The 70,866-nt window shown below is 50.4% G+C and overlaps 3 protein-coding genes across 3 annotated transcripts; all 3 read right to left on the reverse strand.

Moving 5' to 3' along the window:
- Positions 1-10,764: 10,764 nt before the first annotated feature.
- On the reverse strand, positions 10,765-28,731 carry LOC124958067 (solute carrier family 22 member 20-like). The gene is given in 13 exon segments (XM_047515761.1): positions 10,765-11,302; positions 16,680-16,886; positions 16,974-17,082; positions 19,066-19,137; positions 19,140-19,230; positions 19,232-19,264; positions 19,266-19,281; positions 20,629-20,744; positions 21,981-22,104; positions 23,039-23,207; positions 26,257-26,411; positions 28,181-28,284; positions 28,357-28,731. Coding segments are annotated over 13 exon segments (1,668 nt in total). The 3' UTR covers positions 10,765-11,205.
- A 1,577-nt stretch (positions 28,732-30,308) lies between these two features.
- Capn1 (calpain 1) lies at positions 30,309-52,381 on the reverse strand. Its single transcript, XM_047516589.1, is given in 23 exon segments — positions 30,309-31,063; positions 31,428-31,486; positions 31,807-31,882; positions 31,884-31,924; positions 32,418-32,496; positions 32,675-32,743; positions 33,138-33,202; positions 33,957-34,014; positions 34,093-34,158; positions 34,709-34,748; positions 34,829-35,040; positions 35,717-35,728; positions 36,616-36,791; positions 45,519-45,679; positions 45,786-45,860; positions 46,211-46,296; positions 46,652-46,735; positions 47,529-47,697; positions 47,807-47,940; positions 50,046-50,164; positions 50,468-50,537; positions 50,693-50,960; positions 52,246-52,381. Coding segments are annotated over 22 exon segments (2,145 nt in total). The 5' UTR covers position 50,960; positions 52,246-52,381; the 3' UTR covers positions 30,309-31,036.
- Positions 52,382-60,449: 8,068 nt separating this feature from the next.
- Spdyc (speedy/RINGO cell cycle regulator family member C) lies at positions 60,450-62,738 on the reverse strand. Its single transcript, XM_053743270.1, is given in 7 exon segments — positions 60,450-60,587; positions 60,665-60,836; positions 60,933-61,018; positions 61,231-61,307; positions 61,563-61,622; positions 61,625-61,703; positions 62,679-62,738. Coding segments are annotated over 7 exon segments (672 nt in total).
- Positions 62,739-70,866: the final 8,128 nt, after the last annotated feature.

Raw genomic sequence — 70,866 nt, forward strand, 5'->3', positions numbered from 1 at the left:
ATTTTTCTTGTAAACTCTATAACTGTTGCTTGTTAATGTTTTGCAGAGGAACTACTTCAAGAACACACAACCTAGTCTGATTTGAAATAATAAGCCATCCCCTACAAGATAGATAGAAATATAGCTAACTTCTAATACTATACAGGCCCCAATTAAATAAAGGGGTAAGTGAGTGTAAGGTTTGGACTTTGAAGTTAAAGCCCAGTACTCTTATTTTATGACTGGTAAGACTGACCAAGGCTTAAAAATAAATCCAATATTTGACTCTTGCCTCTGAGTCAGCCTGAACCAGGGAACGGGAGAGCTTCTCTAAGGGACTTTGCAACTCTGGGTCACATGGTCTCCTGATCAGGGAGATGGATGAGACCACTGGAGAAAGGAAAGCCACTCGGTGCACCTGCTGCAAAGAGGAGGGTCACTGGAGAAGGGAGACATCCCTGATGCCTCCAAGGGAAGCCATCTCATCAAGGAGACCCTAACCCATTCTTGCAAGCAGATGGCACTAAAGGAGCTAAGAAGCTGCTCTTGGGTTCCCCAAGAATGACTCCTATGGGAACTCAGTTGACTCTTAACAGCAGATAGGAACAAGGTCAATTTGACTAGTTTTGGCCTAAACACCTAGCAAAAATGGTTATAACCAAAATATAGACCTACTTGGCCATTTAGAAGAAAGACAACAGTTCTTTTAAATAAAACTCAAGATATACACTTGTGTCAGTCCCACAGCCCTGATGCCCCCAGATTTCTGAGATTGTTCCTTGTGAAGCTCATATTTAACCTGCCTACCAAAATCAAACTAGCCTCTGTACCTTAGTTTTTCTTACTCCTTAAGTTGACATTTGACCCGGGGACCAAAGCCTACCCATTCCAATAGCAGCACACCCTAGACTAGGAGAGCCCCCAACTTGTTCCCTTACCAATAGGGCTGGAAACATCTGCTGGGATTAAAGAATTCTACCTTGCAGCATGTGTATTAAATCCCTATGTTTACTTGTCTGAACCTATTCAAGTACAATATAATTCCCCCCAAAACAGTATATGTAAATGGGAGAACCGTATGTTACAACAGTGCTCATCAGATTATACGACATAGTCCAGGACAAATTATTATAAAGGCCAATAGTCACCTGGCTTCCTGTAAAATGCTAAACATTTTATCTGGTGGCTAATAGCTGGCATTGTTATTTTTGGCTGGGATAATTACCTCCGAGTTTTACTGAGGCCTGGCAAACTCATATGACCAGGAAATTCTAAACGAGGTCCAGCAACTAAAGATTCGGTCACGTGGCTAGGACAAGAAGTACAGAATTATGATGGACTCAGACTCGTTATAAGTATAATACTCCATTATATATATAATTATAATTATGCCATTATAATAATGCCATTATAATACTCGTTTGTGTCCCATACAATGACACTGAGATTCAATGGCAGAGTGTATGCAATCATTTAATGGGACTTATCCTTTCATAATGCTTCTTTGGATGTGTTAAATTAGTCTCAGGTCCTGGCCATGACTAATGCCCAAACACCTACTTTCATAATGAAAAATTTGGAGCAGTTAGCTGAAGAGATATCTCCCTTAACCCTTTTAAGTCATTTTCTACACATGTAGCAGGGTTGCTAACCTTGACTATACTATTAATTGTAACCCTGGCCTTATTTTATGTAATTTGTCCAGCAGGATGGAAATGACTAAACCACCAGGAAGATATGGTTCCAAGATTAATCATGCTTGCTATGCTCCAAAGGAACCGAGCCCATGAACTCACAGGAAGAACACCCCAAATCTGGTTGGGCCTTGGCTAGATAACAGTCCTCATTTATGTTACATGCTAGAATCATTTCTTAACACTAACAGATTAGTCTTCCACGCAAGAATTATATCCTTACCATTAGTAAACTAATCAGACTTCATGCTACAATTGTTTCCCCTAACCTAACAAACTAGTTAATCTTCACATATTACTGTAATGTTTTTCTTCCTATTTTTTAGTTTTTTTTATAGTGATTGTACAGTTTTATTGCCATGAGGGCTATCTGTTTTTGTTGTTGATGTTCCATTTACTGCACTCTTTTATTTCTTTTTTAAAATTTATTTCTTTTTTAAAATTAAAAATTTTTAAACAAATGGGATACATCTTGTTTCTCTGTTTGTACATGAAGTAGAGGCGTACCATGTGTGTAATCATACATTTACACAGGGTAATGGTGTTTGAGTCATTCTGTTATTTCTTCCTCCCCCACACCCCTCCCACCCAAGAGTTTTTTTTTTTTTTTTTTTTTTTTAATTCTCTTCTGAGGAGCCAGGGATTGGGATTCGAACCACAGCCAGGGATTCGAACCACGGCCCTTGCGCATGCTAGGCAAGTGCTCTCCAACAGGAGCTGTTTCTTCAGCTCCTCCTATTTTTAGTTTTATAGTTTTTTTTCCATCAAGTGGTCAGCTCAGCCGCAACTACCAGGAAACATCCCAGAACACCCCTCCTCCCACCGCTTACCACCTGATCTCCTGGAGCAGCATAAAAAGAGTTAACATCGCCCGTGATGGCCTCGCCCCAACACACGCCCCTTATTCACTTCCAGAACTCTGAAAGGAGGGCCCCTTCCCCATGTCGCCCGATTTTCTCTTTCCTTTCAGAGTCTGGAATATTAGATATGGAAAATGAAAAGTTCCCAAGATAATGTGGCCTGGGAAAAAGAGAGTGGAAAAAAAAGGTCACGCACTGACAGCCTTCGCCTCCCAAGACAAAGGTTTTCCAGCTGCTCTGACTACAGACAGGGAGGAAGAGTTTATCACCCCTAAAGTGACAGTCCCAGAGGGCATTAATACCCTTCAAAAACTTATACTCCCCAGATGCTATCTGCAGACCTAGCAGACCCTCGACCCAGAAGGTCAGATTCCTACTCCCTGAAACTGACACATTAAGTGATCAATGGAACAGACCCCAAATTCCTGAGCGCCCAAGAAAATTATATGCTCTCTAGACCACCCCTCAAAAAAACTATATAAACCCAGTCCTTTGTTTAGGGGCTCATTTTCCACCAGAAAATTGTGTCCACTGATGCCATATCATCCCTATAGTCCCTGTTCCTGTGTGAAACTTCATTCCTGAATAAACAGCTGAGCTGATTCATGAAGTTTGCATCCGTCCAGTCTTTTTGTGCTAACATGGGCCAGGAGGTCCTTGATTATGGTCATCCCACCAGGTGCATTAAGCACTCTAGCTGAGGAATTTAGAAAGAAAAGGGGGCCTCTATTTTGGAAGTGTGGTGTACAATGGAGAAAAGATGGAGACATCAGTTGCTTTTTCCCTCACTTCCCCAGTCCTCTGGGTTGGGTGATTCTTCCCATGAGAGTTTCCTCCTTAGGACTGGACTGTACTGAACCCAGCTTTTGGTGGTAGGATTTGAGTTGGGCTGCCAAGGATCATGTGACCATGCAAGCTGGACAGTGCTCCTCTCTACACCCTTAACCACCCAATGCTGGCCAAGGTCACCCCTCTCCCCTCCTTCCCTCTTCACTCTTCTGTCTGCATCCCTAACACCTCCCAGGGAGAGGCCTGGCCTCCTGCAGTCAGGATGCACTACATAATCTGAGTGACCAAGTGCAAAATGAGAATGTAGAGTTCCTTGTTCAAAATTGATGAGGGCTTTCAAGATGGCGGCAACAGAGCAGAGCGTTACACTAAAAGTACCCTTCTGAGCTGGGGGCCCTGGACTATTGACAGTCAGTTCTAGCCCCAAGTCAGGACCACTCAGATTGGCTGCACTTCTTTGAACCTGGGCTTCTCACCTGCTCCATTTCTGCTAGGTGGGTCCAAATGCTAATTCTCTTCATAACTTTGAGACCCCATGCTGGTCTTTGAGAGGGAAGGGGCACGATAGATGAGGTCTAAGGAGCTCTAGGAGTGGGTGACATCGATTCCAGATGAATCAGGCTCCTGACACACATCACAAATTAACTTAAGGATTCATCAACCAGAGACACAGATGTTTACTTTGGGAAGCAGAGATGCGTTCAAGCCATCTTGAGAGCAAGAGATGCTTTTAAAGAAAACTTGGTGAGGGGTGGGTGTGGGAAGGTATGTGGGAACAACATCGATCTGGGGATCACAAGATAACTTATGGTGGTCCCGTCATTCTCAGAGTCGTTAGGTGGACATGGTTTCCACTTTCTGATCTCTAGATAACAGTGGCCAGGCTCAGTGGCACACTCGGTAATCCCAGTGACTAGAAAGGCTGAGGCAGGAGATTGCCCGTTCAAGACTGGGCTGGGTAGCTTAGCAAGGTCTCATATCAAAATAAAAAATAAAAAGGACTGGGGATGTGGCTCCGTGGTAAAACACCTCTGGGTTCAATCCCTGTCACCCAAACAACAACAACAACAAAATAGATAACGTAGCAAAGTTTCTGAATTATAAGTTTCTTAAAGATCATATCTCTCTTTGCTTAATCTATTTATTGTATGAGCTAATTAACAGTGTACAATGTAATCTTCATAAGTGAATGAATTCGTGGTCACTTTTAAGATTTATAGGTTTCCCAGGAATCTGAGAGTGAGGGACCTGGAAAGGTGGGAGGAGCTTTAGAGTGAAATCATATTTCCTTGTCTTTCCTTGTGTCTCCCTCCTACTTATTCGCTCATTTCGTCCACTGCACTCAGAGCAGCCCTGGCTGAATTCCCTCTCCAGGGCTGGTCTGGGTGAGGATTCTGTGACAGCTGTCCTTGGCTTGTCCTTGAGTAAGTGCTTGCTGGAGAGAAGTGGCGTGAGCACCCTGAAAGGCTGCCTTGAGGAGATAACAACAGAAGCATTATTTCAACTTGCACAGTCATCCTCCCTGTGCAAACGGCTCTCGAAACTTCCAACCTAGAAGTAGGAACTCACCCAGAAAAGTCGTATTCTTCTCCTATTGCATTTTTGGTTAAAAGCAGTTAGGATGACAGGCAGGTGGCTTACACAGTGGCTCAGGAGGCTGAGGCAGGAGGATCTCAGGTTTGAGGTCAGCCTTGGCAAATTAGTGAGGCCCTAAGCAACTTAGTGAGACCCTGTCTCTAAATAAGAAATAAAAAGGACTGGGGATGTGGCTCATGGTTAAGCGCCCCTGGGTTCCATACCCGGTATCCAAAAAAAAAAAAAAAAAAAAAGGAATTAGGACTCACCAGGAGACGGCCAGACTCCTCTTCAACAGCCAGATTCTAAGTCCCAGGGTGATGGCCTGACCCTGTTCTCAAGACACTGCAAAGACCATGGAAAATTCTAGATCTGTGCTGGCTCCCAAGGTCACTGAGCACTTATGACAGGAAACAGGAACTTCCGACAGGTGACAGCAGAAATGAAAACCGGGGTCAAGGGATACTGAACTTTAATTGGGGGGTTCAACCCCCAGGGAGGGCAGACCAGCCGCTCCCGGAGGAGAAGGGAGCTGGTGTTTATCCCCCTGTGAGCGGCGGCGCCGACAGAGGTCAGGACTCTTCATGGGCTTCGGGTACATCCGCAAGGCATTTTCCTTTCCCTGTGTGAGAGCTTCGTCCTGGAGGTCAGCCCACAGCCCGAGGTCACCTCTGTCCTTGAGCGCTGCAGCTGCTGAGAGGCGGCGGGTGGAGGAAGGTGCCAGTCAGGAGCCGCAGGTTCAGGGCCCGGGAGGGCCGGCAGGGGTGGCCCCCAACAGTTTCACCTTCTTGCTAGTTGATCCTCGGTGGCTCTAAAGACACCCGGGTGACTTTGGCGATGTGCCTGGTTTTAGAGGTCAGTAAGCTTGTCCAAGAGAACGAGGGTGGAGAACAAGCCCTGCCTTCAATGTCCACTCCTCGTGGGGGTGGGGGCAACCCCACCGTCTCACTACCACCCAGCTATACCCCAGCCCCTGCTTTAAAATATATGGGAAAAAATATTTGTAAAAAACGAGATTTGACATGTGAGAAAATGGTCCTGCTGAGCAAGGGTGCTGGTGCTGGCAAGGCACAGTGCGGAGAAGCCCCAGGAGGCTGCAGACCTCCCCATTCCTGTTCCGGAAGTCCGGTACTTCAGGAGTGGAATCATAGAGCATTTGCTTTTTTGTGACTGGCGATTTCACTTGGCATGATCTGTGTTGCTGCATGTGTCAGAACTTTCCTTTGCAAAGCTGTGTAATATTCCATTGTATGGAAAGGTCACAGTTTTGTTTATTTAGGCATCTTGGGGATGAATACTTGGATTGCTGCCATCTTTCAGCTATTGGGAATAATGTGCTGTAAACACAGTGTACAAAAATCTCTTCAAGTCCCTACTTTCAGTTCTTTTGAGTATATACCCAAAATGGAATGGCTGGATCACATCGTGATTCCCTGTAATGTTCTGCGGAGCTGCCCTACTGCTTTCCGTGGTGGCTGAACCATTCCACATCCTCAGCAACAGGTGCACAGGGGCTCCGACTGCCCCACCTCCTCGCCAACACTTGTTATTTTCTGGTTTGTCTTTGTGTGTACACATCCATATGTGTGAGGGACTTAGCCCAGGGCCTCTCACATGCTAGTGAAGCCAAAATTAAAGACAGGCAGGGAGGATAGACAGGGGATCGGGTCGAATTGAGAAAATGGAGGCCAATTTGGATCCCGGAAATTGGACACCACCCTTGGGACATTGGAATGTCAGTGTCTCCATAGCCCTTTGATCACCAAGATTACCTGCTTATACTGCCCCTCCCAAAAGGTTGCAGACAGGGAGCTGTTAATTAACGCCCCCTGGATCACTCCATTGGCTCTTCCCCCAGCCCATCTTGGCCATCTTCTGGGCCTAGTCCTGTAGGCAGGAAGGAGAAAGATAAGGGGGAGAGAGCAGGAGAACAGAGGAAATTAGTCTATCAAAGGGGCAGGGTGCTCTCGCTTTTTGGGATACCGGGCTACCAGCCATGGCCCCTTCTCCCTTCCGGGAGAAGTCTGTGTTACAACCGTTAAATAAAACCTGCTGTATATATGCTTGCCTCTGCGAGCTTCTCTAACGTTCAGACTTCAACCTTTGAGGAAGCAGAACTCCCACCAAGAACTGTAGGCATCCCTGGGCAAGCGCGTGTCGCTGAGCTACGTCCCCAGGCCCTTGAACATTTTTTTACACTATGTAAGCAACCAGTCATGGTAGCTCATGCCTGTAATCCCAGCCGCTTGGGTGACCGAGGCAGGAGGATCCCAAGTTCGAGGTCAGCCTTAGCAAGAGAGCAAGACCCTGTCTCAAAATGAAAACTGAAAAGTGCTAGCCAGGCAGCTCCGCGGTAGAGGGCCCTGGGGTTCCATCCCTGGTACTGCAAAAGAGAAAAAGAGGAAAAACTTCGGTCGGGAAAAATATACATTTTTCACAGCTAAGAACATTCGTGATGACAAATGGTGACAGAGATGTCAAGGAAATTCAGGAGGTTGTTCTCCATTCAGCCATGAAGAGGACTCTACGGTCACAGTGCCAGCCGTATACAACAAAATGTAACTTCAGCTTTATCACTAACTACCAAGGGGCGCTGTCTCAATAGCATCCAAATGGTCATGTCGGGCACACCTGTGGCCTGTCCACCCGCTCCCCGACTCTTGGTAACTACTGGGTTCTTGGCCTTTTACAGCCTCGGCTTTGCCCAGTGATCTGGTTGGGTGGACGCGCTGGGCCTGACTGTGTGCTCAGCCTTGGCTGGGTGGTCCACTGGCAGCTGGGCTGAGGTTTCATGGGATGTGGCCTTCCTGTGACCACTAAAGGCCACACGATCTGACGAGGCCACTGCAGAGGAGACGAAAGCTGTGGAGAGGAGTCTCGTGGCACTTTTGGAAGGCAATGGTCCTCATTCTAGATAACCTTGGAAAAAGCCACTTCTATCAAGAGAATTTTCACCAGGTTCAAAAGTAGAAAAGTACACGGAGGCCCTGCTTCACGCTGGCGCTAATTCCTTGCATTGTTTCGGTGTTGCAAATTCTAATATTTCATCTTATTCCCAAATACTTCAATTTACATTTTTTTTAAAAGGACACTTAAGGGCCGCGTGCGGTGGTGCACGCCTGTAACCTAGCTGCTAGGGAGACTGACGCAAGAGGATGGCGACGTCAACGCCAGTTGGGCAAAATGAGACCCATCTCAATGTGTAATGTCACAAATGACGCAGGCAGGAGAGGGGAGCAAACCTCAGATCAGCAAGCTTTCCTCGATTCTGCGCGAAGTCAACGATCAGGCACGGGAGGGGCACATTTTCTGGGTATGGAGCTGGCCCCGGTTACAGAAGGAGTCTGGGTCTTATAGTTTCACTGGAGACTGTGACATGCAGCTGGACACTCAGGGGCTAGTTGTGCAGGTTAGAACTTTAACTCTGGAAGGCAGTTGTAAAAAGTGCCACCTCACTGTCACTGGAAGAGCTCACAACTGGGTGTTCACTGTGCTCCTCTTCCTCCAGGACCCATTGTTACCAGAGCTTCCCGATTTGCTTTTCTCCTTCCAGGACCCCTCTGCAGTGGGGGACGGTCAAAGGCCAGGGCCCAGCATGGCAGTATTTGCCTCCTTCCTTCAAGATGCACTGGGTTTGGGAAGGGTTATTGTTTGCTTTTAGTGGAGATTCTGGGGAGGAATTGGGGCAGGTGGGTGGGGGGAGGATGAAAGTTTGCTTTTTCCCCTCAGGGGAAAGGAATTACTGGGAAAGGTTTAATGTTTGGCTCATTTGCATTCCTCCTCCTGGGCCACACCGTCCCTTGTTTTTCTTGGGGAGCTGTCTGGTAGGAATATTATTTTCCATAACTATTCACTGGGGATCAAAATCAGGGCCTCACATTTATCAAGAATACAAGTAACAATAAATGTTGGCGAGGATGTGGGGAAAAAGGTACACTCATACATTGCTGGGGGATTGCAAATTTGTGCACTCACTCTAGAAAGCAGTATGGAGATTCCTTAGAAAATGTGGAATAGAACCACCACTTGACTCAGCTATCCCACTCCTCTGTTTATACCCAAAGGACTTAAAATCAGCATACTACAGTGATGCAGCCACATCAATTTGTATAGCAGCTCAACTCACAACAGCTGAACTATGGAACCAACCGAGGTGCCCTTCCACAGATGAATAGATAAAGAAAATGTGGACATATACACAATGGAATATTACTCAGCCATAAAAAAGGCTGAATGTTCTCTTTGCCATGTGGATGTTAACACACAGTGGGGGGTGGGGAGAATTGAGGCTCATTGGATTAGACAAAGGGGACTGAAGGGAAGGGAGGAGGATGGGAATGGGAAAAAAAGTAGGATGAACTGGACACAGTTTTCCTGTGTTCATATATGAATATATGACCAGTGTAAGTCCACATCATGTCCAACCACAGAATGGGAAGTTAAACTCCATGTAGGTATGATATGTAAAATACACTCTACTGTCATGTATTGCTAAAAAGAACAAATAAAACATTTTATTAAGAAGCGAGGGCCTCAGACACGCTGGGCAAGTGCTCTCCCGCCAAGCCGCAACTCCAGCCCCTCTCTCCTTCTGCTGGTCCCGAAAAGCAGTCCTCCTGTTGTCTTTTCCATCTGAAGGGCAGGCCAGGCTTGGGCAGGGCCCGCAGGTGCCCCAGCATTTCCTTGGCAAGATGCTTCACATTCTGAATGTGAGAGCCACGAGGAGAGCCTGGGCTGTTCAGGACAGATGTGGGTCCAAAGGTGTCACAGGGCAGGCCATTTGTCACAGACTCATTGTCTGCTGTGGCTCAGTGGCAGAGTGTTTGCTTAGCATGTACTAGGCCCTGGGTCTGATACCCAGAACCACCACCAAAAAAAAAAAAAAATATATATATATATATATATATATATATATATGTATGTTTATGTATACACACACACTATGTATGTGTGTGTGTGTGTGTGTGTGTGTGTGAAGCAAAGTTTACCTCCTGCCTTGAGGAGCCACGTGTAAATAAGTCCATTACAACACTGTAGGCATAGAGCATCCAGGAGACTGTATGGCGGGCGTTGTGGGAGCGCAGAGGCAGGCAGGGGAGGGACGGCTGCCTGGAAGAGGTGATCCCTGAGGCGAATCGTACACTATGGCCAGGTACAGCAACCTTCTGCCTTTTTAAATTTACTGATTTGCTGAGGACTGTGGGTTAGGAACAACTCAAATAAGAAAACTGAGATACTGGATCACTGACAGATGCTGCCTGACATTTCTGAAATCCTGACACATCGGTGCCAGGGGCTTGGGACAACTTTTCTGGGGAGTCTTACTCAAAGTCTGTTGCAAGACCTAACCTGCCAAGGGGCTGATCTCGTGCAGCTGCGGGTTGCGGTGGCTCCGCCCACACTGGCCTTCCTGCTTCTTTCCTGCACTGTGTATTTCCTTGGGCTGGGAGGGTCTGAACACTGATCTCATTGACTTTACAGCAACTCCAGGAGGAAAGGATGAGACCAGAAATTTGACCAAGGCCAACGGAGGGGCCAAGATTGGAGTCCCCCTTGAAGCTATTCTGAATTCCAGTGAAGGTCAAGGCCAGGGATGCAGACACACGTCCAGCATATGGACTGGAAATAGGTCTGTGGTCATGAGGACGCTGGGCCATGCCAGGGATTCTGCCCTCTGTAGGAAGATCCAGTTCCCATGATGCAGGGTAGTAGTGCTGGGAATGCAGAGGAGCACAGAGGTCTCTGTCCATCGTCGGAGTCTGCTTTCAACATTTACTCCTTGTACCATCTGCAGGGCACACTAGGAGGGGCTGCTGGGGACACAGGTAGCAAGAAGGCCTGCCATGGAGACATCGCCAGTCCTGAAGGCAAGACACACACAGAGGAACCCAGTTCTAATCCCCTGGGGGGAGGAGTGTTTACTCTCTCCAAATGAGTGGAGCAGAGTTCTGGATGTTTCTTTGGGTCAAGTGGGGCTATTCCAAGGACAACCCCAAGACAGGAATGTCACCCTAACCCAACAAAAGACACAGCGCTCTCAGGTGGAACCGTAGTAAATAGAGACACTGAAGGGGCAGATTTGGGAATGCAAAGGAAAATAGTACTTTTATTGCTACAGAGAACAATCTCTCCTTTAGTCCTTGGGAACTGGATTCTCTGTATATTTGTAAAGCAAATTGTTGGGTGGCTCTGTGCCAGGGCCACACTGACCTCTAGTAGACCTTGCCTGGAGTTGGCACCACAGCCCCCAAGAGGGTGGGTCTGGACAGCGCTGAGCTGCTGCCAGCTGGCACCAGGCTCTGGGTGGCCTAGATGGTTTCTTTGAGGGCAGAAGTTCCCAGCTGCTGCAGAGCAATTTCTTCACTTTTCTCTTCTGCCTCCTTCTTGGAAGGGGCTTCTTTCATTCTGTTCAAAAGCAAATGGAAAATTCCGTCACCTTGCTTAACCATCTGCCTGTCTTGGCGGGTCGTGTTGAGAACTTTCTCAATGGTCTGACCATTTCATTCCGGTTTTTATTCTTACCTTTGAACTCTTCTATACCTAATCTTTTGGTTCAGGGGTTTAAATTCATTATAATTTAATTTTTGATTTTGATTGATATTTAAAAAAAATTTTTTTAGTTGTAGATGCACGCGATACCTTTATTTTGTTTATTTTTATGTGATGCTGAGGATCAAGTCCAGTGCCTCACATAGGCTAGGCAAGCGCTCTATCACTGAGTCACTACCCCAACACCTTGGCTGCTTTTTCTTGATGATTTTCTTCACATAGTAGGTTCCTTTCCTCTCTTCCTACTATCCCATATTTTCAGTGCTGCCCTTTGAACCGTCTAGTGTTTTGATTGGCACTGGGCTGATTCAGCTCAGCGTTCATTTGCCTCTTCCCCATGATTACCAAGGAAACCTGCTCAATAGAGGTAATTTGGAGATCATTTTTAAAACATAAAACCTCATTCATTTTTTTGCTGGGGATGTGGCTCAGTGGTAGTGTTTGACTAGCAAGCATGAGATCTGGGTTCCAACCCCAACATCACAAAATACAAAACCAAGAAATAAACAACAACAAAAACAAACCCTAATTTTTAAAACAGAAACATCATCCATACTTTGAGGCAATTACTGCCACCAGGGTAACATATTTCTTCTCTTCCAAGTCAGTTTCATGAGATAATTAAGAAAACATGAATAATTATATACTGCTGAACAATATTCCCCATGACAAACTTTTTCCTTGCAGTACTGGGGACTGCCCATAGGGGCACTCTACCACAAGCTACATCTCCAGCCTTTTTATCTTTCATTTTGAGACAGGTTCTAGGTTGACTGGTCTGGCCTTAAGTTTACAATCCTCCTACTTCAGTCTCCTGAGTCATCGAGATTACAGGAGTACGTCACCTTGTCAGTTGCCCATGCCATTTAAAACTCTTTTTTCAGTACTGGGGACAGAACCAAAGGCCTCACACACGCTAGACAAGTGCCCTACCACTGAACTATTTCAGACTCTGCAACATACTCTCTGTATGATGAACTAGAATTTTAAATTGTTGGGTGTTTGGAAAATTTTTTTTTTCTGGTATGTGATGGATATTTTTATATATAAACTGGGACCACACGTCAGCTTATTTTCTTAGGATAAATTCCTTGAAATGTCACTGCTACTTAGAAGAATACAAAAATGTAATGATCAGTAATGCCAAAGAAGTTTCTAGAAAGACCCCTTACCCACACATGGTTCTGCATTACTATTACCATAGTGTTTTAAAATCTTCTCTTTCTGGATAATTTTACATAACTCCCCCTTCTTCTCCTTCCAGTGCTGAGGCTGGAACCCTGGAGTTCTTGCCAGGCAAGTGCTGTCCCACTGAGCTGCACCCCTGCCTCTAATAGCTCCCCCAATAACTTTAAATTTGCATTTGTTCGACTCTGGCTGAGGTGCATATTTTCATTCAGTTTACTTCCTATTTGCATTCCTCCTTTGTGAATGTTCAATTCTTACATGAAAGAACTTTTAAAACATGGTTAGTCGGCTATGCCTGTTGCGCTTGCTCCAACAAGAAGGGTCACGACCTAATGAATCACCTGAAAAACGTTGAGCAACACTGTTCTGCACAATGGCCTGAAATGTCTAGAGCCGAGACTGAGGCCCTGTTCAGACGGAGACTGATAAGGCTAACTCGACAGAAAGCTCTTTTAAAAATATAGCTTAGGGCTGGGGACCAGCTCAGCGTTAGGGCCCCTGCCTAGCGTCCTATGCTTCAGTTCCATGCCTAGCAAAACAAAACACAAAACCAAAAGCTGTAACGCAGGCCACATCAATTCCTTCCTCCTGCGCACTTTCTTCACCAACTTAGAACCCTAAATCTGGGCTGGGTTGTGGCTCAGTGGTAGAGCACTTGCCTCGCGTGCATGGGGCACCGGGTTCGATCCTCAGCACCGCATAAATAAATAAAAGACGTTGTGTCCATCTACAACTAAGAAAGTTAAAAAAAAAAAAAATTAGAAGGAGCCTAAAACCTCTCAAGACTGACTGCCACCAGCTCCAGCCCCACCTTGCAGGCCAGGCACTGTGGGACCTCAGGGGATTTCAGAGGCTGTTCCTTCCTCCAAGGACATATTTCCCTTCTCAGCCTGGCTGACAGCCCCTCCTCCTCCACCCTCAGAGTCTCTCTTGATGCCACATGGATTTGTGTGAATTTACCTATATTTTTCTCTAAGTCTCCCTTACTCTGTGAGCTTCAAGAAGGTAGAGATCACATCTGTTTTTTCACACTATACTTAGGTGACACATGGCAAGAACTCCTTGGATAATAATTAAATAAGATTTCAAAAAGCCTGAAAAATCTTCAGCCTATAGAACTCTTCAAAGCCTGACTGGCTTTGGTCACTAATCTTCCTGGGGCGCAGTTCCATCTGGACGTGCTTCTGCCCATGTCTACCCAGGGGCAGGGCTTGGCTTCCTTGAGATGTCAGCCCATTTGTGTGTTCTGCTTGCTCAATAAGCACTGTGCCTGCTTCCACTCTCATAGGCTTCCAATTCAAATTTTTTTCTGCAGAAGCTCACATGAGATGCAAGCTATTAGATATGGAAAATGCAAAACCCCAGAACCGTGAGGCCTGAGAAACGGGGGTGAAAAAGAAGGCCACGCATTGAGAGCTCTCTCAGGGCTTCCTTCCCAGTGACAGAACAGTTCCAGAAAGGAAGCCAAAGCATTGATCCTTCCCCAAGTACATCCTTTCGCAGTGACAGAACGATGGGACCCTGAAGGGAAGGGGTTACACGCTGAACGCTGACCCCAACCCTCCATTCTTCTCCAAGTAAAAATATTGCCCAGTAAAAACAACTTCTAAATTCTCACAAACCTGTTTCCTGAGTGCACAAACGGATATGCTCGCTAGATCACCCCTCAAAATAACCTATAAAAACCGAGTCCCTTCCTTTGCTCAGTGGCTCATTTTCCACCAGGAAAGTGGGTTCACCGGCACCATTTCACCCCTGCATCCCCTGTTCCGGTGTGAAACTTCACTTTCTGAATAAACAGCTGAGATGACTGGTGAAGTTTGCGTCCTGCCTGGTCTTTTGGTGCTAACACAAACAGGCACTGGGGGTGACTAATTTACTGTGGGCACCTGGTACCTGTTCTAATCCCCAGGGAAAGCTGTGAGGACACGGGGGATCTAGAGGTGCATGAAGTTGGGGGAATGGCAGAGGCCGGGGGATTGTCCTTCAGCTCTTTATGAGAATGACAACCTGTGTCATCAAAAATATATGCAAATACTGGGCTGGGGAGATAGCTCAGTTGGTAAAGTGCTTACAGGGCCCTGGGCTCAATTCCCAGCACCGCAAAAAAAAAAAAAATTAAATTAAATTTAAAAAAATACATATATATGCAAATACTGATTATATTGGATTAATGTAAAAAATGCATATGCAAAGCATTTCTTCTCGCCGCCTCTTCCTGAACAATCCCAAAGCTATGATGAGGGTAGAGCAAGTAGTGACAACCTGGCCTCGGCTGTCAGAGCCCAGCTGAGGTGAGCAGGTGCCCACCAAGGATAGTGGCCTGGCCTGGGGTGTCAGGACCCAAGTGGGAGAGAAGGCTGTCCATACAGGGGACAGCTCCATGTGAAGGGGAGTCTGCGCCTGCGGCTGTGCAGAGGGCATCGTGGAGGGAGAGGGCAACACTTTTAGGTGCCCCTACCCAAAATGAACACCGGGTAACCTGTAACATCAGCAAACTCTGACCAAAGGGAACCTCAGAAAACTGGTCTGTGATCTTTAAAGCTGTCAAGGTACTTGTTGCTCTGTGGTGCGTCTGAGCTCATTTCTAAAGATGGAGCCAAGACTGGTGAAACAACGGTACTGGCTAGTAATTTATCAAGTGTGGCCGGGGCTTGAGTTTCCCTGGAGCCTGCCTTCACCAGCTGTCTACATCGTTTATTAGAATCACACCTATGGTCTGTACCTGACTTGCCTGGTAATGAAGAATGGCTTTGGCTATAACCATTGAGAAACTAAAAACAAACAAACAAAACTTTCAGCAGACTTGTGCCTTGGCTTCTCTGAGGTGCAGAATCCGTCTTGATGGCTTGAGATACCGAGACAATACATTCTGGGGCTAAGCGAGGGCCCCGGGGATGTGCTGTGCCCTGCCTCTCTGTGCGGGCCTGTGATCTTCCCCTGCTGTATTGTACCCACTCTCCCATGTGGGACCTATATTGAGTGCACTTTCGGTGGCATTGTCCTTCCAATCGTAAAACCCTGTGGAACTGCGGGAGTAAGGAGAATCAAAGAACACCCGAGAACCTACTGGAGCTGGAGGAAGATGAGACTACTAAAAGCACCATGATTCGGATCTGGATCCTCTTGCTTCGCAGGACATTGCTGGGGAAACGGGCAGAACTGGAAGCCTGAAGATGGAATCATGGTCATATGGCGATACTAACTTTCTGATTTTTAAAAAAATGATCTGATTTTGATGGTGGTTTGTGATTAGTGGGAGAACATCCTTTTTTTTTTTTTTTTTTTTTTTGTGGTGCTGGGATCGAACTCAGGGACTCCACTGGGCTATCTCCCCAGCCCTGGGAGAATATCCTTGTTTGGAGGAATGCACTGAAATATTTGGAAGGAATGCCTTTCTCTCAAATGGTTCAGGAAAAAAATAGTTATTTGTCTTGTGCCAACACTCCCCCATCCCTGCTCCTCAAAATTAAGGGTCTTCACTGTACACACTGTGGCTGAAATGCCTCGCTCAGGGGCTGCCATATCAGATTCCCTCTCCGTCTGCTGTCACTTCACTCTGTGACCTCTCTAAGGAGGCCGGGAGAGTTCCCCCAGGCTCATGGTTAGGAGAAGCTTCCCTTTCCCTGGGGAGCCGGTGTGCTCTTCCCTCCAACAGGTCTCCCTTGCTGTCGCCCAGAAACTCAGAGCCCGACTCAAAACCCTGCTTCGACCTGACTTTGCTTCAAATTGCGCTTGCCTCTCCCAGCTGTCCCCATTGCTCCATCGGGCTGCACTTCCGACCTCACCTCGCGTGCGTCTCCGGGTCTGGGGTCTATTTCTTTGGGATGCTGGGGAAGAACTCAGGGCCCCGCGTGCTAGGCAAGCGCTCTTCCGCGGAGCGGTACCCCCGCCCTCTTCTTTCTCTTTTAAGGTCCGTCGTGTCGCTCCCCTGGAAAGCTACGCCACCCGAGGCCACGGCGCGGAGGATGGCTCCTGCTCCCCGGCTGTTTCTGGGTGACCACGGCCTGTTCGGCCCCGCGCCCCGCCGTGCCCGGCCGCTCACCTCCTCTCCATCGCAGCGATGGTCTCCACCAGGGGCGCGTTGCGGGTCTCGGTCAGGAAGCAGATGACAACCAGCCCTGCCAGAATCGAGGTGGCACCGAAGGCCACGGGCGGCAGGACGGGGTTGACCTCCCCGAGCGTGGTGACCAGGGGCGCCGCCAAGCCCCCGAGGCGGGCGTTGACCGAGGCGAAGCCCATCCCCATCTGCCTGTGGGAGGCGAGGACCTCAGCAGCCAGGGCCCCGGGTGTCGGGGCGCAGAGCTGCTCTCAGTCCGGGCATCTCCCCCACACCCACCTGATCTCCGTGGGGTACAGCTCTCCGGTGAACAGGTACACGCAGATGAAGGAGCTGGCCAGGCAGCCCTTGCCCAGGGCGGCCTGGGCGGTGCGCAGGATCTGCATGTCTAAGTGGGAGGGAGGGAGGCAGAGTTGTGGGGAGCCGGGGGTGGCAGAGGAATGTGGTGGGAGGCTGGGGGACCCCAGGAAAGAGGCAAAGGGTGAAGTTCAGGGGCCTAAGTGGGGATGAGGGGGGCGAAGCCACCGGGGGAGTGTACATCAAGGCAGGGATCCTCAGTTCCCATTTGGCACTTAGAAGACCCAAAACGCCCTTCTCCCACTTCTGCCTCCTTCACCCCCGCCTTTCATTTTTTTTTTTTTTTTCTTTTTTTTTACCAGGGATTGAACCCAGGAGCTCCACTGCTGAGCCGCCGCATCCCCAGCCCTTTTTATATTTTTTTATTTAGAGACAGAGTCTTGCTGAGCTGCTTCGGTCCCTTGCTAATTTACTGAGGCTGGCTCCGAACTCTCATCCCACTGCCCTCAACCTCCTGAGCTGATGGGATTGTAGGTGCGCCACCACATCCTGGCTCTCCTTCTGCTCTGGTTTGTGTCTGTCACCAAGTTCTGCTGGGGGACGCAGGATAAGCTTTGGAGTCAGGCCTGGGTTCAGACCCCAGCTGTGACTCAGCTGAGTGACTTGGTCAGTGTTACCGTCTCCTAGTCTTCCTGTCCTCATCTCTCAGGTGAGGAATAAACCAGCCCCTGCCTCACAGGGTTGTCATAAAACGGACATGATGTCACTAGTGCGCGGAGTGCTTAGCATTCAGTGAATGTGTGCCATTATATTATTAATATGCATGTCCTGCTGCTGTTTATACGTTGCAAAACCCCAATTTGGATGTCCTACATCAGAGCAATCATCAAAGAATTAAGGTACTTCCTTTGGATTGGTGGCAGCCCAGGCTGCACACTGGAATTGGGGGGTGGGATCCCATAAAATGCCCATGCCTGGGCCCTACCCCACATCTATTATATCAAAGCCTCAAGTTTGGTTATTTTTTTGGGGGGGGTGCTGGGGTTCAAACCCAGGGCCTTGTGCTTACAAGGCAAGCACTCTACCAACTGAGCTATCTCCCCAGCCCCTGGTTATTTTTTTAAACGTCTCCAAGAGATTCTAGTGTGCAGTTAGAGTTGAAAAACACCAATCTCAATGAAATATTATAAAGGAATAAAAAATCAGGCCGATACATGTTTTTACTAACAGGACAAGGATGTTTACAATATATAATGAAAGAAGGATATTATATATGAATAGTGTCCTTTATCCATGCACACATATATATAGTGATAATCCTATTTGCAATATTGCATATATATAATGAAGTCTCAATTATGTCAAATACAAAATTTATAAAAATAGAAAAAATTATTGGAAGAAAACATGTCAAAATACTAACAATAAATCTGTCCATTTTACAGGTGAAGAACCAGAGCCCAGAGATGTTAGACAACCTGCCCCAGGCCCTGGGCAAAGCTGGGGTCACACTGGGCACATGGTTTGGCACATGCCTAGGTCCCTAATATTCGATCCTCCCGCTTCTTGCTGAAATCACTGAAGAATTTTTAAGTACAGAGGGTTTGAGATTCCCTTTGCATGGGTGTGGAGCACCTGGGCACTGGGATTTTCAAAGAGCTCTGGGTGAAGGTGAATTTTAGCCACGTTTGCATATTGTTCCAGGCCAGCCTGGCTGAGGTTCAAGTCCTAACTTTTCGACCCATGGACATGCTCCCTGTTCCAAGTGGACACACACACTGGCCACACAGAAGTCTGCATTTTGGCACTCCAGCGACCTTAATGCATTAGTCTGGTCTTGCTACCAAGATTGCCCTTGATCTCAGGGCAGACGTATGTCCTTGGTCTATCCTCCTCCTACGCTGACATGAGGCCATGAATCCATAGGCACATTTTCCCCAGATCCAGAAAAATGTCCCTCGACCTTGTTCTCCCATGGTGTGTGTTGCCCACTGGACCCCAGGGGCTCCCAGTTCTCCTGGAACCTGTGTCACAGTATCCCCGTGGGGCAGCATGGGCAGAAGCAGTGGCTTACCTTCAGGCACAAATATGTTGGCAATGACCATGAGCCCAGCCAGGATGAGGAAGGAGGCTACTGTGGCCCGCGGCCCACATAAATCATGGTGGTGGTGGCCACCAGCATGGCTGGGATGTCAATGATACCAAACAGAGCCTGCACCAGGTAGATGCTGAGCCCAAACTATCTGCAGGTCCATTGCCAGGCCGTAGTAAGCCCACAGAGTTGGAGAACCTGGCAAAGGCGGCAGAATGGTCTAGTTTCGCTCTTTCACTGTCCTGGGCCCAGGACAGGGGACACAAGGATGGGTGACATAGGACTCCTCTCCTGGGGGAGTTAAATCCACTGCCTTTCCACAACATCCCTTCCTGGTGTGGTAAGTCTCTGACTTTAGTCTTGGAGCCCAGACTTCTCCCGTCATCTCTTCCTAACACCCACTGCCCTGAGTCCCATCCACGGACCCTTTCAGCACCACTTAGCACGGAAGTTAAAACAGTGCTAAAATAAAACCGGAAGATGGAGGTGATTTAAAGGACCCAGGAGACCCATGACATAGCGGCCCCAGTGGCCAAAGCCAGAACAAAGAAGGAGAATAAATAATGTAGTATTTACTAAATAAATAATGTTACTAATTATGACCCAAGGTATAAATGACATATACATGAATCGTTTCAATGAATGACTTAACAAATCTGGATTGGGGATATAGCTCACTGGTAGAATGCTTGCCTGACACATGCAAGGTCCTGGGTTTGATCCCCAGCACTGTAAAAACAAATAAGTTCATAAAAGTTAAAATAATTTTTAAAAGAACCCTATTTTACAGAACAGATACAAACATTTGGGTGAAGGTAATTTCAGCCAGACTCTACTTCTTCAGGAGGTAGAGCCTAATGCCCTTCCTTTGAGGATGAATAGACTTACTTTCAAATAATAGATATGGATTTTTTGTGTGTGTAGTCCGAGGGATTAAAGGCAGGGGCATACTACCGTTGAGCTACCCCCAGCTCATCTTTACGTTTTTATCCATTTCACATCTTCATGCCCATGTATCTACTGGACTTCTTTTTACCCACCTGACAAACTCCATTAACCACCTTCTAAGACCCACTTAAATGCCACTGCTGTGTGATGCCCTCAGCAGCCAGGAGCAGAACTGCTGTTTGAACACTTGTCATATTGCATGGACTTTATAGTTGCCCTCTCTTTTCCTTTCTGGACCTGGAAGTGTTTTTTCAGATGGACACTTCCCAGAATCTCCTGCATCCTCCCAGAATCCCATAGAGAGCCCCAAGGGATAGTACAAGGTACATTCTGGAAAAACTGCCTATGAGATTCCAGTGACACTCATCCCTACCCTCAGATGAAACCTGCCCCCTCTACCAGCTCAATGAATGTCTCATCTGTCACTACAGCACACAGCAGAGGACTCCATTGGAAAGGGAGTGGGTGGGATAAGATTGGTTTTGCAAAGCTTACCTGCTCGTTGCATTAGGAGGATTTCTGGGCAGAGTTTGTCAGTGGGGGCAGAAGGCATGTTCCTGCCTCAGGTCAAAGTCTTGGGATGAGCCCCTTACCTACCAGACCACCATGAGACAGCACGTGACCTTGCGGATGGCTGGGGTTCGGAAGAGATCCAGGAGAGAGTTGGAGGTGCGGACGCTTGCAAACTCACTCTGGATGTAGGAGCTTACCACCTGGGTGAGGAATGTGTGATCGGTGGCAGCAAAAGATCCAGGGCCTCTGTCCCTGCTGGGAACACCTGTGGGGGGTCCTCTCTGCCATGTCCAGTGTGGAGGAGAAAAGGATTAACTGCCAGAGGAGGATGTTGGTATTTTTTCTGTCTATTACCCAAAAAACTTATCTACTCAATGAACACACAAGAGCCAATACTCTTCTCATATGAGAGGGGGCGTGACGGGTTTGCCCATACCAGCTCTGGCCTCTTCCAACAACAACAAGGAGTCGCCCAACTCTCCTTTATAATACACAGGTAAAGGAGCCAGGACTGGGAGGAGCTTCTTCTGTGATGGACAGATAGGGTGGAGTTAGGGAAGCTATTCTCCTAAGGGAAAATTCCAGGAGATAGGGAATCACTCCCATGCAGCGCCACATGCTTCCCAGCAGTTCCTAGAAGCCAGGCCTCTGCATCCCATGGCTCAACTTAGTCTGATTCTGCGAAATAAGGATGACTTCCCATGAACACCTTCATCTGTGGGAAGGGGAGCCATAGTTGTGATCCCTGGTAAGATGGTGGCCCTAGGCGCCTCTACATCATGGAACTGACGACCCTCTGCAGGCTGTTTCCAGGGTTTTGAGATAAAGCACAGGTTCCAACATGTGCCCCAACCCTACTGGCTCTGTGGTTTGGGAGTCTATACTTTGCCTTGTATAGACTTGGAGACAGTGTCAGGCAGCGGTTAAAAGCAGAGGTTCTGAGTCACTTCCGGCTGTGTGGGAAGTCACTTTGGCTGATTACTTGACCCCTCCAAACTTCAGTTCCTCATTGGCACAAATGAGACTTTAAGTGAGATTATGTATGTGAAGCCATTAGCATAGTTCCTCACACAGGCTTCATAAACAGCCAGTATTGATAATAAATGGCAACTATCTTGTAAAGAATGGTATTTGTAATAAATGGTGCTCTTGTTATTGATTCTCCAAGAATTTTATTTTACGATTGCCATTTTAAGTTGTTTGTTTTTATTAAATTTTGACTGGAGGTCAACGTGAAGGCTATTTCCTTGCTGCACGGTGGACAGATCCACGAGAGAAGCAGTTGAATCATTCGCCCCATCACCCAGTCATTCAGTGCTTAAATGACACCTTCTCCACACCAGAACTCTGCGCCTAGATGGCAGGTGAGGTGTAATGGGAGGCTGCCCGCCAGACGGAAGGTCCTTCCCAGCCCTCCTTCTACACACCCCGCTCACCTCCGGGGTCAGCCTTTCCCCTTCCGCCTTTCTCCCGTTCATCACGGCCACCTTCCGCAGGTTCCGCAGGGCTTGTTGGGACTTGCCGTGAAGGAGGAGCCATCGGGAAGACTCTGGCAGCCACCTGGGAGGGAGAGAAGGGTGCAGAAAGACCAGGACTGGGTGGAGCTCATTCCGTTTCCCAACCCAATTATACCTACATCCACTTCTCTCAGATCCTAAAAAATGGGTGCATTGCCCTTTGTCTCGGAACTAGGAAGACTGGAGGACATGCCACCTTCCCTTTTCTGTAGTATATAGTATCACTGAAGGTCCTTAAGACTACACTGGACCCAGTATCTGTTTCTTTCTTTCTTTTTTTTTGGTAATTGAACCCAGGGCTATTTAGCCACTGAGTCACATCCCCAGCCCATTTTATATTTTATTTTGAGACAGGGTCTTGCTAAGTTGCTTAGGGTCTCACTAAGTTGCTGAGGCTGGCTTTGAACTTGTGATCCTCCTGCCTCAGCCTCCTGAGCTGCTGGGATTACAGGTGTGTGCCACCGTGCCTGGCTCTGAATTTGCTTATGATTCTGTCTGTGTGGCCTTTAATAAATCCTGATCCCTCTCTGGGCTGTGCCTCAGCCCCCCTCTTATAAAATGTCATGGACCTCTCCTGAGGCACAGAGGTGCTGATGAAGGCAAAGTAGTTGGTATGTCTCAGAGCCTCATGCTGATGGAAGGGGTTTATTTATTTATTTATTTTTATTTTTATTTTTATTTTTTTAATTTTTGGTTGTCAAGGGACCTTTATTTTATTTATTTGTATGTGGTGCTGAGAATGGAACCCAGTGCCTCACACATGCTAGGCAAGTGCTCTGCCACTGAGCCACAACCCTGGCCTATGGGGGTTGTTTTATGAGTACTCAGGAGCCTGTGGTCCCCACGAGCACTTTCTGTCTCTGTGTCCCCACCAGGGCAGCAAGCCCCCACCATGGCCCATCTCCACCTGTCATGGGGCCAGGTGAGTGTTCCGTCACACAGGTGCTCTTGCCCTCCCCTGGCTCTGCTGGACATACCAAGAACAGAGGAAAAAGATCAGGAAAGGAGCTGAGACCACAAACTGTAGCCACCGCCAGGGGCGGATCAGGTATGCCACGCCAGCCAGGATGAGCTGACCCAAGGTGAAGGAGTAGCCCAGCAAGATGCCCGCCACGGTCCGGCCCTGGGTGGGCATCCACTCCACAACTGCAGAAGAAACAGCAGTACACTCAGGAGACGCCCTACCACATGGCTCTTAATTCACCCGGCCCCTTGATGGCGACTTAAACTCATTCCAAGATCCGCTGAGACAAAGTGTTCCCACCTCATTCCTAAGCCCAGGGGGAGTGAAAACTAAATGCAAACAATTAAACCACAAGAATGCTAGAACTCCTGGTTAGTTTTTTTTTTTTTTTTTTTTTTCTTTTTTTACAATCTTGAAATTCCAAGAATCTCACAATCAGAAGCAATAAAATGAAGGTTAAACAAATTTGAGTTTATAAAAAAAGAAATGTCTATATCGGAAATAAGCAATATAAAACACAATAAACAATGTCATAGCGTCGCCAAAAAAAAAAAAAAAGACAAAAATATTTTCAATGCAACAGATAAGAGGCTGTTTCTCTAATATTCGAAGAGTTCTTACAAATCAATAGGAAGATTATCAACAAGCCTAAAGGGAAATGGGCAAGGGATGTGAATGGCGGTTAGAGAGAGAAATACAGTGGCTCATAATCCTATCAAAAGACACTCAACCCAGCTGGCGATGTAGCTCCATGGTAGAGTGTATGCCTAGCATCCGTGAAGCCCTGGCTTCAAAAAAGAAGGTTAACTTCATGCAAAGACAAAATGCCAATTTCTGTACATAGCAAAAGTTGGAAAAAGCCTAAATGTCTATCTGCAGAAACTGTTAAATAAATTGTGACACATCCTTACAAGGCATCCACGACAGATTAATGAGGACGCGTCTTTCCAAGGGGCACTGAGCCCGTGGGCGCAATCCACCTGCCAAGCAAATCCTGTTTCTGCCTCCAGAGTTCAGCCGCCATCTGCTTTCTCACCTGCTCTGCTGCCACCCTCTGGCCCTGTTCAACCTTGGCAGGGCAGAGGCCTCTTATCTGGCCTCCCTGCTTCTGTTCTGGTGCCAAGTGGCATCTGCCAGAGGGATCCTGTCAAATCTCAAACACTAAATCAGGTCAGCGCTCCACTCAGCACCGAATCCTCCAGTGCCTCCTGCCTGCTTGGAGTTAAAGCCAAAGTCCTTCAAGCGGCCACGAGGTCCCCCAGGATCTGCCCTGTCACTTCCCTGAACTCCCACCCCACTCCAACACCACTGGAACCTCCTTGCTCTTGACCCTGGGCATGGGTTCACCCCTCCTGGTTGTTCCCCAGGTCCGGATTTTTTTTTAAGCGTAAAAGAGTAGGACTTATTCAAGTGAGAAGAATATAGAGAGAGAAAGTTCCCACGAATGGACAGGGGCCCAATAGGGGCTGCCCGTGCCTGGGATGTTCTACCCCAGAGCTCTGCAGGACTTTCTCCCTCACTTCCTTCAAGTATTGTTCAAAATGACAGCTTGTCAATGAGGACTTTCCCTGACCACTCTGATTAAGATTGCAGACCCCTCTCTGCACCCCGGCCATTGTCATTCTTAGCCCTTTGTGGGCCTCCGTTTTCCTCTGCAGCACCTGCCACCTTCTAATGGACTGTAGGATTTGCTTACTCGCAGAATTTTATCCATTCTCCCTCACTCGCACTGACTCCAGGAAGCAGGGTCTGCTTGCTCAGGCTGCGAGTCCAGCACCTAGCACTGTGCCTGGCACACCACAGGCCCTCGGTCAGCATGGCCAGTGATGGCATTGCTCAGTGGAAGACTCAGGATGCAGAAGAGGGGCTGGGTGGAGCTGGGTTCCAGCCGCAGCACCAGCACCCGGGGCAGGTGTTGGGGAGGAGCAGAATGGTGTGCATAGTAACAATAGTAACAAAAAGAGGGGAGATATAAATACATGTCAGGGTCACCCCACTTTCATGGCATGACCCAGGGTCAAGGTGTGACCTGTTGCAGGAGGCTCCAGAGCATCCGAGTCTGTAAAAAGACTTCATAGCAGATTAAACTGCCCCAAGACAGTGTGCCCAGCCGCCAGCAGTGTCTGATGTGTGTGTGGCATGTGTGTGGCGGGTAGGTATTACAGAGGCCCTTCTAGCCTGAGGTGGACCTCAGACATCTGCTCCAGGTTGTGACTGGACACCACTCCACAGAATGCAGTGGGTAGCTGAGATCCCACCGTGTACTCAGTACCCATCACTGTCACAACGCTGGGAGAGGCAGGGAAGGGCAGGTGCACCAGCCTGCTGCATCCTGGTCTTCCAGCCCCCAAACTTCCCCTCCACCCTGAAATAAACATCTCACTCTGTCATTGGACAGCTGAGGGTGGAGGCGGTTTCTGAGCCTAGGAATAAGGTGAGTAGTTCGAGTGAAGCACAGGCATGTCTCAGGCCTGTGTCCAGGGTGGGCTTCCTACTACCACATGATCCTCTCCACCAAGACCACCAGCCACCAGTCTGGGGAGAGGACTGAGCTTGTCACTTGTTGGTTAACACTGCCACCTGGTCTCCAAGAGGCCAGGTCTCTGCCACGGAGCTAAGAACGACCAGTTTTGTTTTTCCAGTACTGGAAATTGAACCCGGGAACAGCTCTACCACTGAGCTACATCCCTAGCTCTTTTATTTTTTATTTTGAGACAGGGTCTTGCCAAGTTGCCCAGGCTGACCTCAACCTCGTCATCTTCTTGCCTTAGCTTCCAGAGTAGCTGGGAGAAGCCACCAGCAGCCTGGGTAAACCCCACCCTTATAAGAGCCACATAATTTCAGGGCTGTCTGCAGCCCTGGGGACCATCCCATCTCACTGCCCTCTGTGTCCCGGTCACCTCTGTGTCCCCACACTATACCTGGTATGCAATGGGCACTTAGTAAGTGGTTATTGTTGATTAACTTACAAATGAATGAACCCAATCCTCTCAGTTCACAGAGGAGGAAAAGACCCAGACCAAGGACAAAGCTGCCAGGGTCCACACGGGCTGCCCACAGTCCCAAGACCTGCAAGCCCAGGTCTCCCAAGCCCAGAACCTGGAGGGGGGTTTGAGCTGAGGCCCCTGGATGAGAATTCCAACCAAATGAAATAAGGAAGATGCCCCAAGACAGGCTGCCAGTCCCCTCCCCCCAGCCCCAGCCCCCGGGCTCCTCCGTGGCTGAACTCACCCAGCGAGAGGGAGCTGAGGATGATGCCTGAGAAGGTCATGCCCATCAGGAACCGGAAGACGCAGTAGGCGCTGAAGGAGTCGATATACGCCGTGGCGGCCCCCGACACTGCCAGCTGCAGGTATGACCAGACCAGGGGGATCTTGCGGCCCAGCCTGAGCCCAAGGAATGGACACAAGCATTAGGCTTTGGGAGCAGCAGCGGCATCCCCAGAGGAAGCAAAGCAACAGCCTGTGCCCAGCCTTCTGCCCTGGTAAGGGGTCTCAACCAAAGGGAAGCTGGGGTGCCTACAAAAGCCACTCCTCAAAACAGAACAGGCAACTGCCAGGACCCAGGCTTTGGTGGCTGGAAGGACACCAAGTGGAAGAAAATTGGAGATGAGGAGATTTATTCCAGGCACGGGAAAGGCAGAGGTTCTGCAAAGACCCAGAGACAGGTGTGGTGGGTAGAGAGGGTCCCCTGGGTGTGTTGTTCTGCGAGAAGGAGGCCTCCGAACAGAACTCACTGCAGATGAACTCTTGGCCAGACCTAGGTTGTGTGAGCAGGACCAGCATCAAGTCTCCCGGCCTACAGGGAGGCTGAGGTGAGACAGGAGGAGTCCAAGGTCAGGGTGGCAGGGTTATGGCACCCCATTGCAAATAAGGATGCTGGGCCAGAGTGCTCAGCCCTGGCTTGGCCAGGAGGGCTGCAGGCCAAGGAGGTGTGGACGGGATTTCTTCCCCACATGCCCAATGACACACACACTCATTCATTCCTTTCTTCATTCATTCATTCATTCATTCTTCTACAAATGTTCCAGAGCTGGACTTCATCAAAGCCAGGGCCAGGCTGTGCTTCACTGTCCGTCTGTGGGAGTGAGTTCTGGCTCATTTGTACACAGGACACAGTGTGGACATTAGGGAGGACAGGACAGCTTTCCCAAGCGAATATGGAGAGGCCTCCAAAGTGAAGCCACAGCCGGGGGCTAGACCCCGTGTGGAGTGCGCCTGCATCTTCACAGAAACAGGCAAGCAGGCTGGGGCGGGGCCCAGCGGCAGAGCACCCGTCCCACGTGGCAAGGCTGAGTCCCATCCCCTGCACAGCAAAGGAAGGAAGGGCAAGCATACGTACTGACTGTGTCTAAAACCTCAAAATGTCTCTGGGAGGGACTAGCCGGAAAAAGGGCTTTCGAAGTTCTCACTACAAACAAGTGACAAACGTTTAAGGTGATAGAAACACTACGCTGATTGATCATTGTACATTATATACTTGCACTGAAGCAGCACCTCGTAACCCATAAATGTGTACGATCACCATGTGTGCATCAAAAGTTATAAAACTTAATAAAAAATTAGGAAATGGAAATAGGGACTGGGTGCAGCTCAGTGAGAGAGCACTTGCCTAGCATGCGTAAAGCCCTGGGTTTGAACCCCGGCAACACACACACACACACACACACACACACACACACATGCACACACACACGCACACGCACACAAACCTCTCTGGTTGGAGATGGAGAAACTGGACTGCCCGTGGAAATCCCAGGAGGGAGGGATGGGAGACAGGAAAGGTTTCTTCCTGCATACTCCTCTGCATCTTTTGGGATTTGAGATGACGTGAATGCACTCATGTGTTGTCCATTGAAAATTCATGAGTAAACTTTCATAAAGAAAAGTTAGCACATCCGGGCACCATGGCACCCACACGTAATCCCAGTGACTTGGGAGGCTGAGGCAGGAGGATCACAAGTGCAGAGCCAACCTCAGCAGGGAGGCCCCAAGCAACTCAGGGAGACAGTCACTAAATAAAATATTTTTTAAAAAGAGCTGGGGATGTGGCTCAATGGTTAAGTGTCCTCCGGGGTTCAGTTCCCGGTAAGGGGCGGGTAGCTAGCACAGAGGCCGTCACTGGGTGGCTGGGACCCTCACTCCCAGAAGCTCACCTGTCTGCCAGGCTGCCAAACACGGCAGCCCCCAGCAGCACCCCGGCCATGTAGATGGACTGAGCCAGGTCACGGAGGGTGCGGGCCTCACACACCAGATCCCACTGCAAGGGGAGGGAGGGACTCTCAGCCCAGGCCTCGGGTAGCAGCCCCCACCCCGCCCAGCCCCCTCTGACCTCCATCACGATGGTAGATGGGAAAACGCTGCGGTCGTAGACCCAGCCGTCCCTGCAGTCCTCGGTGGCCACCCCAAGGACGGAAGTGTTGGGGCTCAGAAGGGCCCACTGAGGCTCTGTGAAGCGCTGGCATGGCTCAGGGACCCCATGCTGGTCAAGGGGTATGGTGGCCCTCAGCCAGGCCCCTGAGTCGTTGGTGGTGGCCTCGGTGCGGTTAGTGGGATGCTGGCAGTGGTGGGGGACCACGGCAGCCGTGAAGTTCTGGAGGAAGTTGTGGCAGGCCAGCAGGCCACAGGGCAGCAGCAGCAGGGCCGTGTAGGTGAGCTGGAAGCGGCCCACGCCGCCCAGGATGTCCAGCAGGTCTGTGAAGGCCATGGCCACGGCCGACCCAAAGCCCAGCCTGCCCGGGGCCTTATGTAAAGGGACGGGGAGGGGCTCTGGGAGGCGGGAACCAGGCCGGCGCCTTGAGGACCACAGACGCCCTGTGTCCCGCGCAGCTCAGGAGTCTGGTTACACCTCACTGGAAGTTTTGTGTGTCCCCCATCTTCAGGGTTCCCCCGCCCCTGGCCCTTTCTTCCTGTCTCTCTCCATCTCTCACCTTTTGAGTTAGAAAAGCGAGGCGTCCGGAAAGCTGCCTCACTGTCCGAATCTGCAGGTCCAGCTGCCCTGCCCACTGTCCCCGCTAGAGATCTCAGGGGAGGTGGCAGCACCAGCACCACCGTTTCTTCTGGAGGCTATCATGAGGCCTCAGGAACGATTCTGCCTGAAGGCGCATGGGATAAAGTCCTTGTCACTGTGTTTCAAACCACCTCTGGAGCTGTAAGTGCTTTGCAGGTCCGAATCACAAATAAGGGGGGCTGGTAATTATGGCTGCTCACCCTTCCCCCACTCCATGAGAAGTTGGAGACTTGGTCGCACAGCTGACATCAGAAAAAGTCCTTTAAAAATGTGCAAATAAGCTGGGTAGAGTGGCAAATGCCTATGGTCCCCGAGACACAGGAGGCTGAGCCAGGAGGACTGTAACCTCAAGGCCAGCCTGGCAACTTAGTGAGACCTGCCTCAAAATAAAGACTGAAAGGGCTGGGGATGTCGCTCAATGGCAAAGCCACCCTGGGTTCTATCCCCAGTACCAAAAAATAAAAGCAAAAAAATAAAAAGATAGCCCAAATAGGGGAGTCAAGAAGCCCCACTCTCAGCCTCAAACCTGGGGTCTGAAGGTCAGGTCCCCAGACGACCAGGACCACACTGTTGCAACCCCTGTACCAAGTGAAACCCAACCCCGAGAACAGCGAGGGCTGAGCAGGATGGGTCCAGAGACCTGCCCACCTCTGCCACCCGCCCTTAGCAACGAGGACATCCAGGCCTGACGGGACCTGACCCAGGAGCGCTCAAGGTGCCACCTGAAAATGCCTCCTCTTCATCTCACTTCATCGTAGCTGGAGGCAGCCCCCCACTTCTTGCTTCCTCGCCCTTCCCCCCCAGACACTGCTGGTTGGTGACTGTCCCCTCCCCCCTTAACTCTGGTAAGAACAGCTGGCATCCCAGAGGTGCTGGAGCAGCTTATATAAGCTACAGGTGTGCGGCTCACAGGGGTGACCCCACCCCCACCCCCAGAGGACCTGAAGGCGGCTCTGTGCTCTGGGCAGCTCCCTGGGGGGTCAGGTTTGTGCTAAGTATGGGTTTGGGTTTCAGCGGGAGTCGCGGCCTGGCAGGTTTAGGAAGGTAAGGCAGGGGTCAGGCCTCCAGGCTCCAAGGAGGGCACGTAGGACCAGCTGGCCCACAAGGGCCTCCATAGTGCAGCCCTGTGCCTGTGCCAGGCCCTGGGCCTCATCCTTCCTGTCCTCCCACTCAGATGCCCTGTGCTCGCTCCAGGGAGGGTCAGCGTGAGGCCGTGGCTGGCCCCTACCAAGGCTTGCGCAGCAAGGGGGAGAAACACACTCCAGAGACAGATGTGGAGCCTTTTCCTTTATTATTTGGGGTTTCTCTGCATGGAAACATGGGACCTCCCTACCCCACACCCAGCGCCTCTGGATCACATCACCATCCCCCAGTCCCTGAAGAGTCCCCTGTAAAATCGTCAATATAAAAAAAGGACAGAAGGAGGGAGGGAAGGCCCGACCACCCTCCAGGCCTGGTGGCTCCTGGCCGGTAGGCAGGGCCGGGGTGACGTGGCTGCAGGGCATTGGCTCCTGCACAGGAAGGCACAGGCGACCTCAGCCCAGGGGCTCCCCCAACAGGAAGGGGACCTGCATGCCTGACGCCTGGGCCGCAGGCTGCAGATAGTGGTTATGGCGTCAGCAGGCGAGGCCAGGCGGGTGGGGGCTGCGGTGGCCTCTGGAGCGAAGGGGAGGATGCAGGGCGTGGGTGTGGGATTGTCAGCTCCCTGGCAGCCCAGCCCTGAGGCAGGAACAAGCAGAAAGCTGCCTTCCTGGCTCGGCCATGGGAAACGGCAGGCCCAGGGGAGTCCATCTTGAGCCCGTGGCTGGGGCGACTGGGAGGGCCACACCGCTCTGCCCAGAGCTGGTGAACGGTGGTGGCTGGAGGGGCGGGCAAGAGGACCAAGGTGCCTCCTTGCTCCAAGGAAGGCACGTGCAGTTGGCGTGACCTGCTGTGGCATGGCAGGAAGATGTGGCTTGACAGACGAGGGCAGGAGGGAGCAGCAAGGGGGCCGGGCCCCGCCTCATGCAAACATGGTCAGCTGTAACCACTGCAGAAGGAGGGAAGGGCCAGAGCTGTGGAATCGCCTGCCTCAGTTTCCCTCCTCACCTGGACGCTGACTGAGTCCACGCCCAGGCCCCATGGCTCAGAAGCCACTTCTTTACCACCTCTGAGGGACCCTCTTGGGGAACCACCTCCTCACCTCCTCTACCTCTGGTCCCACCAAGGCTTTGCCGCCTGCTCCCTCCCCAGAATCCGGACACCTCCCACCCCAGTTTCCAGGACTCAGGTTGACCCCTCTGGAGGGCTGGCTCCGAGGCCATAGGCTCCTGCCCAGGAAGGGACAGGAGAAAATGGATCAGGTAGAAAAACACTACCCACAACCCTTCCCCTGGACCCAGGAAGAGTCCCACCTTAAACAGGTCAAAGGTCACGACTCCATCCAGATCTGTGTCCAGAGTTTTGAAAAACCCTGTGTGTTCAAGAAAAGAAGACACGGGGCTGAGAACTTGGTAGGACGTTTGTGCACGGCCAAGACTGCCTGACCCCCCGCCTCCCCATAACACCCCAAGCGGTCACCCCTTGAAGTTAGGAAGTGGCTCTTCCTGCCCTCCCTCCCGATTCTCCATGCACTCAGCTCCAGGTGACCAAATACAGAGTCCTGGTAGGCCCAGATCTCAGCCTCCAGCTCATGCCGCCTGTACCGCCTGCACCACAGTCACCTGTTCCCACCAGCTCACAAGGGACGCATTTGGGACACAGCAGGAGGGAGGAGCCTGTTGGGACACTCACGGAACATGGTCTCCAGTCGCACCAGGCAGCACACGAAGTTGTCAAAGTCCACGGCCAGGTCAGGCTCGGAATAGCGGGGTGATGATGAGTTCGTACAGCTTTTTGTTGAGCTTGAAGCCTGCGGAGGAGCAGATCAGGGCCAGGGGAGGAACAGCCCGCCTGGGACAGGGAGGGGGCCTTCTCTTCTCCAGGGAGAAGGAACATGAGGACCTCTGAGCAGGGCCAGGGGCTGAGAGGATGGGCAAGTAAGGACCAGTCTCAGAGGGCACGTCCAGCCCGGGACAGGCCAGGGAATCAGGAGCTGGCCACGGAGGGCCTGCGCCCTGTTGTTCTGTTGCCCCGGCCTCGTCCTTAGGCAGCTCTCACAGGCCTGCCTGGCTCTGCCCTCCCTGGCACTGGGTCCTGAGGCCTGTCACTTTTCTCTCCTGCACAATGGGGCTATTAAGAGACTCTATCTTTTTCTGGCTGCAGCAATGAAGAAAGGGAAGAACACTGATAAAGTACTTAGAAACCATGAGGGAAGGCCAAAGATGGCTGTGGCCACACCACCACGGCTCCTGCGTCACCACCCCAGGAGGGAGGGCCAGGGCCAGGGACGCCCTGGGCCTCACCTGCGGACTCGATGGCCATCCGCATCTCGTAGGCACTCATGCTGCCCGACTTGTCCAGGTCAAACTTCCGGAAGATGGACTGTGGTGGGGACAGAGTGAGGGCCAGGTGAGTCGCCCGACTCCTCCTGCCTGCCCCCAGGGCTGCTGAGGGGAGCAGTGCCAAAGGGGTGGGCTGCTGGGATGCGTGGGCCAGGGGCCGGAGAGAGCTGGCAGTGGCAGAGCCACGGGGGAGGGGAGGACCCGCTGCGGGCGCCTACCAGGTAGTTCCGGATGCGGTTCCACAGGATATTGAACTCCACCAGGCCCAGCTTCCCATTGCCATCCCGCTGGGTTGTTGTTAAGAAGTGAGCTCCACAGCTCAGAGCTGGCATGTGAGGGGGCATCTGGGGAGACGGGGAGACTGGCCCCAGGGAAGGCAAGATGACCGGGAGGGGGAGGCCATGACCAGGCTTGCTGTGTTCAGCCGGGTGGGGGAGGGGTACAGAAAAAGTACCTGCCTCGGGGTCAGCGGTGGACCTGGCCCTGCTCCAGCTTTCACGCGCCTCACGGCCTGTGCCTCGGTCTCCCTCCCCTGGGAAGGTGTCTGAGCGTGGGGCGCCGGGGTGTCTACGTGCCCCCAGCTTTGTCTATCCTCTGTGCATTCCTGGGACAGTTCACCCAGTCACTGTCTGGTGCCCATATTCCCTGACCCCAAACTAAAGCAGTCGGAAGGAAGGATACGTCCATGAGGTTCACCATGCTGCGGCACGACTCCAGGCTGAAGCCCTTGGTCCGCAGGTCTTTGTCTGCAAGAAAAACCAGTTCCATCCCCTCAACCCACCGCACTTCCCGTGCCTGCCCCATGCTGGACCACCAGGCCTCCAGAGGCAGGGAGGCACTGGTCTTGCCCGAGGGTGCTGAGGCCAGCAGAGCCACTGGGGTGTGGTGGCTTCGTCCTCAGATAATACAGTGCAAAGTATTTTAGCGGTCAAGCCAGTGTCCCCAAAGCCCATCGGCACCCGGAGATTGGCCCCAGTGAAATGAAGTGAGGGATGAGCAGAAGAGAAAGAAAGTGGGGAGACAGAGCGGGGCGGGGCAGGGATGGCTGCAGGCCCCAGAGGTCAGCAGAGCTCCACTAGAGGAGGGGCGGGAGAGGTTCTGGGTCCAGCAGGCCTGTGCACGGAGGCCGGAGGCAGCGAAGGCAGGGCCGGGCCTGCCAGGCTGGAGGACGGGGAAGGCGGGCCACTGCCTTCAGCCGTGCCCTGCTCCCCACGCCACTCGGCCTGGCCTGGGCGCATCTCTAGGAAGAAGGGGAGCCTTTTGCTTGGTACTGGAGCAGGGCTGTCCTTCGAATCCCACCAGGACACAGATCTCAAGCCAGGGGACGGGGCTTGGCAGGATGGAAATGGTGGTGAGCCGGACTCATAAAGGAAGGGGAGGATCCCCCAGCCACAGGTCAGGCATGGGGTTCTGCTGAGTGTGGGGCGACGGCCTGGGTTCTGAAACTTGAAGGCAGCGAGGGGCAGGGCACGGGTGACAGTAGCTGCTGGGGACCCTCACGTTTGCTAATGATCCTGTTGAGGATGGTCTGCAGCTCTCTGACGCTGATCTCCAGGTCCTGAGGGAAGAGGAAGGATGGTACCGGCCCGGGAAGGGCTGCCCCACCTCTGCCCACCCCTCCCGGGCCCCAGCCTACCTCCCCTGCCAGCTGTCTGAAGAGGGCCTTGAAGTTCTCATCGATCTCCTCTTCCGAGAGCACTTGCTGGACGGAGGAAGGAGGGGACAGGTGAGGGGTGCCCCAGCCCTGCCCCTGGGGACAGCTGCTGGGGCTAGGGTGGGACCACTCATGGGACACTTGTTACCTCCCTGCCCAAGCAAGCCTCCCTCTTCTAGCCTGTAAAATGGGGATCTGGCCCCTGCCCAGGAATCTTGGGACATGAGTGATGGGAATACAGTTCAGCTTAGTGAGGAAAGGTCCCTGCTGTGCCACCTGGGCAAGTTCCTCAACCTCTCTGAACTTCCAGGGGTTTCTCATGAAAGGACTGACAGGGGTGTTGCAGGGAAGATATGATCCAGGTAAAGAGCTGAGCACAGCCCGAGCATGGGGCATGGTGACCATGCACCATTATTATTGCAAGTCCTTGGCAAACTGCAGAGTGTGGGGCAGATGAGGGATTGGCCTTGCTCTTATGGCTCCTACAAGGAGAACTGCCCTGCCAGCAGTAGCCCAGGAGCCGGGATGCCCAGGTCCCCATCACAGGCCCAGGGGCAAGGGAAAGAGGGAGACGAGGCTGGAGGGGTGGACCACGCACCTCGTCGGGGAGGTTGGCCTGGATCTGGTCGTCCAGCTCCCTGTGGAGTGGGGAGAAAGAGGGGCCGGTCAGCGGGCTGGAGGGCCTTTCGGGGGAAGGCGAGGGGCAGTGGGGACTCACTCTGTCCCAGCACTCTTCTCGGAGAAGAAGCGCAGCACGAAGTCGCCCTCCTTGTTGGGCTCGAAGGTGGATGGCACCACCACGTACTCCCCGGGCGGCAGGCGGAAGCGGGTGCTGACCTCCCGCAGGTTGATGAACTGCTCCGATCGGGCCCGAGATGAGTTGGCCAGGAAGAAGTCGCGCTTCAAGTGCACAGCCGGCTGGCCCACCAGCTGGCAGGAGGGAGATGGGAGCAGGGCTGAAGCTGCACGCTCAGCCCACCCTGGGGAGCCACCCCAGATCCGGCCCAGGCCCCAGGCTCCAAGCCCTGGCTGAGGGGCTAAAGAACAAGGTCGCGGCTCGGTCACTTATAGCTCACATGACCCTGACAAGTCATTTCTGAGGAGCAGTTGAAGTCAAATAAGACACACTAGAGCACGACACCTGAACATCATTCTCACTACCATCACTTGGGGCTTCCCCCACGTGGGAACTGCGGGCACTTGACAGGTGGCACCTCCCTGAATGTCCACAACGGCCCTGAAGGCAGTGCCGATTTACAGACACACACGAAGGTTCCGGACTTCAGCAACTTGCTCAAGGGTGCAGACCAGGCAGCCCAGCCAATGCCCTGCTCCCAACGCGGTGAGAACACCAGGACCTGGAGCCTCATGTGGGCATGACCCACTAGAGCTCTGAGGACCAGTGTTCAAATCCAGCCCAGCCCACCCCCGCTCTGACCACCCCGGAGAGCAGGGGCCGCTGCACCCACCCAACTCCAGACAGTACAACTGCGTCACATCTGCGCTCTACGCAGGCCAGGGTTGCCACTGAGCTGCCTGTTAGGGCCCATCAGGCAGGGTGTGTTCAGGGGCAGGTGGATTCAGGTGAGTCAGGAGCCACACCTACCTCCGGAGGCACCTGCAAGAGATAGGGTAAGGGAAAGGTGGTTGGTGCAGGGGTGGGGACAGGGTGTACACTGGGCAGAGGTCCTGCGTTCCTAGCAGGAGGAAGGGGATGAGAAGACTGGCAGCAGGACTCTGGGCCTGGCGCCAGTGAAGACCCAGACCTGTCTGCACCCAGAGTGGCCTCGGGAGGGAGGGCTCAGGCAAGGGTCCTGTCCCTGGCACATCATGGGCCTCTGCTCTGAATCAGAGCCTCCAGAACAGTTGCCAGGGTGGCCAACCACAGTGACTTAAGGGACACTGGAGGCCCACACCTGTCTGCTGCCAGGGGATCTGGGTGTGGGCCAAGTCTGTGGCCTTCCTTTACCCTGGCTGGGTAGATCCAGAAGTTTCTTGTCCCTGTCTTGAATACAGTATGTGAAGCAGGGCAAGCACTGGGCAAGAGCCAGAAGGTACAATCACAGAATGACCGGCTCTGAGCAGGAGGCCTTCCTATCCGACTCCTTCAGGCCACCTCTGCTCACACTTCTGGGACGTTGGGCTCCCTGGCCCCCAGGGAGGTGGTTATTTTTGAAGCTGAACCAAAGTCTGACCCCAGAAGCTGCCACCCAGTTGTCAGTCAGGCCGGCTCCTTCCCCCTGAGGGCAGCATCCCAGCCTCTGAAAATGAAGGTGAATTCCAGAACCTTCTCTCCCCGGGGACAACCATCTTCCTTGCCTTTCTCCTGCCTCACTAGGTGAATTTTAGGGCCTGTCTGCAGCTGAGGGGTTAAGCTGGTGTCTTCCGAGGGCCACCAGCCTCAGGGTGTGGCAAGGCCAGACGCTGCAGGACGGCGACCCCGAGCGCCCCCTGGCGGAGATCTCGTGCGCTCAGTCGCTCAGTGCCCATCCTGGGCCGGCTCACCTCGTAGACTGCGAAGCCGATGGTCTCCATGTCCCGGCCGAAGCGGCGCTCCCGGCGGCGGTGCTTCTGCATGAGGGCCAGCACGAAGCTGCAGCCCGACTCGCGACTGCCGTAGTCATCTTCGTCGTCCACCTCCTCCAGCCGGATCTTGAACTGGGGGTTCACCCAGAAGGTGGCTGCGGGAGAGGAGGTGGCGCTCAGGGGCAGGGCGAGAACAGAGCTGCCCCTCGGAGCCTCAGCCCACACCCTGGGCGTCCCCGCCTTCCTTCAGCAAAAATTACTAAGTATCCACTATGTGCCAGGTGACAGGCACAGTTGAGGGGGCAGACACCATCCTGGTTCTCAAGGGTTGCCATTCCAGAGCAAATCAGGTCAATTAACAGAACAGTTCAAAAGAAAAGTCCCCTAGGGTTGGCTGGGAAAGGTGACGTGCGCACTGGAGAGGCAGCGCTGGAGAGGCTGGGAAGCACGAGCCAGGCAGGGGGCGCTCCAAGAATAGGCCAGGGGGAGCCCTGCACCTTTGGGGGGTGACAAATGTCAGGTGAGGCTCCAGGGAGTACCTGGCAGGTACAGAGGTGCGCAGGAGTTGGGGGATGGGCCAAGGCGAGTAGATTGAATCAAAAAGCAAGAGGCGGGCTGGGGTTGTGGCTCAGTGGCAGAGCGCTTGTCTAGCCTGTGTGAGGCACTGGGTTCGATTGTCAGCACCGCATATAAATAAGTAAAAGTCCATTGACAACCAAAAAAAAAAAAAAAAAAAAAAAAAAAAAAAAGAGCAAGAGGCCCCACCTATGGGCTGTGCCCGGGAGGGCTGGCTGGATTACTGTTCTAAAAGGTGACTCAAGCAACTGTGTGCACAGTGACTAAGAGGAGGGCAAGACAGAAAGCAGGGGTCTGCAGGAGGTCCCAGACGGCCAGCAAAGGATGGCAACAGTGACTGGCATTTCTGGCAGTTTAGTGATTTAGCTGCCCGAACAAGCTGTTTACTAGAGCAACCAAGAGCTGGATGGAACGTGCAAACCTTCCTTCTAAAGGCACTCACAAAGCTGCAGCACCCTCCCTTCCTAAGTTGACAATAACCAAAAAGACAACACATAAGTGTTGAGCTGGGCTTGGTGGCACACGCCTGTAATCCCAGCGGTTCGGAGGCTGAGGCTGGAGGATCAAAAGTTCAAAGTCAGCCTCGGCAATGGTGAGGCCCTAAGCAATTTGGTGAGATCCTGTCTCTAAATAAAAGACAAAATAGAGCTGGGGATGTGGCTCAGTGGTCCAGTGCCCCTGAGTTCAACCCCTGCCCCCCCCAAAAAAAAACAAACAAACAAGTGTTGGTGGCATGTGGAGAATTCAGACCCTCATACACCGGCTGCAGGAAGGAAAAACGGTGCAGCTACTTTTAGGGAACAGTCTGGCAGCTTCCCAAAGGGTAATAGAGCTACTAGGTGACCCTGTAATTCCACTCAGAGGGGTACACCCAAGAGAATGGAAACACACATCCACATGAAGGTTTGAACATGAATGTTCAGATCGGCATCACTTGTAACAGCAAAATAGAGGAAACAACCAATTGTCCATCCACCCCCAAGTGAAAATACCAAAACAATGGAATATGATTTGACAATAAAAAAGAAACAAAGTAGCCTGCTGTGGTGGCCCAGGCCTATAACCCCAGAGAATCAGGGCTGAGGCAGGAGGATCACAAGCCTCAGCAACTTAGCTGGACCCTGTTGCAAAATAAAAATAAATAAATGAATAAAAAAGGAACAAAGTACCAAGATGTGCTACGTGTTGATGAACCTTAAAAATGTTATGCTAATTGAAAGAAGCCAGTCACAAAGGAACATATGAAATATCCAGAGAAGACAAATTCTGAGAAAGAAAGTGGTTGGAGAGACTGGGAGGACAGTTGGGGGGGGGCGTGGCTTCTTTCTGGGATAATGAAAAATTCCAAAGTCGATGTGATAGTTTGCACAATTTTGTGAATACACTAAATGTCACAGAATTGTACACTTTAAATGGGTGAATTGTATGGTACAAGAATTCTCAATAGAGCTCTTTTTTGTTTGGTTGGTTTTTGATTTCTAGTACTGGGGATTTGACAATACAGGGGCCCTTAACCACATCCCCAACTCTTTTTTTTTTTTTTTTTCTTTTTTTTGTGGTGCTAGGGATTGAACCCAGGGCCTTGTGTATGTGAGGCAAGCACTTTATGAACTGAGTTATATCCCCAGGCCCCCAACTCTTTTTATTAAAAAAAAAATTACTTGGGGGGTATCCTGGATTGAACTCAGGGGCACTTAACCACTGAGCCACATCCCCAGCCCTATTTTGTATTTTATTTAGAGACAGGGTCTCGCTGAGCTGCTTAGTGTCTCACTTTTGCCTGAGGTTGGCCTTGAATTCGCTATCCCCTGCCTTAGCCTCCGGAGTCACTGGGATTACAAGCATAGGCCAAATACTGAAGAAGTTTATCACCAACTGGCCCCCTGAAAGAAATAAAAAGGGATATATTTCAGGCAGATGGGAAATGAGCTCAGATGAAAGGTCTCAGAATGGAGAGCAAAAACACTGTTATTCTGCAGATAATCCAAATACACATGGATCATCTCAAATAATGATGATGGTGACGATGGTCTTTAATTTCTAGCAGGAAAAAATCCTGTTTAGAATTTAAATATTAGCTCGCCGGGTGTGATGGCACACACCTGTAATTCCAGCAGCTGAGGCAGGAGGATCAAGGGTTAAAAAGTCAGTCTCAGCAACTTAACAAGACCCTACGCAACTTAGCGAGACCCTGTCTCAAAATAAAATATTAAAAATGGGCTGGGGATCTGGCTCAGTGAGTAAACACCCCTGGGTTCAATTCCTGGAACATTAAAAAAAAAAAAAAAAAAATTTAAATACTAGCTGATAACAGCATAGTGAACAAAGGGAAGGGTATCTACGTTAAATATCCTGAGGTCCTGCACTGTTCTTGAGGAGAGTAAAGATATGAATCAACTAACTTCAGGGTGTATTTCATGTAGCTCACAGCGGAGGGGCCATGCCCAGCACCCCGGAGGCCCAGGTTCCCTCCCTGCACCACACACTCCAAGTCTGTATTAAGCAAGCTCTGACGCTGCCCACACTCACAGTGGAAAAGACTTAGTGTAGAGAACAGAAAAACCCTGACAGTAAAGGTGGGACAAGAGGAGAGACAAACAGAAAATAGGTAACACAGTAAGTAAGCTGAAATAAATACGAATATGCCAGTCATCACTGAGTCAATAGACTAAACTCTAATCAGAAGACAATTTTCACATTGGAATTTTAAAAGTCCAGCTCTATGCTGTTTATAAGAAATAACAATTAAATCATTGGGCTGTGGAGATTTGGACATCAGAGTTCAAAGTACTTTCATATCATAAAAATATGAACCAATAGAAACCAGGCATGGTGGCACACTCCTACAATCCCAGCGACTTGGGAGGCTGAGGCAGGAGGATCACAAATTCCAGGCCAGCCTCAGCAACTTAGCAAGATCCTGACTCAAAATAAAAAATAAAATAAAATAAAATAAAAGGTACTAGGAATATTACTCAGTGGCAGAGTATCCCCAGCTTCAATCCCCAGTACCAAAAATGATTAATAATAAAATTAAATTAAATAGTTTAAAATAGAATGAACCCAAAGAAAAAACTGGAATTTCTGGAGTAACACTGTCTGAAATAAACTTGAAAACAAAAAGAATTATTAGAGATGAAGGTAGTCACTACATAACTAAAAAATGTTTACCTCACTAGGAACTCGTAACAATTCTCAACTCAATATTCCTAATAGCTCAAAACATGTGGGTGCTCACACTAAAAAATTAAATGAAGTAAACATTTAATTTATCAGGTCATGAAACAAAGTCTAAAATAAATCCAAAGAAAGAAGAAGGAATGATATAACAAACAGCAACAACAATTTTATACAAAGGACCAACAACATCAAAAGTCATTTCTTGGTAAAGATTAATACTGACAAACGTCACAGGATTGGGAGGGGGGATGGGAAGAGGAAAGACAGTAGAATGAATCAGAGATAACTTTCCTGCGTTCGTTCGTATATGAATATGCGACCAATGGAACGTCACATCACCAACAACCACAAGAATGGGATCTGAATTAGAATAAGTTATACTCCATGTATGTACGATATGTCAAAATGCACTCTACTGTGATACATATTTAAAAAGAACAAAAAAAATTAAAAAAAAAAACAAAACTTCACAGGATTAATAGAGTGCAAGCCAGGCGTGGTAGCACAAGCCTGTAATCCCAGTGATATGGGAGGCTGAGGCAGGAGCATTGCAAGTTTGAGTCCAGCCTCAGTAATTCAGCAAGGCCCTAAGCAACCTAGTGAGAGACCCTGTCTCAAAAAATAAAAAGAGGTTGGGGATGTAGCTCAGTTGGTAGAGTGCTTGCCTCACATGCTCAAGGCCCTGGGTTTAATCCCCAGCACCACAAAAAAATAAATAAATAAAAAAAATAATAATAATAATAATAATTAAAAGAACTGGGGATGTGGCTCAGTGGCAAAGTGCCTTTGGGTTTAATCCCCAGTACCAAAGAAAGAGAGTGCACATACATAACACTATGAATAAAAAAACCAGAACATTATTACAGATGAGACCTATAAGTATATTAAGGATAACTTTGTGCTAGTAACTTTGAAAACAGATACAGAGGATAAATTCTTAGAAAGTACAATTCATCAAATAAGTTCAAGGGGGCTGGGGTTGTGGCTCAGTGGTAGAGTGCTTGCCAAGCATGTGCGAAGCACTGGGTTCAATTCTCAGCACCCCATATAAATAAATAAACTAAATAAAGGTTCATCAACAACTAAAAAAAAAAAAATTTTTTTAAAGTTCAAGAAGAAAAAGAAAACCTGAACAATCCTAAAAGCAATAAAGATATTCAATATCAAAAGTTAATCTTCACATAAAGAAAGGAACAGGCCTGACAACCTTACAGACAAGTTCCACCAAACATTCAGGCAACAAATCATTCCCACCTTACGCAAACTCTTCTGGAAAACAGTTCACTTAGCAAGACAAATAGCACCAATACCAGAACGATCAGAAGGAGAAAGAAGCAGGCAAATCTCCTTCAAGAACGTGGGTGTAAAACTGTTGTATGCAAAAGTTCTATCACATCCGTGTCTGTGGGGCAGGATGCGGGGATGGGACCCAGGGCCCGCTGCACGCTGCGCAGGTGCTCTGCTGAGCTACACCTCCAGCTCTTAATCTCAAGCAGGACTTCCCATAAGTCTATAAGAATTAAACCAATGTGTTATTGGCGGAAGGACAGGCCAAGGGACAGAACGGTGAGCCCAGGAACAGACCCATGATGCCTGGGAACTCGCAGACGGAGCTGGCACCGCAGGAGGCAAGGCTGGCCTTTGGGCCACAGTGCTCACGAATCCAGGGAAGAACTGAAGTGGAATGCCCGCAACAGAAGTATGCTTCCAAAGACAAGGCGCAAGGCAGGAGGAAGAGCCGTGGGGTTGGTGACGCCAAGGCTTTCAGGAAGGAAGCAGGCCAGTGTGGCAATTCCTGAGCAATTTTGCTCTGAAGCAGGAGCAGAGACTTGGCAGCAAGGAAGTGGGGTCAAGAGAGGGTCACTTTCTTTTAATGCAAGGGATTTTCCACAATAACACAGCAGTAAAAGGTGAGGGACAAAGGAACAAAGGAGAACAGGATCGGGGCAGAGTGGGTTCTGCATGAGCAGGGACAGTTCTCTGCCTCTGTCCCAGGTGGGGAGGCAGTGCAGACCGGCACAGGTGCACACAGGCCAATGAAACAGAGACAGGGGATTTGGAGGTGGGAATATGGGGAGGTGTCCTGGTAATGAGGTGCAAGGCCAGATCCACAGAAGAGAGGAAGGAGGGAGGCTGAGAGAGCAGGCATGTTGCTAACTCACAGTGGAACGGCTGGGGACTGTGCAAAGTACTCATTTGAGGTTTGTGGCTGTGAGTTTACAGGGAAAACACCACCTCAGTTGTGTGATTTCTCTCCAGCCACATTAATGGCTCTGTGCCGGTCAGAGCCAGGTTCAACTAGGACTGTGGTTGTGCCAGGCAACAGAAACTGAAGGAGAGAGGGACCAGGAAACTGTAGGGACAAGATTAAAATGACGACTATAATAAGTAACAGGAAAAGGTAAGACAAGAGATGAAGATAGTACCAACATGGTGGGTCAGGAAGGAAATAGGCCAGTGTGGCAATTCCTGAGCAATTTTGCTTCAAAGGGGAACAGAAACAGTGGCAAGGAAGGTGGGTCAAGAGAGGGTCCCTTGGTGGGTTCACAGGAAGATGGAAAGACCTCCCATGTTCATGGATAGGCAGAATTAACATTGTTAAAAAGGCCACACTACCAAAAGCAATCTAGATTCAATGCAATCCCCATCAAAAATATCAATGACATTCTTCACAGACTGAGAAAAAGCAGTCCTAAACTTCATTTGGAAGAATAAATGACCCAGAATAGTCAAAGTAATTCTAAGCCAAAAAAGCAACGCTGGAGACATCACGATACCTGACTTCAAATTATACTACAGAAACTATAGTGAAAAAACAAAACAAAACAAAACAAAAAAAAACAACTGCAGGGTATTTGGCATTAAAAACAGACATACAGGTGCAGAATAGAAGGCACAACAACAAACCCACACCTCTACAGTCATCTGATCCTTGACAAAGGTGCCAAAAACATGCTGGAGAAAAGACAGCCTTTATAATAAATGGGGCTGGGAAAACTCAGTCATCCTTATGTAGAAGAAGGAGACCAGACCCTCACGGCGCACCCTGCACAAAAATAGGCAAAAACTGAATCAAAGACATCAGAATGAGACCAGAAACTGTGCAACTCCCAGCAGAAAATGTAGGCTTAACACTCCAGCATGTAGACATAGGCAAAGACTTTCTCAACAGGACCCCCTAAAGTTCAGGAAATAATGCCAAGAGCTAATGAACGGATGACATCAAATTAAAAAGTTTCTGCGGGGGCTAGGGAGATAGCTCAGTTGGTAGAGTGCTTGCCTAAGCATAAGGCCCTGGGTTCGATACCCAGCACCCCCCCCCCAAAAAAAAAAAAGTTTCTGCACTGCAAAGGAAACAAGAATGTAAAGAGACTACCCACAAAGTGGGAGGAAATCTTTACTAGCTACTCTTCTGATGGAGGATTAATATCTAGAACATATAAAGAACTCAAAAAACTTAACCAGAAAAACAAATAACCCAGTTTAATGGATAGGCAAATGAATTAAACAGACATTTCTCAAAAGAAGAAATACAAATGGCCAACAAATATGTGAAAAATGTTCACTATCATTAGCAATTAAGGAAATGCAAATCCAAGCTACACTGAGATTTCATCTCACACCAGTCAGAATGGCAGCCATCAAGAATACAATATAAGAATAGGGGTTGGGGATATAGCTCAGTTGGTAGAGTGCTTGCCTCGCAAGCGCAAGACCCTGGGTTCAAATCCCCAGCACCTCCAAAAAAAAAAAAAAAAGAATACAAATAACAATAAATGCTAGAGAGGATGTGGAGAAAAAGGAACAATTGTACACTGTTGGTGGGGCTGCAGATTCGTACAACCACTATGGAAATCAGCATGGAGGTTTCTCAAAAGGTTAGGCGTGGAACCACCATGGGATCCTGCTGTCCCACTCCTCAGTATTTATCCAAAAAATGAAAGTCATTTTACTACAGTGATACGTGCACACCCATGTTTATAGCAGCACGATTCACAATAGCCAAACTATGGAACCAGCTTAGGGGTCCACCAATGGCTAAAGATAAAGAAAATGTGGTATATATACAGTGGAGTCTTATTCAGCCACAAAGAAAAATGAAATTATGTCATTTGCAGGAAAACAAATGGAACTTGAGAACATTATGTTTAGTGAAACAAGCCGAACTCAGAAGGTCAAGGGCCATATGTTTTCTCTCATATGTGAAAGTTAGAGGGAAAAAGGAAAAGAGGGGTTCAGGGAATCTCATGAAAATCAAAGGGAGATCAGTAGAACAGAGGAAAGACACCAGTGGGTGGGAGGAAGGGAGGGAGGTGGGGAATGATACTGGCCAAATTATATTGTTATATTGTGTGTATGTATAAATATGTAACAACAAATCCCGCCATTCAGCACAACTAGACTGCTCCAACAAAATAATGTGGTGCCAGTTAAGTGACTCACACCTGTAATCCCAGCAACTTGGGAGGCTGAGGCAGGAGGATCACAAGTTTGAGGCCAGCCTCAGCAATTTAGCAAGGTCCTAAACAAGACAGAGTCTTAGTGAGACCCTGTCTTAAAATAAAAAATAAAAAGGGCTGGAGGTGTGGTTCAGCGGTTAAGCAACCCCTGGTTTCAATCACTAGTGCCCTCCTCCAAAAAAAAAAAAAAACAAACGTGGGGAAAACAAATGGTGGGATCCACAGATTAACCGGTTCCATGAGTCTGAGGACTGTGGAGGCAGGAACCTAAGAGAGCTGAAGGAGAGGAGAGGGCAGGGCTATGCAGAGGCAAACAACATGGGGTTGAGCTAAGGTATAGGAAACAGCGGCCACAGGTGAGGTTGGCAAGAAACTGAGAGGCCAAGATGTGGACTGAGCCATCCATCTAAAGCCCAGAGGTGAGATCCAGGAGCCGGGCTCAGGGAATGGAGAGGAATGACCAGAAGGTGGCTAGATGGCCACACGTCTTGCCCTCAGTAGCACCCGGGCTCTTTAGCATTGACGAGGACATTTAATATTTGACTTCTCAAAGCCAATATTCAAGACCAGCAAACCATCTGTCTCTTACAAGTGAGGAAACTGAGGCCTAGGGTAGTGACCAACCTCAACCCTAGCCCTGCACAACCCAGAGGGCAGCTCAGTCACCTGGGTAGTTGCGACAGCCCCCCGCAGTGCTCCCCCGCCGCCAGGTCCCCTCGTAGAGTGTGGTGTTCCAGTTGCGGATTGTCCTGCTCTTGAGCGCGTCGGGCGTGAGGTTGCAGATCTCCAGGCGGGTAAACTCACGCATGAAGTCTCGGAATGACATCCTGGGGTCGACAGGCAGAAGTGAACCACGGTCGCTGTCCGGGTTTGTGGGGCTGGGAGGGAGGAGTCAGGGCCCCAAGAGGGGCCAGACCAAGGAGGGCTGCTCACCAGAACTCCCCGTCCTCCATCTTGATCCGCAGCTGCTCCCGTTCATAAGGGTCCACGTTGTTCCACTCTGAGGATCTGTGGGGAGCAGGGCACTGCCAGGCTGGTGGACACTGACCTGCCTGGCCTCTGCCCCTGGGGCCTGTCCACCTGGGACTGTTTTCCCGAAGCCCAGGTCAGGCGGTCTCCTCAAGGTCAGACCCTGAGGTCCCAATTCCAGGGTCAGACACCCAGAGCACCCCCACAGGCTGGCCCAGGCCCACATGGCCTAGGCTTTAGTGGGTCATTGCCTCAAACCCAGTCACGTAAGATGGGCCCACCTGCGCAACTGACTCCGCCCTGGGCTGGCAGATTCCTAAGCAGAAATGCCAGGGGCCTTCGGGAGCCTCCCAAACCTCCCGGCCAGTTGCCACCACCCTGCCCCTCACCCGTCACTCCAGGCTCCGGTCCACTCCACCTCGCCCCAGGGGTTCCGCATCCGGATCAGGCTCACCATCTGGCCCCGGTAGTTCACCTGTTCCCCAAGAGCACCCATCAGCACCCGCTCTGGCATGCCTCCCCCAGCACCTTGACCTGCTTGGCACCCAGAAGCACCCTGGGGTAACACTGTCAATACAGCCGTAAAGCCTGTCCCTCAGGAATTTATAGCCTAGGGAGCTAGCTGTGCACATGAAGTGCAATCAATCAGGGCGAGCATCCATAAGCGTCTCAGGACGGGTTTCCCAGGGGAGAGATAAGGTGCTGCAGAAGGTTGAAGGAGAAGCAAGCACCTCCCACTGCCCCGGTCAGATGCCAGGGAGGTAAGACTGGCGAGGAGGGCAACCCCAGCAGGGCGGGCCCCACTGGGTGGGCCCCACCCAGCGCAGTACCTGCTTGGCCCCGGTCACAGAGTACGCATGGCCCTTCACCAGCTTCTTAAAGGTGATGGCCTCCATGTCCAGGACACTGGAGATCTGCAGAAAGACATGTGCCCTGTGGTCGGGGGCCAGGTCCCTACCCCTAAACGACAGCTATTGCAAATGGCCGGCAGGGACCACAGTCCCCTTCATTCCATCCTCACATATGGGGGCTGCTCTTGGGGTGGAGGTGGCTCTGCTACCCTGCTCCCCAACACTCACTCCAGGTCTCCCCACCAACATTGCCACGGGTATTGGCTAGGGCTGGTCAGATTTTGTGAACATGCTCATATACCATGTGTGGCCCCAGAGGGACAGTGAGGCAGGAAGAGAGAGGAAGGTCAGCATGGACCCTATGGGGGAAGGAGAGCCCGTGATCACAGTGATGTTGGGGTGGCTGAGGTCAAAAACAAAGGAGGTCTGGAGGCAGTGGTGGGAAAAGTGGGCCAGACAAGGGTGGCCATGGAAGGGAAAGGGAGGGGCTGGGGGTGGGGCAGAGCGGAGAGCTGACCAGATCAGGCTGGAGCCAGGGGAACTGGATCGTGGATGGCAAGGCAAGAGGAGCAAGGTGGGAAGGGAGCAGAGTGGAGGGTCAGGAACCTGATCCTGGGGAAGAGTTGAGGCCTGACATTTGGGGGGAGGACGAGGAGCGGGTAGGGAACACCACTGAGCAGGTGGAAGAGGGGGAGGAAGTGATGGGCGGGACTGATGTGCATCCAGAGATGGTGCTAAGGTGAAGGGCAGAGGCCCAGGGTGGAGCTGGTGTGGGGATGAGGCTAGTGTTGGGTGGGGAGAGGATTAAGGCTGGGTGCAAGGGTCATGGTGTGGGTGTCAGGCTGGGCACACTCACGTCAATGGAGCAGCCCAGCAGGGAGCCTCGCTCCAGCGCCTTGAGGATGATTTGGTAGAGGTCACTGGGTGCCTTGCGCAGCTCGTACCACTCGGTGACCCCGCCTGTGAAGTCCTCAAAGCCCTCGGAGGTGCTGCCCCCCGACAGGGCCTCATAGCTGCCATTCACCCTGTGGGCAGCTCCAGGTCAGCGCTATGGCATCGAACAGGACCAGGCAAGAGGGACAGGGCCCCCACCCCCAGAGGTGGGGCTAGAGCTGTCCTCGGAGCCCTGCTCACTTGGCATAGGCTTTCTCCAGCAGGGCGCTCCAGAACTCGTTGCCTTGGGCAGAGTGCACAAACACCAGCTTCCCGTCCTTGGTGGGCAGCAGGTCATCCACGACCACATCCACCCACTCCCCAAATTGCCATAGCTGCAGAGAAGGGAACACAGTGAGTACCTGCTTTGGATTCCCCCATGCCTCAGCTCCATCCTCAGTCCTGCTACTTACTAGATACATGGTTCCAGGTCACATATAGTAAATACTCATGTAATACATACATACTAGATACACATAAACTTGATATGCTCCAGGGACACATGTACCGACATACACTAGATACAAGTACACAGTCATGGTCAGCCCTCCACATCTGCATTTCAACCAACTACAGACAGAAAAATAAAAGTTGTTTTTTGCAGCTGGATATGGTGGCACATGCCAGTAATCCCAGCAGCTCGGGGTGGCTGAGACAGGAGCATCACCAGTTCCAAGCCAGCCTCAGCAAAAGCAAAGCACTAAGCAACACAGTGAGACCCTGTATCTAAATTAAAAAATACGAAATAGGGCTGGGAATGTGGCTCAGCGGTCGAGTGTCCAAGTTCAATCCTGATTGGGGATGGAACCCTCATGCTTGCCACAGGCCGCAGAAGGGCTCTAACCCTGAGCTGCATCCCCAGCCCCCAAAATATTTTTTAACGCATTTGTGTTGAACATGCAGACTTTTTTCTAGTCATTCCCTAAACAATACCAAACTGTTTATACATTGCCTGAGGTACTGTAAGTCAGGTAGACAAGTCATAAAGTATATAGGAGGATGTGGAAAGTGTGTGTAGGTTATATGCAAATATTACATTTTTTACATAAAGGACTTGAGCATCCATGGATTTTGGTATCCACGGGGCTCCTGGAACTGATCCCCTGCAGATATGGAGGGACAACTGCACTGCATTGTGACCCTGGATGTAATCCTCTCAGGAGCCTCAGTTTCTCTACCCATTAAAGGGAGCAGCAGTGCATTCCTCACAAGAAAGTTGATCAAGATTATGCAAGTAAAGTCTTTAACTCAGGTTAAAGTCTTCAAGTCAGGCCTCCTCAGGTATAGAGAAGGTGGAAAGCCATCTGGTCAGAGTTCTTCCCAAAACCAACTGCTTCTTAGGCCATACTCCCTCTACCCTCCCCGTTCTAGGCCTGGTGTGGGGGTTAGTGGGATCCACACACAGACATTGAATGTGGAATCAAAATGTGGCACCCCTACCCTCCAACTGCGAGATGGGGATGGGAAGCCGGTTCTCGCCATCACGAGAATCGCTTCAGGATGCCAAGGGGCAGATTTCCAGGGTAGGAAGGGGTGGGACTCAGGCCCAGGGCTCCAGGGACCAGAAGCCAGAAGCTTCCCAGGGCTCCAAGCACACTCCTCGGCCAGGCCCAGAACAATAGGGGAAGGAGAGAAGGAGGGCCCAAGGAGCGGGATCGATGGCGGGGAGTGTTACTCCGGCCAATAAGAGGCCAGGGAGGAGAGGATTGGCGGAGCGAGGGAAGGGGGCGGGGCAGCCACGCCCCTGCGACTAGACCCGGGCAGGTGCGGCGCTCTGCCAAAGTGGCTCGGAACAAGTTGGTGTGGCAGGCCACTTCTGTGCAAGTTGGGTAAGGGGCTCCCTGAGTGGGACACGCAGGAGTCCTCCAGACGTGGCTGGGACCACCAAGGCAAGTGGGTCTCGACTACCGTTGCTGAGTTCTCTCTCCCAATAGGAGAGCACTGAGAATTCATTAGTATGTCTGGAGAAAGGGTCCTGTGGCAAACGTCAAGAAAAGCTGGTTCAAACAGACTCAATCCTGACTCTTTTCTGCTAGGCTGTGCCAGAGGTCGCCAGAGCACAGGAGCTGGAAGATGGGAGGCTTGACGAATGGGGACGACCACGTTTTCCCCAGCATTCCTTTTCTCGGATGTGGAAACTGAGGCCCAAGTGAGGAAAAGGGTTTCTCCCACAGGATATAACTCAGAATTCCTTCTACTTTCCCAAACACTTTCTCCCTGATACTCAGAACCAGGAACACTGCCAGTTGAAATACCTGCCCAACTGTTTCACACATGACAGATCTGAGATGGCACTGAGAGGTCAAATACCTTTCAGAGGGAGGGCTGCCCCCGCAGGGTGTGGCCACTAGCCACCTGAACTGCAGAGTGCTGTGGGTCATCCTTCCTTATATCCCCCAGTGCGTCCTACCCTTCCTCCCCAGGCACACAGGCCCTTCACCTGGAAATGGAAGATGCCGGCATAGCCATCCTGGAAACTCTGGCCATGAGGAACCACTCGGTGCAGGAGGGTGTCATTGAGGGTGAGGGAGGCGATGGCAGCCAGAAGCCAACAGTCCCCTGGGATGGGAAGGACTCATGTCAAGCCTGTTCCATGAATCTGTCCCTGGGGGGGTGTATGGGGGTGCATGTGGATATCCATGCTGAGGAGAACCTGGGATTCTCTGGATGGGGTGCCTATCAACTCCCCTTAGCTTTTGGAAAAGACCCAGGAATCTGGGCAAACCAGCCCCAGTGCTGATAGCCAAAGCCTGTCTGGGCTTGCAGGAGGGAGGGGTTGGGGTAGAGCCCAAAGGAACGGGAACGGGAATAGGGAACTACTGTGGCAAAACACCCAGAACTCCCCACCCTCCGGGGGCCTACCCAGTGCTCCCTGGCAGATGTCTGTGCGGGTGGCTCCATCCACGATGAACTGGGGGTTTGACAGCATCTCCTACAAGACCCAGAGTCCTGTCCCTGAGCCAGTCCCTCCTAGAAACTGGCGCCCCACCACCAAGACCCCACTCCCCATCAGGAACCTGATGTCCAGTCCCACTCCTCACCCAGGATTGGGTTCAGCCGAATCCCACCCAAGCTGGACCCTCTCACCGTGGGACGCTTCCACTTGATGCCATAGGTCTTGGAGGAGTTGGGCCCTAGTTCTTTGTAGCCCAGGCTTTGGGGCACTGGAGGGAAGGCCTCATCTCGGAATAGGGCCCCACTCTGCAGGCACCGGGCCCGCAGCTGTTCATAATCCTGGCCCAGGTATTTGATGGCGTTCTCATGGCGGCCCAGGCCCAGCTCCTTGGCCCGTTGCTTCTGCACTTGGGCTGACACCCCGGTGCAGTACACGGGTGTGATGATCTCCTCCGCCATCCTGTGGTACAGACCAGCTCAGTACCTGTGCTGCCCAGGACTGGAATCCAGCTCCTGCCTGCTCCTGCTGTCCTCCCCGCTCTGCACACCCTTATTCCCAGATCCAGGTGTCCCTCCCTACCTCACTGCCCCCTGGCCGCACTCCACTCAGGCTCTCTGCAACCTCCCTATGCTCCAGAATCCAGCAAAAGGCTCCCAGTTCCGGGGTATGCTAACCACAACCTCTCCTCCCCACTGCCTTTGTTCTGGGCCTGCAGCTCTGTGGTCAGCCGGCCAGCCAGCCAGGTGGGGTAGGGTGGAGCCCTGCAGTAACACAGGGAACTGGGAAGGTGTGTATGGAACCCCAGGGAAGATCTTTTTGATAGCGTTCGTCAGCCTCTCTAAACTATCCAGCGCCTTGCTCACTGGCCCCTTTCCCTGGCTTGGGAAGCGAGAACTCCAGGCAGACGCCCCCCACCCAGACCCCCGAAACAGGCTGAACGATCAGAGCTGCTGGGCCCCAGCCCAGCTCCTGGGGATAGTAGCAGTGCAGGATGGGGCGAGTGCCTGGGCTGTGCCGCTTCCCAAGTCCCCTGCCCCTGACCAGGGCACGCGGAGGGCCCCGAGGAGAGGGCATCTGAGGCAGCCCCTGAGCCCTGCAGCAGTGGCCAGGGTGAGAATCGCGGCCAGTCACCCAACTCCTTACCTGGAGGAGGGGAGGTTGGGGGTCGCTGCGGTCCCAGCGGCCGGCTTCCTTGGTGGCAGCTCAGGGCAGGGCCCAACCAGGAAGAGCGCTCCTCCCCGCCCTCCTCCCGCCGCCCCTCCGCCCTCGTCCCTCCTCCTCCTCCTCCTGGGGTTCCTACCCCGCTTCCTCTCGCGCTCCCTATCTCTCGGGCACCGTCTTTGACTATCTCTTACTCATGGTGTCTCCCCGCCCCTCCCTCCGCAGGCCAGGGCCAACTCCGCGTGAGGACAAATTAGTAAAAGGCAGAGCTGTCCCCGGGGAAGGGCCCGCGCCTGCGGGGCCGGGAGGGCTGGGCCCTGACGGAAGGGCACCGCGGGCGGGGAGGGAGGGCAGACGGCGGGGAGGGGAGGGCAGGGGTATTTTTAACCGTGGGCAGCAGCTCGAGTTGCAGGGCCGGCGGCCCCACCCCACGCGGCCCTCCCGGCGGGCATTCCGGGGTGATCGGGGCGCTCGGGCCGCGGCGGCGCCGCCCCCGGCCCGCCGCCAGCGCCCCTCACTCCGCCCGGTGCCGCCGCAGCTGTCCTCGCCCCGCCCTGCTGGCCCTGCGCGGGGCTGAGATTACCTCGGGCTGCGGCAGCTGCTCGCAGCGGGGGCCGGGCGGGCGGCGAGCGGACCCCTGCCGGACACTCGGCAAACGGCAGCCCCGCCCGGCCGCTCCCCGCAGCAGCCTGGCTCCCGGGCTGGGCGACTCCCCGCCCCCACCCACCCCCGCGCCCTGGGGCGCAGGCCCCGGCCCCGCCACCCGCCTCCGTGGCTCCTTGCGACCAGGCGGGGCGCGGGGAGCCGGTTCTCCAGGCCCCAGTTCGCTGCGTGACCTTGGGTAAGTCTCGGCCCTGCTCGGCCTTGATTTCCCGGTTCGTGCAGCGAATGGGATGCAGAGAAGCAATGGTGGGAGTCCATCCTTCTCTATTATCCTGCGGTTTCTTTGAAACCGCAGGAGGTGGGCACCCTGTCCTCTCCCGCAAGCCCTCAGTCCACCCGCCGGGGAGCGCCCTTGTGCCGCCTTACCCAGAAGAGGGCGGCAGAGGCCCACCCGGGTCCCGCAGATTATGCCTGGTGGACTTCGAGAGACTGGAGAGCCTGGAAGAGGGGGACCCGGGCTTCAGTGATCCCCCAGCTCAGGGCTTTTCACTGGTATGCGGGTCCCAGCCCAGCCGTTGCTGCCACCCGTACCTGTGTAGACAAGCGTTCCACTGGGGAAACAGTGCATAGCTTTTCTGGGATCCTAGGGTCCGTGTCCTCCTCCCCCCGCCCCGCAAAAAAGTTAAGAGCCACCTGTGTAACGGGACTCCATTCTTATTCCCAGTTTACAGATGAGGAAAACTGAGGCCTGCGAGGTTGTGGCTTCCTGGAGTTCCCTCACCTGGTGAATCAGGGCTGCAGACAGCTCCTGGGCTCTTTGCCCTTCACCATTCTGCATTCATGTGGCCACTCTTAACTAAATTCTTCTGGCAGGTCTTTGCGCAGCAGGGACTCAAGATTAAGGCAGACCAGTTCCTGCTAATAGAGGGGGCTCTCCTGGTCCAATTTTTGGGGCCATGGTAGCTGAGTCCTGATGAGAGGCAAATAGGAATTAAGTAGACAATGAGGACAGGGTATCCTAGCAAAGGAAAAGTTCTAGAGGCTGAGGAGACATGTGCCAGTAAGTGCCACTGCAAGTGTTCCTTGTGGCTGGATCCCAGAAGCAGGGTCTGAGAGAGGAAGGATGTGCTGTGGAGATTGCAAGGCTGCCCCTCCCCTGAGAGCCCTGGGGGACTTTCACAAACCTTGTCACTCCTGCAGACTGCATTTGACTTTCCCCAGATGGGACTGACTTCTTCCTATGTGTGCAGGGCACTGTGCTCACCTGGGCATGAGCTGGTGAGGGCGCATGGCCTCGGCCCCTCTGGCAGAGGCAGACCCTGAACTCGTTTTTACACCCATGATGAACTGGTGTGAAGGATGCTTACCTGAGCCTGATCTTGTCCAGGTTAGAGGAAGTGTTAGAGGCAGGGAGTTAGGGTGGGGTGGAGGAGGTGACCGGCAGGAGTCTGGCACCGGGAGGAACTGGAGCATTGTGGCAGCGCTGAGCCGGCCAGCAGAGTTTAGATTTCAATCTACTTGAGTCAGAAGGCTGATCAGATTTATGCAAATGAAGGCTGCTTCGGAGTGGGTTGAGGAGGCACGGAGGAAGCAGGCCATCCAGAACACTGCAGCTCCAACCAGGGAGTGGCAGTGGGTGGCTTGAAGAAGACTGTTGATGGCACATGACAAGGTAGGGCTCCCAAAGCTCCCCTTCTTCAGGCGACTTGGTGAACAGCGAGAAGATTCTCAGTGTTGGGGGAATGGGAAGGGGCAGGGGTTCCCTGTGGTTGAGGACCTTTCTCTTTCTCCTGTGCTTTTGTTGTTGTTGTTGTTGTTTTGTTTTGTTTTTAGACGGAATCTATCTTTGCTGCCCCAGGCTGGCGTGGCCTCGAACTCCAGGGCTCAAGTGACCCCTCTGCCTCAGCCTCCAGGGTAGCTGGGATTTCCAGGTGCACCACAGTGCCTGGTTAAAAAAGTTCTTTTATTTTATTTTATTTTTTAAAAATGTTTTCTATTTGTTCTAAATTGGTTATACCTGACCGTAGAATGCATTTTGACACATTGTACACAAATGGAACATAACTTCTCATTCCTCTGACCCTACATGGTGCAGAGTCACACCAGTAGTGTGATCATACACGCATATAGGGTAATAATGTCTGTCTCCTTCAAGGAGTTCTTGCTGCATTTTTATTGGTTTTTATTTGCTTGATTGTGATGAGGTCTCGTTATGTTGTCCACATTAGTCTCAAACATGAAGGTTCAAGAGATCCTCCAGCCTCAGTGTGTCCAGGAGCTGTACACAGGCATGTCACCGTGCCCAGTTCCCTCTCATGTTCTTGCTGGGGTTGGTGGTTCTGGAGGCTTGTATTCTTGGAGGCCATAGGACCAAAGGACCATAGGGTCCCATGTGGACCAGAGGGTTCACAACCCTGATACTGATCTCTTCATGGGACACCCTTGGGAATGAGCCCTTCCCCGGAGGAATCTGATGCTCTCTTTAAATAGAAAACATCAGTACTGACTTCAGTGAGAGGACATTGAGCCAGCGTCTACTACAGAACTGATCGCATGGTTGGTATGCAGGGAAAAACCCTTACACATCCGGGGTCAGAAACCATCTGTTGCCAGCATACTGCAGGAGAAAGTGATTCTGAGTTTGTTTGTTTGTTTCCCATTCATAGGAATATATTTAAGTTTTTTCTTCTTTTAGACTTTTTTTTTTTTTTGGTACTGGGGATTGAACCCAGGGGCACTCAACCACTGAGCCACATCCCCAGCCCTATTTTGTATTTTATTTAGAGACAGAGTCTCACTGAGGAACTTAGCCTCGCTTTTGCTGAGGCTGGCTTTGAACTCACCATCCTCCTGCCTCAGCCTCCCAAGCTGCTGGAATTACAGGTGTTCCCCACTGTGCCCGGCTTTTAAAAAGACTGTTTTAGAGCAGTTTTAGATTTGCAGGGAAATTATTGAGAAAGGACAGAGTTTCCCTATATCCTCCCTCCCTCCAGCAGCTTCTCCTATTGTTAATATCTTGCAGTTGTGTGGCATATTTGTTACAATTGCTGAAAGCAATAGTGATGCAATGTTATTAACTAAAGTCTGTGATTTACATTAGGGTTCATTGTAAGTTGATGGGTTCAGACGAATGAATAGCATCATGTATTCACCATTACAGCATCAGAGAGTGGTTTCACTGCCCTAAAAATGCCCCAGGCTCAGAATAGAAGTACAAATTTGGGGGTTACTGGCGATTGGTGCCATTGGAAAGAAGTAAAGACTGGGGGTAGACACCTCATCCTGGATATGAAAATACCTCATAAACCTGTCAGTTCTGCTTAAATTAGTTCATAAGTTAATCACAAAATGGCAAGAGATTGGGGGGTGAGGAAGGAACTATAAAAGCTAATTTAAAGCTCATGTGGAAAACTAAAGCCAGAATAATCAGGAAAGTTCTGAAAACAAAGGAAAGGAGTGGAGTCTAACTGTACAAGATAGAAACACACAACGAATTTATAATTAAAATGTAACAAGAAGGGTACTGACACATACATCAATGGAAGACGGAGGACTCTAGAAACAGATCCAAGTAAGTAGATAATAAAGTAGCAAAGTAGCATTGTCTGTTGAGACAAGATGACTTATTAAATATATTAAGAAAAAAGGGGAGCAACTGGGCGTGGTGGTGCACGCCTGTAACCTCAGCGACTCAGGAGACTGAGGCAGGAGGATCCCAAGTTTAAGACCAGTCTCAGCAACTTGGAGAGACCCTATCTCAAAATAACAAATAAAAAAGGACTGAGGATATGGCTCAGTGGTTAAGCACCCCTGGGTTCAATCCCTGGTACCAAGAAAAAGAAAAAGAAAATAAAGCGGGTGGGCAATCTAGGGAAAAAAATAACATTGAATTCATAATTTGCATCCTAGAAGAAATTCCAAAGGAACTCAACATTTAAATGTAAAGCCTGAAAACAAAAATTTATAACCAGGAAGATAAAGAAGTTCTTGTAATATCTCAGTGTAGAAAAGGTCTTTTTAACTATGACACAAAACTCAGAAGCCATAAAGCTTTATTCATTTCTTTTTCTTTTTCTTTCTTTCTTTCTTTCTTTCTTTCTTTCTTTCTTTCTTTCTTTCTTTCTTTTCTTTCTTTCTTTCTCTTTCCTTCTTTCTTTCTTTCCTCCTTTCCTCCTTTCTTTCCTTCCTTCCTCCCTCCCTCCCTCCTTTTCCTTCCTTCCTTCCTTCCTTCCTTCCTTCCTTCCTTCCTTCCTTTCTTTCTTTCTTTCTTTCTTTTCTTTCTTTCTTGCTTTCTTGCTTTCCAGTGCTGGGCATTGAACCCAGGGCTTCACACACACAGCTCTACCACTGAGTTACACACCCCAGCCAAATTTTATCTTCTTATTTAAAAAATCTACACAAGGCTAGGGTGTTCTGGCAGTTGTATTTTATTGCTTGCCCAGCATGTGTGAGGCTCTGTATACAACCCCAGTACCAGCACCACACACACACAAAAATCTATACAAGGGGCTCAGGATGTAGTTCAGTGGTAGACTATGTGCTTAGCATGTTCAAGGCCCTGGGTTCAATGCACAGCACTGCAAAAAAAAAAAAAAAAAAAAAAAAATCACTACTGTGTTGTAGCCTGGGGTCTGAAATATTTCCCAAAGCACATATGTTAAAAGTGTTTGGTCCCCGATGCAGCAATGTTCAGAGGTGGTGATTTGGGGAAGAGATTGGATCAGGAGGTGCTGATCATGAATGGATTAATCCATTAAGGGATTCATAGCTGAATGGACTATTGGGAGGTGGTAGAAACTCTAGGAGTTGGGACCTAGGTGAAGGGAGTGGTCCTGGTGCAACTTGTCCTTGTGGATTATATCTGGTCCCTGACCACTTTCGCTCTCTTTGCTCCCTGGCAGCCAGGAGGTGAGCAGCCTCCTCCGTCACATGCTCCTGCTGCCATGATGCTCTGCCTCTCCTCGGGCCCAAAAACAAGCCAACCAAGCATGGACGGAAACCTTTTGATACTTTTCTCCTTTCAGTTGTTTGTCTCAGGTATTTTGCCACAGTAACAGAAATCTGACTAACACAGCAAAGTAAAAATGATAAACTGGCTGGGCACAGTGGCACACACCTATAATCCCAGAGGCTCAGGAAGCTGAGGCAGCAGGATCTGAGTTCAAAGCCAGCCTCAGCAAAAAGCGAGGTGCTAAGCAACACAGTGAGACCCTGTCTCTAAATAAAATACAAAAATAGGGCTGGGGATGTGGCTCAGTGGTTGAGTGCCCCTGAGTTCAATCCCCTGTACCAAAAAAAAAAAAAAAAAAAAAAAAAAAAAGATGAACCGAAAAAAAATATGTGTAATTTGTATCTTAAAGGGCTATTTTTCTCCACTTGTAGAAAAAGAATTCTTATAGGTCAATCAGAAACCAAAATCAGTGAAGCAATGAGCAAAGACAGGGTAAATGGCTCTTAAACATATGAAAAGACACGCTCACTGAAAAAAAAAGTACAAACTAAAACTTCACCAAGAGATCATTTTATACTTAGTCTGTCAAAGATAAAAAATCTAGTACCTCACTGGGTAGGTGAGTATTCTGGAAATCAAGCCTTTCTTATGTACTACTGAGGGGTGGTGAATAGCCAGAGGGACTTTTGGCAAAAAAAAAAAAGACAACTTGGGCTTAGCCATTGGCAGAGCAAGTAAAAACTTCACCCTACAGATAATTTTTTTATATGTTTATGATGTCCTTACGAAGTCACTTATGGCACACAGCTTTGAGTAGCAGAAGCTATTAAGTGAAGAGATAAGTACCAGCCAGGAAGGGACTAGTTACTTTATGGTTACTTATATCCAAAAAGAGGAATATAAAAAAAGGGATATATGGATATAAAAATTTTCAAAAATACATTGCTAGGTCAGCAACAAGATGCATGGAATTCTCCCAGGGTTTAATAAAAAGCAGTGAGAAATTGATGGATATTTTGGTTCAGTGATTGTTCTGCTACTTCTCACACAAAATACATTCTTTCCATGTTAATTCTCTGATGTGGACCATGTTCACAATTCCATTCGATTCTGTCTCTATCTTGGAGTCCTTAACAGGTCCAACAGGTTAAGGGCTCCATCCCTCAGATCACACCCACTTCTGCCCAGCTTACTGTAAATTTGGGGGTTCCTAAACCATTCCTTGGGTTTGGTAATGTGGTAGGAGACCCGCAGAATGCAGGGAAGTGTTTGGCTTAGTGTTACTGGTTTACTATAAAGGAAGCAGTTGGGGAAGAGGGCGACGGAAGCTGGCACCAGGAGAGGTGTGGGTCGGGGTGCCGAGCGGCCCTCTCCCGCTCCCAGCACACCCGTGTTCAGAGTGTTGGTCTCTTCGGCATCCCCCAGCCAGAGCTGCCACCCTCCAGATGGGTCTTGGCATAGTCTCCTTGTGAATTATTCAGGGACTTTCATGTGAACCACAAAAGATTCTTTTATTGCCCAGAAAATTCCATGGGTTTTAGGAGGTCTGTGCCAGTTCGTTAAGTGTGTGCATGATTATAATACCACATTTGATTACGTATGTTTAGATTCCTTCTCTGAAAGGATGTAAGAAACTCACTTTCATTACCTTTAGGGCAGGGAACCAGGAGGCTGGGAGCTGAGGTAATAGGGGGACTCTTGGTTCAAAATGTACATGTGACTATATCGCCTACTGGAAGTTCAATTCTTTGTTGAGGGAGCTACGAGGATTGGACACAGGGCATCCCACATGCTAGGCATGCACTTCTCTGTAGTTACGCCCCCAATACCTTTTAGTCCTTATCTTGGTTTCTAATGTCCTCAATCTCCAGGCTTTTGAAATTCTCCCCAGTACTGAGGATTGAACGAACCTAGGGATGCTCTCCCACTGATCTACATCTCCAGCCCCTTTTTAAATTTTATTTTGAGACAGGGTCTCACTAAGTTGCTGAGGCTGGCCTTGAACTTGCCAGGCTCCTGCCTCAGCCCAGGTAGCTGGGATTACAGGCGTGCACCTGGTTGGCACCATAGCTGGCTAATCTCCAGGCTTTCTTACCTCTGCCCCTTGAGACCCACTCTGGAGCAGGCAGGGAGATCCATCTGATTCCACCTTGTGGCCCTTGCAGACTCCTCCATGCTCCCCACCTGTTCCAGCCACTCCCTGAACAGCCTCCTTGCTGGGCTCTCTGCGGGCAACCCATGCTCTGCTTCCATACCTTCCCTCCCCTCTCCTCAGACACTGAACCCTCCAGGGGATTAACCCATTCAAATCTCAACACCCATTGCAAAACACTACCCAACAGACAGACCAGGCAACAGAGGCACAGGACTTTAAATAACATGCAGGGTCCTGAAATTGAAATTGAACTATTTGGCTCCAAAGGGCAAGTCTTAACCACTACCTTAGACCAGCTTTCCATGAACATCCAGGCCATTAAATGCCACCTCCTCTGGGAAGCCTTCCTTCTCCTTCATTAGCAAGGAATTTACTGGGTTCTCAGTATGTCTTTCCTTAGGGGGACTAGATGATAATAATCACTGCATGATATTATTGATATATATTATTATTCCTAAGCAGAACTGACCCTGAAGACATTTCTGGCCTGGCCACAGAGCGGGGTTCCATTCAAACTTTTCCCAACAGGTTTGGGGGCCTCCTCTTAGGGCTGCGTATATCCCAGCTCATTGACTCCCTGCTCCACTGTGTACAGCTCCTCATTCATAGATGCTAGATGTTACGGAGGGGAAACTGAGGCTCAGGACCACAGCCACTGGCTGCCACTGGGCAGGGGAAGGGCTGGCGCAGAGCCTGTGCTAACCCTTTGACCCCTCACCATCACACTGGGTCAGGGCACCTGGCCAGGACCTGAACAGTGGGTGTCCCATGGACATACGTTTATTAGAGGGGCAGCACCAGAGTGGGAACACATTGCAGGTTAGGAGGAAAGGGTGGGGGCAGGGACAGTGCTGCCAACCTGAGGCCACCAGACAGGAGGCCATGGAGGACAGTGTTGCATAGGTCAGCAGGCAGGTAGGCGGTTCTTCACCTGCAGAGCTCAGTCCCGTGGGCGCGTTGGGGGCTTGGGGAAGCCTCAGAGGGGAAACTTGCAGAACTCAGCCCAGCCCCACGTGCACCCCTGCCCCTCATCCTGTTGGTCCCACTCCCACCTCCGAGGTTCCCAAGCCAACCCTCCTCACTCAGCTCCCGTCACACCTGTGATGCTGGGACAAACCATACAGGCCACAGTGTGGGATGGATGGGAAAGGGTCCTGGCCTGACAGCAGCCCCTCTGAACCCCACTGTGGTCCAGGCCCAGTGGGTTGGCCATGACCTGGGAGGAGTACAGTGGACAGTGAAGGGGGGTGGAGGTCCAGTCTTCCCCACTTCAGGATGCCAGCCCAGCCTCACCTGCTCACAGCACTGGCGGTTCACAATGTCTCAGAAGACCATTTGTGCCCACAGCATGTCCCTTTGGTGCAGGAACTTCCCTACCTGGAAACACCAATCTTTCCCCAGGGTCCATGGAAAAATCTCACATTTGGGTTCCTCTAAGCCCTCCTCCATGTGATTTGAAAAGAACCTACCCACGAGGTCATGAGGTCAAGGGTTAAGGCTTCTGCCCTGCCCCATCCTACCACCCCTAGTGAGTGCCCTGCTGCCAACCCCTGCCACTCACTGTGCCGAGAACAGGCTGTCGCGGCTGTGATGGCGGAGCATCAGGTTAGCACACTGGAAGTAGACCAGCACCAAAGCCAGGAGGTACTGCAGGTAGACAGGGGCAAGCAGAGGGCTTGGGAAGAGGCCAGCAGCCAGGTTCCTTCACACCCCATAAGTTCTGGTGCAGGAAAGAAAAAACAGTAAAATGGGGGGGGGGGCTGTAAAGATAAGGGGAAGGTTCTGCCTGGTCCAGGGGACCCAGCAGCACTGACTTCCATTAATTCAACCTTCCACTTGAGTAACCCCAGCCTTTACACCCCACTTTGTTTCCTCAACTCATCTGAAATCGGGAAGCAGTAGTCTTTGGAGAGGAACTCCTGGAAAAAGCTGTCCTCTGAAGGTGAAGAAGAGAAACAGGGGACCCAGGTCATCCTCCACAGATACAAGTGGCATCAGAAGTGCCAAAACCCAAGCCACCACTGAACCCATGTTCTGGTGAGATCCCCCTCCCACCTGCCAAACCTGGTCCACAGGGGCAGAAGGGCAAAGGCTTGCGAGGCCTGTGTGGGTAGGGCAGGATCCTGCTTTCACATCTCTTGGCATTCTTGACCCCGTAGCTCCTCCCAAGCCAGACCCCCAGAAAGCTCACCCAGAAGGCTGAGGAAGGCCTGGAGCTCCTGATCCTGATGGGGATGAAGAAACCCATCGTCCCACCTTGATGGCTGCAGACCCCCAGCTTCACCTGGGTGGTCACCACAGGGACAGTGGCAGAGTCTCTGGTATCACTCACCTCATAAGGAGTAGGGGTAGGGTGGGGCAACAAGACCTGTAGATACGCAGCCTCAGGACTTGGCACCTACCCGATGACCTCCCACAAATCAAGGAGGGTGGTGAGGCTGGCCAGAGAGGACCAGGAAGGTGGAGGGCAGGACGCAGAAACTCGAGGATTCAGAACAGAGGGCACCTGGGAGGACTGACAGATGGGGAGACCAGGAAGGAAGCAAAGATCTACTGAGGACTGCTGCACCCCACTCTCCTCCTGGCACCCCAGGATGGACCAGAGAGTAACAGCAGCAGCAAGCACCTCTGAGGGCTTCCTAAGGGTTTGGGACTGTGCTAAAAGCTCTAAGGCCGTCATCATACTGCCCCGTGGTCCGCAGGTATAACAAGGGCCCTATTTTGCAAAGGAAGCAACCAGGCTTCACAGTTAGGTGAAGGTCGAACCCACCTACTCCAAAAGCCCAAGTTAACTGCTCCTCTTGCCGCCAGCTCTCAAACCCCTCCTACACCAAAGAATTGAAAGGGCACACAACCCTTATATCAAGGACCAGAGAGAATGACAAGAACAAGTTGAGATGGGGCCTTTAGAACAAGTTGAGATGGGGCCTCTTTGAACTGTTTTGGTTTGGTTTTTTGTCGTGATGGGGATTGAACCTAGGGGCACTCTACCACTGAGCAGCAGCCCCAGTTCTTTGTATTTTTTATTTTGAAACAGGGTCTCTTCAAATGACTGAGGCTGTCCTTGAACTTTCAATCCTCCTGCCTCAGCCTCCCGAGTTGCTGGGATTACAGGTGCGTGCCGCCCGCCCAGTTCCTCATTTTCAAGTTGTTTCTCTAAACTTCCCTTATCCTTTCAGAGAGATGCCAAGCAAAGGGCTCAGGAGAAGGTGCCGACCCCCTCACACCCCCCGCACCCCGCTATGGTCAACCTGGGAGCCTCCAGCTGACCTTCCACAAAGCAGGCTCCTCCCGTAAGAAACTTTACCTGCAAGTAGGAGTTACCTACAGCGTGGATCACTGGATCACGGCCCAGGAACCAACGCATTTATATATCATGAGGGTGGACCCCGCCCCCTTCCCGCCCCTCCACTAATAAGAACTCTCGTGGGAGAGGGCGTGGCTTCCCCTCCCCTCGCACCTCTACCCAGTCACCACCTGCCTTGCAGTTGGGAGGTAAAAGCTTTCCGAAAGCTTCCTCACCTATAAGAGGGGTGGGGCAGGATGGCTGGACCAGGGGCCTGAAACCCCCATAGGACAAGGAGCTAGAATACCTTCCTGCCCCTCTACAGGGAAAAACACCCCTGTACTTGGGATTGAACCCAAGGGCGCTCTATCACTGAGTTACACCTCCTGGCCTTTTTATTGTTTGAGACAGGGTCTCTCTGAATTGTTGAGGCTGGTCTCCATCTTGCGATTCTCCTACCCCAGAATCCTAAATTGCTGGGATTATAGATGTGTGCCACCATGGGTGTTGTTAGGAGCTTTGTTTCACAAAGGAAGAAGCAACCTCTAAAATGCAGAGTTTGAGTTCTTTTTAGAAAGGTTAAGTAATTTATTTCCAGCCACACAGCCGTAAATAGAAAATCAAGTGTCCACCTGGCTGTCTGGCTTGGGTTTCACACAGGCAGCTGAGGGTCCTTCTGTCTGTTCCAAGACTGATTCTGGACAAAGCCTGACCTGGAGAAGATTTTTGAGTAAAACCCAGTAGTGAACCCCAGACTAGCTTTCACCCTGCCTCCTGTCTAATGATAGTGCTAGAGATCAGCAAGAATATACAGAAAAGAAGACCAAGGGTCTGGGCATGTAGCATGGTGGTAGAGGCATTAGCCTGATGTGTGTGAGGCCCTGGGTTCAATTCCTAGCAATGTAAAGAAAAAGAAAAAAAAAAGTCTGTTGATAAAGTGCAAGCTCCTTAGTGGTAATGTGTACCAGTCTGCAATCTTCTTCCTTCTTCACCTGCTTCTTGCGTGATTTATCCTACTAGGTCAGCCTTGTCCACCCTCAAACCCCCAGACCTGACTTGATCCAATACCTAAACATGCTGAGAGCCATCTGTGAACCATGTGTGTGAATTGAGCGATGTTCTAGCCCTAGGCAGGCAAGTTCCTGTCTTGGGAACTCCAGGGGGAAAATCCCCTGGTGTGAGACCACCCACTTCATGCTGGCCCCCTGACCTGCTCACCGCTCAAGTTTAAGCACAGCCTCCTGGAGATGGGTGTAGCCTGCCCAACACCAGTCACCCTGTTTACTGCAAGACCCCTGCCTCACCGAGAACCAAGCAGGAAACAAAACTCCTCCCACCGAAAGCTTATCCCTGCCTTTGATGTCCTCCTCACCCAACTAAAGAATTGGGGCCTTTCCCAGTTGCTCAGTTCCAGTTCCTAGCAGGACTGGAAGACCCACCAGGCCCACTCTTTATACGTAATCTTTGGCTTTGTCTTTAATCTTTTACTGATTATATCAGACCTTTTATTTTCTCAGGTGGCTCACGGTTCCTGAGCAGGAACCTGCTGTCGGGGTGCCACCCTGTCATAAGTGCTTTGATCGTACTTTTTTAAAAATTTTTTTAGTTGTTGATGGACCTTTATTTTATTGATTGATTGATTGATATGTGGTGCTGAGAATCGAACCCAGTGCCTCACTTATGCTAGGTGAGCGCTCTACGGCTGAGCCACAACCCCAGCCCTGCTCATGCCCTTTGAATGAATAAATGGCTTACAAGGCCTGCTGTCCTTACTGCTCTTGCTCATCTCTCCAACCACAGCCTGGCCCTGGCCCTCCGTCACTACCCACCTCCAACTAGGACAGTTTAGATCTGGAACATGGGCAGACACGGTGCATGCCCCATCTGAGCAGGAGCTTAAAAGTCCCAGTGTAGCTCTGCTATTACTGTCTTCCATGCCAGGAGCCTGGTGTCCCCCTGGAAGGGCAGCCTCTCCATCCAGGTTCTGGAATAAAGAGAACATGGAACTGAGTCAGAGCTGTACTGTAAGGGGTGTGGAAAACAAGCAAAAGGTCCAGTCTTGTTCTTGAGAGCCACAGAGATGTTGGGGTTGCTTGTGATTCTATCAGAGTTCTATTTACTGCTTTGATAAACTTAGTGGCTTAAAGTAACACAAATATATTACCTTCCAGTTCTGAAGGTCAGAAGTCTAAAACGGGTCTCCTAGCTGAAAACCCAGCTGTCAGCAGGTCTCCTTCCTTTCCACAGCACTCCAGTGCACTGCTTCTGAAGGTCCCCTGCATTCCCTGGCTTGTGACCTCCTTCCTTTGTCCCTGCAGACAGTAGTGTATCATCTTCATATTTCTCTGTCACCTCTTCCATTCTGGCTTCCTCTTTTACATTTGAGGACCCTGGTGATTACACTGGGTTCACCAGTCTCCCAGAATAATCTCTCCACCTCAGGATCCTTAACTGCGTCTGCGAATTCTCTTGCCTTGGGAGATACCTTTTCTCAGGTTCTGGAAATTGGGTGCAGGTATCTTTGGGAGGTCATTATTCTGCCTACCACGATGACCACGGCATAATTTAGATTCTGCTAACTGATACACTATTTATGAAATTTACATTTGTAAAATAGCATATTTATCAATATTATTTACTAAATAGTGTGTTGGCACTGCATGTTATTTATAAAACATAGGAATGTAAAAAGTTTGGGGACTGGGATATAGTTCGGCCATAGAGCACGTGTCTAGTCTAGCATGCTCAAGGCCCTGGGTTTGATCCTCAATACTGCAAAATAATAATAATAATAATAATAATAATTTGAAAAGTTAGGAAATACAAGTTTAGAAAAAGTAACATATAAATACTTGCTTTAAAGAAAGCTGGGGGCTGGGGATATGGCTCAGTTGGTAGAGTGTTTGCCTTGCAAACACAAGGCCCTGGGTTCAATCCCCAGCACCGCGAAAAAAGAAAAAAAAAAGCTGGGATACCGGGCTGGGGTTGCGGCTCAGAGGTAGAGCGCGTGCCTGGAATGTGGGAGGCACGGGGTTCAATTCTCAGCACTGCATATAAATTAATGAAATAAAGTCCATTGACAACTGAAAAAATATTTTTTTAAAAAGTTGGAATACCTATATTAATATTGAAACTGGTCTTGAAAATCATCGGGATCGGGTCCTCGTCCCCCACCCTGCCCCTGTGTCCCAGAAACACACAGGCAAGAGAAAATGGTTAATTTTATTTAAGGAACAGAACAGAAAGAGGGAGAGGAAAAGGGAAGAAGAGAGAGAGAGAGAGAGAGAGACAGAGAGACAGAGAGAGAGAGACTGACTCTCCTGTGGAGAGGAGCCCGGAGCTGCTGGGTGTTTTGTTTTCCCCCTTTATAGATCTTAGGTTTCCTTTCTTCTCATGCCCCTCCTCTTATCTTGCCTAAATGACCAAAAGGCAGGAAGACAGCGGCAGGGGGTGAGCCTTCCTGTCCCCAGGCTATGTGATGGGGAGTGCCATCTACCCATTTCCTTTTCTTTGGTAATCAGCTACCTGTCCTTTGCCCCAACTCAATATCAGAATAATGAATTACTGGAGAGAGCCCGGTGTAATCCCAGTGGCTGGGGAGGCTGAGGCAGGAGGATCGTGAGTTCAAAGCCAGCCTCAGCCATTTAGCAAGGCCCTGTCTCAAAATATAAAATGAAAAGGGCTGGGGATGTGGTTCAGTGGTTAGGTGACCCTGTTATGGTTCATGGGTCAATCCCCATGTTATGGTTGGATGTGGGGTGTCCCCCACAAGCTCATGCGTGAGACAGTGCAAGGAGGTTCAGAGGAGAAAGGATGGCTGTAAGAGTCTTAATCCAATCAGTGATTTAATCCCCTGATAGGGATTAACTGAGTGGTAACCAGAGGTGGGAGGGTGTGGCGGCGTGGCTACGGGGTATATATTTTGTACCCAGAGAGTGGCGTCTCTCTCTGCTTCCCAATCATGGTGTGAACTGCTTCCCTCGGCTACACTCCTCCACCATGATGTTCAGCCTCACCTCAAGGCCTGAGGAATGGAGCTGGCCTTCTATGGACTAAGACCTCTGAAACTGTGAGCCTTCTAACAGATAAACTTTTTTTCCCCTAAAATTGTTCTGGTAGAATCTTTTAGTCACAGTGGTGAAAAAGCTGACTAAAACACCCTGGTACCAAAAAAAAAAAAAAAGGTAAAAGAAAGCAACCAGGAGCCAAAAGTGTCCTTGGGTGATTGCATAGTGAAGGGGAAAAAGGGAAAATTTTAGAACTGGAGAGTGAGGAGCTCAGTAGACCTCGTCCCAACAAAGCAACCGTTAACAGACAAAAGAGAAACACCTCTAATCCCTGTGACTCAGCAGACTGAGGCAGGAGGATGGCAGGTCCAAGACAGCCTCAGCTATTTAGTGAGGCCCTAAGTAACTTAGAAAGCACCCCTGGGTTCAATCCCTAGTACCAAAATAAAATAAAGTAATAATGAAAATACTACACATCAGAATCTATAAGATGTTTAAAACAGTGAACAGAGGAAACTTTGTAGCACTAACCACTTTTATCTCTATAACATAATGAAAATAAATTGATTCTAAGATCAAAGAAGAAAAGGAACAAAATAACCAGAAAGAAAGTACAAGAGGGAAAAGAATAAGCATTTTTTTTTTTAAGGATTTTCAAAAAGCATAAAAGTCAAGAACATGGACGAAAGCGGAGATTGTTGAGGTAGAGAATAGAAAATCAGTGGACTTGCATTCTAGAGGAACTTTGACTTGAATTTTTTGAAACATGAAGGAGGGGCTGGGGGTGTGGCTCAGTGGTACAGCGTTTGCTTAGCATGTGTGAGGCACTGGGTTTGATCCTCAGCACCACATAAAAAACAAAGAGTGGGTTGGGGAGATAGCTCAATCGGTAGAGTGCTTGCCTTGCAAGCACAAGGCCCTGGGTTCGATCCCCAGCACCGCAAAAAAAAAAAAAAAAAAAAAAAAGGTATCTTGTCCATCTACAAAAAAATAAAATAAAAAAAAAAAAAGAAAGGAGGGGGAAAGATAGTGAACTGAGACAAATATCATGACCCTATGTACATGTGTGATTACATGAATGGTGTGAATCTCCAGCATATGCAACCACAGAAATGAAAAGTTGTACCCCATTTGTGCACTCGAAATGCACTCTAAAAATAAAAATTAAAAAGAAAGGGGCTGAGGTTGTGGCTCAGTGGTGGAGCTGCTTGCCTAGCAGGTGTGAGGCACTGGGTTCCATCCTCTGCACCACATAAAAATAAATAAATTAAAATAAAGTTTTTTTTTAAACCCCATAGATTAAAGAAGGAAAGACAAACCACTAGGTTAACTTGCTCAGGAAAGAAAAAGAGAGAGAGAAAGCACAAATGTAACAAACGTGTGACAAGTGGGGAATAACTACTAGATGAAGAAACTTTTAAGACTTACCCATGTGTAGAACCGTGGAGGGAGGAGCTTGGTAGACACCCCTGTTCCCAACAAAGCAGCGGTTAACAGGAAAAATGATCTTAAAAATATTTAAAGTCTGGAAATTATCTCAGAGGCTCGTAACAGATATGGAGAAGCTCTCCTTATGGGAAATCTTGGTAATGAAACGGGGATTTAGGATAAAGAGAGATACTGTATCTTAGAGCATTACCCACAAGCCCTTGAGATGCAGAAAGCACAGTTGTGGATCTTGAACTTGAGCATCAGGCCCTTGGGAAAAGAGAGAAATGCCCACGCAAAGGAAAAACTGGCTGGAAATAGCGGAGCTCCGCCTGCCTCCACCTCTAGCCCAGCCCCTAGCACCTGCCTTCTGTGCATACCAACGCCCCACTCTCTCTCCCTCTGGAGATGGCCCCCATTTCCCCTTGAGTGTGTATCCCTTGCTTTACCCGAAGGGCATCTCTCTTTTGAGACTGACCCCTCCTCTCTCAAATGTTTATCTACTTTCCTAAATAAACCTCTATGCCTTTGACTGGTACATGCTGAAATTCCTTTCCCTCCTGTCTGCCAAAAACCCGGATGGTCCTGCATACCCCCTAATGGATATGGAGAATGAGAAAACCCCCAGGGTACTGTGATCTGGGAAAAGGGAGTGAAAAGATGACAGCCTTCATCTCCCAAGACAAAGTTTTCCCGGCTGCAGACAGCAGGAGGTGTTCTGTCACCCCTGAGGTGACATCTCTAGGAGGTTCATCTCCTCCAAAGTAAATCTCCAGACACCCACAGACCACTGACCCAAACAGTTCAAATTCCTGAGTGCCCAAGAAAACTGATATGCTCGCTAGACCACCCCTCAAAATAACCTATATAAACCAGTCCCTTTCTTTGTTCAGTGACTCATTTTCCACCAGGGACGTGGGTCCACGGGTGCCATCTCATCCCTGTATCCCCTGTTTCCCTGTGAAACTTCGTTTCTGAATAAACAGCTAAGATAATTCATGAGGTTTGCGTCCTGCCCAGTCTTTCTGTGCTAACACCCCCTTCTCTCTGGGATCGCAAATCCTTCTCTGGAGACATCGCCTCTCTGACAATAGGAAGAACAGTGAGCCTGGCATTGAGGCCATGACACCCTCCTTCCCCCTCTGCTTCTGTCTTCAGGAAGTTCCCTATTCCAAGCTGAGTCACCAAGAAAATGAGGGCTCCCGTTGCTCCCGCCACTCCATTTCCCAGTGTAGTGCTGTGGATTCCACCCAGGAGGGACAGCCTGTCCGCTTCTCATCCTCCCACCTGGCGTGTGGAAGCCCTGCCCCAGCAGGTGCGGCAGAGCGTCTTCCCCCAGGAAGAAGCTCTACTATAGGCAAGACAGCCCACAAGACTAGACCCCACAGCTCACGTCAGGAAAAGCAAACCACGAGGAGCAGAGGCCAAGCTGGCCATGTGACTCAGTGGTAGAGCACCTGCCTAGCATGTGTGAGGCCCTGGGTTCCATGCCCAGCACTGCCAGAAAAAAGAAGACCAGAGGCTACTATTCCCACCCCCCACGGGCTTGTAGAGGGGTGTCTTTTCTAGGTAAGCAGTTGCTTCTGCCATCCTTGCAGTTCCTACAGAGCGGAACAAAGTTCTGCCCAGGTGGAGAGACAGCCTAAGAAGGAAGAGCTCCATAGTTTTGCCCTTGGGAACCGGTTTGTTCTGGAACAATGCCTGTGAGCGCTGTCCAACATGCTAGAGATCTTGAATGACAGTAGCTCAGAGAGCACTTAACATCCCCTGGATAGCAGTAGCAACATAGAAAGCAGCAGAACACCAGGCTGCACCCACTCAGGAACAGTCAGAGCCACACACAGACCCTCAACACGGGGCAGCAGCTACGTGGATACAGGGGCTGAAGCATGACCTTGGTTACTCTGCCCCAGTTGCCACTCCTAGGAAACCTGGTTTAAAAATACACCACATGGCTCCCTGGCAGCCTGGAAGACCAAACAAGGTCGCACTATCTCAGAAGCAGGCAGGGAGCAAATTGCAAACTACCAGTACCTGTCCCAATCTGGGCCAAAACATAAACTCTCAGCCCCAAGAGCAGCCTGCAGGCCACACACTCAACCCAACAGGAGGGGGGCTCCAACTGGCCAGTCAAACTGAAGTCCAAACTGATAACTGAGGTTATGCTGACCCAGGGGCAACCCCTAGGAAAACAAGGTCACAAACAAAAATAAGAAAGAAACCTCTGAGCCCAGACGTCCTAGGCTGCATGCGGCAAGGAAAACAGATGTCACAGGGTTAATTCAGTCAGGGCACAAACAAGTGACCAGGCACAGGACAGTTGCACTGTCTCCTGAGATCAGTGCCTGGAGTTGCTACAATGTTATCAAAAACATGCAGTTTTCCATCAGGAAATCAGAAGACATGCAAAGGAACTGCAGAGCGTGGTTGCTATGCAGAAAAGGCAGCGAGAGACGCTGTTTCTGAAGGACGTTGGACTTAGCAGACAGTGGCTTCAAAGCAACTGTTATAAAATGATGGTGGTGGCTCATGCAACAGGACACACTGAAGAGACAACCAAAAAGAACCAAGAGGACATGCCAGATCCGGAAAGGACAGCAGTGACATTAAAAACTCACTGAAGGGCTTTGTAGTAGGTTCCACTCAGCAGAGGAATCGGTGAATTTGAAGACAGGCCAATAGAAATTATGCAGTCTGGAAACAGAGAGGGGAAAGAATGGGGACAGTGAACAGAGATCCGGGGAAATTGGGGAAGGCTACAAGAAGTGCCACCG

Source organism: Sciurus carolinensis, chromosome 11 (assembly GCF_902686445.1).
Source record: "Sciurus carolinensis chromosome 11, mSciCar1.2, whole genome shotgun sequence".
Classification (NCBI taxonomy): domain Eukaryota; kingdom Metazoa; phylum Chordata; class Mammalia; order Rodentia; family Sciuridae; genus Sciurus; species Sciurus carolinensis.